This window comes from Dreissena polymorpha, chromosome 2 (assembly GCF_020536995.1).
Source record: "Dreissena polymorpha isolate Duluth1 chromosome 2, UMN_Dpol_1.0, whole genome shotgun sequence".
Taxonomy (NCBI): Eukaryota; Metazoa; Mollusca; class Bivalvia; order Myida; family Dreissenidae; genus Dreissena; species Dreissena polymorpha.
The window spans coordinates 560690-632778 of record NC_068356.1 but is presented as its reverse complement, the minus strand read 5'-3'; the positions used below and the strand labels follow the sequence as shown (position 1 = coordinate 632778).

General features: G+C 36.0%; 3 protein-coding genes across 3 annotated transcripts in view; 2 read left to right on the top strand and 1 right to left on the bottom strand.

Moving 5' to 3' along the window:
* The window catches only part of LOC127865505 (uncharacterized), a 20940-nt gene extending 7004 nt beyond the window's left edge, over positions 1 to 13936 (top strand). The window contains exons 3-6 of the mRNA XM_052405354.1: positions 4376 to 4493; positions 5001 to 5123; positions 6681 to 6764; positions 12010 to 13936. Of these exons, the coding sequence (XP_052261314.1) occupies positions 4376 to 4493; positions 5001 to 5123; positions 6681 to 6764; positions 12010 to 13103 (1419 nt within the window). The 3' untranslated portion in view covers positions 13104 to 13936. The remainder of the gene's footprint in view (positions 1 to 4375; positions 4494 to 5000; positions 5124 to 6680; positions 6765 to 12009) is intronic.
* A 10503-nt stretch (positions 13937 to 24439) lies between these two features.
* Positions 24440 to 36350, top strand: LOC127865503 (uncharacterized). The gene is made up of 9 exons (XM_052405353.1): positions 24440 to 24530; positions 24872 to 25075; positions 28258 to 28407; positions 29193 to 29255; positions 29568 to 30416; positions 32664 to 32786; positions 33248 to 33332; positions 35024 to 35136; positions 35886 to 36350. Exons 1-9 carry the CDS (start codon positions 24440 to 24442, stop codon positions 35921 to 35923), a joined length of 1716 nt encoding a protein of 571 aa, XP_052261313.1. The 3' UTR covers positions 35924 to 36350.
* A 4777-nt stretch (positions 36351 to 41127) lies between these two features.
* LOC127865563 (uncharacterized) lies at positions 41128 to 49785 on the bottom strand. The gene is made up of 9 exons (XM_052405409.1): positions 49649 to 49785; positions 48483 to 48594; positions 47343 to 47413; positions 46408 to 46552; positions 45874 to 45944; positions 44749 to 44833; positions 44365 to 44441; positions 43466 to 43553; positions 41128 to 42579 (listed from the first exon to the last, which is right to left on the bottom strand). The coding sequence occupies exons 2-9, from the start codon at positions 48566 to 48568 to the stop codon at positions 41787 to 41789; spliced, it is 1416 nt and encodes a 471-aa protein (XP_052261369.1). The 5' UTR covers positions 48569 to 48594; positions 49649 to 49785; the 3' UTR covers positions 41128 to 41786.
* Positions 49786 to 72089: the final 22304 nt, after the last annotated feature.

Genomic DNA, 72089 nt, shown 5'->3' with positions numbered 1-72089 from the left:
CCTCGTGTTTATACATATAATTCAGTTTCTACTAAAAATCTTATAGTGATTGGGTAATTTCATTTTATTTGTTCATGGCGGTTTATATAAAACTTGTTTATATTACGGAAAAGATTAAAAGATTCTCTATCTTTATAAGATAACTTTCATTTATAAGTTTTTACATTCGTATGTTCAATAGTATATGGACATATAAAAAGTTGAATACAATCGTTTTGAAAACCGGTTTGTTTGTGAAAACGATTATAAGAGAATCGTTTAAAAATAAGAATTTTGGGTGAAAAATATCAATGTCGATTTAGTGCTTTTGTATTTAGGCATTTATAGAATTTATAAACGTACCCCAGTTATATGCGTAAAATGTATGTCTTAGTAGGAACAATGCCACAATATTATGGACATTTGCATATTATTTATTTCAATAGGAGCAAAACATTGATCTCTGACACATACTTTACATAAACGAATGGGATCAACACAATGGACTCTGACACGTACCTCGCACGAATGGCAGCACCATGAACTTTGACACATTATTTACACGACTGGGATAAATGACGTGCACTTTGACACATGCTTAACACGATAAATATAAATTCTATAAATTTCGACTCATAATGCACCCGAATGGGATCAATAATATGAAATTTCAACTATCGTATTGGCCGCAATACCGTGAACTGTGACACATTATGTACAATAACATTAGCAAACACATTAATTTTGACGCATAATTTTTTGAAAGTATACAACTTCATCATGACATGTGTCAACATGTACTGAACAACTTCCTGACAGATTGTATTACTTATACTATGTGAGGTGTTCTTTATTCCAAAAATAAATATAGTCCAGGACTTGACATAGAATGTGATTTTTGATCGATACCAATTTCAAATATTTTGTTGATATTGTTTCTGTGTTTTTTAGGGGGAGGGGGTATTTTCCATTTTCATTTGTCAAGGTTAACTGCATTAAAGAAAATATATTGCAAAGTCGTCTGGTTAGTTATGTATAATTTTCTCTATACGTGTCTTGTTCTGAGAAAATTGGGCTAAATGAATGTGCGTAAAGTGTCGTCCCAGATTAGCCTGTGCAGTCCGCACAAGCTAATCTGGGACGACACTTTCCGCCTTAACTGGATTTTCTTGTACAAGAGACGTCCTTTAAACGAAAAATACCATAAAGGCGGAAAGTGTTGTCCCTGATTAGCCTGTGCGGACTGCACATGCTAATCTGGGACGACACTTTACGCACATGTATTTATCCCAGTTTTCTCAGAACACGACTCATATACATCTTACAGTACCGCAACATTTGCATAACCGCACGTAGGTGGTACGCATATCAGTCAATGTATAAAATAAATGTGTGTAACATCATCATACATTGCGAAAGCTCACCTAAGAGATTTAAGTATTTATAATGTTTTTATCGCTTCGCTAAGAAGACTATGGAGTTTGTCCTGCCTGTCATACGCGGGAAATGTCCTCGTAACAGATAGTTATTATTCTCCCGTGATGACATCTCGGCTTTGCCCATGCCTACTAGTGTCAGCTGCATGCACTTATTCCATAACTCACTTTGTCATTCTCACAAGACACACCGCCGGACGCGGGTCAAGAGGTGAACGTATGATAGTCACCGATTGCACATTATTTATTTCAATAGGAGCAAAACATTGATCTCTGACACATACTTTACATAAACGAATGGGATCAACACCATGGACTTTGACACATACCTCGCACGAATGGCAGCACCATGAACTTTGACACATTATTTACACGACTGGGATAAATGACGTGCACTTTGACACATGCTTAACACGATAAATTAAATTCTATCAATTTCGACTCATAATGCACCCGAATGGGATCAATAATATGAAATTTCAACAATCGTATTGTCCGCAATACCGTGAACTGTGACACATTATGTACAATAACATTAGCAAACACATTAATTTTGACGCATACTTTTTTGAAAGTATACAACTTCATCATGACATGTGTCAACATGTACTGAACAACTTCCTGACAGATTGTATTACTTATACTATGTGAGGTGATATTTATTCCAAAAATAAATATAGTCCAGGACTTGACATAGAATGTGATTTTTGATCGATACCAATTTCAAATATTTTGTTGATATTGTTTCTGTGTTTTTTAGGGGGAGGGGGTATTTTCCATTTTCATTTGTCAAGGTTAACTGCATTAAAGAAAATATATTGCAAAGTCGTCTGGTTAGTTATGTATAATTTTCTCTATACGTGTCTTGTTCTGAGAAAATTGGGCTAAATGAATGTGCGTAAAGTGTCGTCCCAGATTAGCCTGTGCAGTCCGCACAAGCTAATCTGGAACGACACTTTCCGCCTTAACTGGATTTTCGTGTACAAGAGACTTTCTTTAAACGAAAAATACCATAAAGGCGGAAAGTGTTGTCCCTGATTAGCCTGTGCGGACTGCACATGCTAATCTGGGACGACACTTTACGCACATGTATTTAGCCCAGTTTTCTCAGAACACGACTCATATACATCCTACAGTACCGCAACATTTGCATAACCGCACGTAGGTGGTACGCAGATCAGTCAATGTATACAATAAATGTGTGTAACATCATCATACATTGCGAAAGCTCACCTAAGAGATTTAAGTATTTATAATGTTTTTATCGCTTCGCTAAGAAGACTATGGAGTTTGTCCTGCCTGTCATACGCGGGCAATGTCCTCGTAACAGAAAGTAATTATTCTCCCGTGATGACATCTCGGCTTTGCCCATGCCTACTAGTGTCAGCTGCATGCACTTATTCCATAACTCACCGTGTCATTCTCACAAGACACAACGCCGGACGCGGGTCAAGAGGTGTAAGTATGATAGTCACCGATTGCTCCGTACAAACTAGCTACAATATGTGATCGGTCAATTGGTCAAACATGTTCCATAAAGGTCCAGTTAATGCTAACATAAAATGCACCACCTGGTACTTGTCAAGATCGATCACTCGATTATACTTCAGTTGTAAATCAGATGACACGGCTGTTTAGTGCAAACAGTTAATTGAAATTATCTGACGAACGACCTGTGAATTATTGGTATACTAAGGGGAAGCAATATAACTACGGTATAGCGTAAAAACGATCATGAGCTGCATATATTACATTATAATGTATAGCTATATTAATATGCCTGTTTAATATCGACTTTGATTTTTACTCAATTTTCAATTGTATTTAAGCACATGTAGTTTTACAAATATTCGATTGTATTTTAGATTATTTTTTTTACTCAGATAAGGTTCATTTTATCTATGGCAAAAATATATATCATTTTGAAGCAGGCCACTTGATGATTCATTTGGATTACATATACGTCGAGGGGCTCTGAAAACATATTCTTTCCCCGAAATTTGGCTTCATCACTGTAAGGTGGTTATCTTTCACTATATGATTTAATACTATGAAACGAGAGCATATCACATGTTGTTACATTATTGTAGTTCTTTTTGTCGTAGTGCCATTGTAACGTTACGGGCCATACACGACATTTCTCAGTGACCTACTTGTAATGGCGGTCCCTTATGACACGTTTGTCAAAAGTTCGAGACTAAAGGGTTCGTTCTGTTGCTGACCAAGAAGCTATCTAAATCGAAGTACATCATAACAACCGTCCGACAATAAGGGAATGAATCCGGAATACAGTTGTTCATGACTAAATGTGTCTCGTAAGAAAAAGCTGGATGGTACTTTATCGCGATGAAAGGCACTGTCATGTACCAACATTTTACTTATATACGTTTGTTCATGCGAACATACCTGAAAAGATTCATCTTTAATACAAAACTAAATGCAAGCAAATCAACATTACCTTGAATGACTAAATAGAATATAATTAAAAGTTATAATTTTGACAAATGTAACTACATTTCCTTTAAGTGAGGCCGTTACTGACAAGAAAGTCGCAGTAAAATGACCAGGTGTATGCGCGGAATGATTTTGACAATATACATATGGTCCGCTGATCAAAAACATGTTTTAAATTCTAGCGGCGATGTCGTCTACAGTAATCTTTTTAATGAATTTAATAGGCGCTTAAAATTCGCGGTCCAAATATAAGGAAAACACTTCTTATTGCTGAAAGTATTCGGTAAAGTATATCGTAACAATAATTATAACGTATAAAAGAATTGATGCGTAGCGTATGGCGGGAGTTAAGTACAGAGTTGCGCACATGTAAACTGTGGTTTATCGTAGTAGTTAAGTGAAGCGTATCGTAGGACTAAAGTGTTGCGTATCGTAGGGCCGAATGTACGAGTATAATGTAGTGTATCGTAGGAAAATATTTCTAATACAAGTGCCGACGTTTTCAGAGCCCCGTTGCGGACCCCAGTGCGGTCCCTAGTGCGGTTTCTATTGCGGACCCCAGTGCGAATCCTAGTGCTGTACCAGCCTTGGCAGTAGAATCCCCGAGCCAATCAACAGACACATGTGAGTATATGACATCGTATTAACTTACCGCTACAGAGCTTTGACTAACGCTTACGTCAGCAGGGTCGGGCGTGTAATATATGATTTTGTGAAAAATTGTCTCCTTGAAAGTCACACGGTGCCATCAGGCGTATATTATATCTACAGATTGAGGAAACACACATTTGTTTGTTTCTGAGCTTTAAACTTGTGGTTGATCATATATGTGGTCATATAGATTTTTATTTGACGTTTGATTTTAATAATCAAAGCTTCATACTCATATGACAAAACTATTGCTACTGTTAATACTAAAGTATGATTTATATTGTATATTGTATATACAATATGTTATTAAAAATGGCACAAATTGGCTGAATGTGTTAATAGATAGACTTGCCAGTATCAATAGCGAGTATGTCTTAATAATTTTACTTACCAATACTGAATAATTCAAGTTTATAACGGATTACCACTTAAAGCGTGTTTCGTATGACCCAAAACTTGACTTTATCCTCGCGTTTACAGCCGGCTACACTGTCCCCCAGGACATCGTACCCCCAACCCCTCAGGCATCCGCCCCTCCGACCCCGACGGCATCTACCGCGCAAAAAACAATCATCGACCCTGCAATGCTTGCCAAGTTAAGAGGTGAGTACATTCAATGGTTAAGGTTTCTGAACACTATTTTTTGTATTTTTAGCCCCTAAATAAAGAACGCATTTTTATTTCCTCGGTCACCAACTTGTTGTGATAAAAAAATCCGACGCATACTGATAAAGTATATGTTAGTGCACACCAATATGACTAGGGTGTTTTAAGATCATCGGATAATTCATTTGTACACTAGTTTGGTGGAAAATAGCCGGTAAAAAGTTTTTAAAGAAAGATAATTATGAGAATCCTTACTTGCAAAGGTGTCCGATTTAAATTTAAATTCACGAATATTAAAATAAGTATATAATAACTCTATAAATTGGTTGTGCGTTTGTTGTCGTTGGTGATAATAGTGTTTAATGCGCATTACGAAGCTGTGTATGCCTTTTGTGTAATCGTTTCTAATAGGTTTTTTTTTGGCTTTTCAAAACCACGTTTAACCTTACTTAAGAGATAAACTGTTAGTTATTCATAAATACCCACAAGGAGTCAGTCTATTATCTGTTTTCCTTTAAAAAAATTGTAAAGCATATTTTCATGATTGCATTATTTAATATGAAGTCATGAGAATGCGTACTTTCAAGTTTGATTTTAACTTGCCAGTCTTCTGATTCGAATGAACACAGCTATTAAAGGGATCTTTTCACGCTTTGGTAAATTGACAAAATTGAAAAAAGTTGTTTCAGATTCGTAAGTTTTCGTTTTAGTTATGATATTTGTGAGGAAACAGTAATACTGAACATTAACCATGCTCTAATATAGCCATTATATGCATCTTTTGACGATTTTAAAACCTAAAAATTATAAAGCGTTGCAACGCGAAACGATTGAATAATTTGGAGAGTTCTGTTTTTGTCGTTAAATTTTGTGAAACTACGAAGATTGCCTATATATGGTATAAAATACGTCCAGAATGTGTACTCGGCGGAATAGCTCAGTAGGCTAAAGCGTTTTTACTTCAGGACTCTGGCAGGACTCCAGGGGTCACTGGTTCGAAACCTGCTCCGGGCAATGTTCTTTTCCTTTTTTTAATTTTTTTCTTGATTTTTTACTGGAGCTTTTATGATCCAGTGTTTACATTTATCAATATAAAGCATTTAATGAATAAGTTTAAAAAATGCCAAAATATGTGAAAAGGCCCCTTTAAACACTTTTCTGTATGTATTTCATAATGAATAAATTTCGTTTGTAAATCGTCACCATTACGTGACTCAGCGAGCGGAAAAAAAGTTTACACGGAATATGTATGGGTAGTTTGAGTTAGAATGTGGATTTAATAATATATATGTGGGCCTGATGTTTCGTTCGTTGCCAGTACTGATAACACGAATGGTCATCTCTATTGTAAAGTCGGAGCACAGTTTTTAGTCTATTGATTTTATTTATGTTTCTTTGAATGATATTTCAAATGGTTGTCGGGTCTTAATGTTTTACTGGCATGTTTACTATGCGCATTTTGTGAGCTATCTTTTTATCAAAGTAGCAAAAGTTTGACGTGTATTTTGAAGCACTGTTGCCCTGGATGCATGTTCACCCACTGTGTATTGTCAGGTCTGTTGACCACGCCCGACCCCATGGGGTCCATGTTTGAACCCACCACCCCTGTCCCGGACCCCTTCTTCGGAGGTTTCGGAGGTTATCCTTCTATAGATAGTACTAACCCCCTACTGGTGCATCAAGGGCGATTTTTGTTGGCCTATAATAATTGTATTCAATGCTTTTTGAATTAGTGTTCGAAATGTTTTTTTTCTACTAGCATGAACCATATGTTGTTACAATTTTTATGAAAACGCTATTTTAATAGGTCCACAACTATCACCATATTACCTTGAGTATGCGGCATACTAGTAATATGCTCTTTAAATACGTGTTTAATGCGAATGCATTCACTAACATGTGACGCTCTAACTTGAATGGCGGATATTTACTACCAGTATCATGTTAATTAAAGTGAACACATCGTTAATTGTGTAGCTTACATTTACTTAAGTTAGATTGTCATTTTACTTCAGGAACATAATTACGTACAAGAAAAAATATGCATGAAAATGGCTAACCAATTATAAAACATGTAAATAGATGAAACCCGAATGAAAAACTAACTATACTAATTAATTAATGAAACATAAATTTGCATGGAATGTAATCATTCGTAAGAGAGTTCAGTTTCGCTCTTTGTGATACAAAGCTACCCTTTAAAAACACACGAACTTATATGTATTAAGTTAGTATTGTTTAACACCGTATGTTTGTTTGTACTAGTATATTGAATTATTATACAGTGGTTATACAGTGACCATAAAATCAACTAGTTTTTAAAATGAAATGACAATTTTCCAGACGCGGTTTATAATTACAGGTCATGCGTAAAAGCCGGTAATGACTTTCCTATTTTTCTTAAAGCGTAAACCCCCTTTGATTTGTCAAAAATGCCATTTTAAAACTTATATTACAATAACACAATACAAAATATCAATTATTGTTATTATCTGATCCACATATGTCATATATTTTAAAAGTTGTATAACAATAACTTAATACAAAATATCATTTATTGTTATTATCTGATGCACATATGTCATATATGTAAGTTGTCATTACAACATAAGTAATGCACGTCTTTATTGGAAAATAGTCCGACTAAGATAATCGTATTATAACTGACTTAGGAAGCGTCGAAAACAGTGATAATGTCTACAAGGGGTGATACATACACGTCGGACTTGCAGGCTAAACTGCAAATCAATGTCGTAGGGTGGACATATTTAAAATATGGCACTGTAAAAATAATTATCTTTTATCGTCGCATAATATGTTACACGGCGTTTAGCGAAAGCCTTTGTGACATAGCACGTGGAAGGAAAACCCGACATCAATTATCCGACAGCTAGCCGCCGGCATACACAATCCCGCCATTTCAAAAAGAGTTCGACATTTTATTTTATTTTCAACAAGGTATTCAAAAACTGACCGGCAATGGAAGTCGGTAAGTACGTCTTTGTTGTGAATACTGTCCAATTTTGAAAATCGTCCTCATGTAAACAGCATAGTGTGTTGCGTTTAAATGAATTTTAAGTGCGTGTGTTGGTAAATTATTTTGGTACAAGCCAACGAACAATATAGTTTTTTGTTGTATGTATCAGAAAAGAGCGTGTCACATATGACGTCTTGAAATAACTTAATATCCAGAAACCAGATCTTACCAGTTTGTTTCATGTAAATATGTTCATTCTTTTAACGAATTACTTTTGTTAGTTATATATAACGTGAATTTATCTGCAGTTGTTGATGCATCACTAGCACGGAAAAATAACTACACACGACTTAGGCTTGGCATAATCTACATTTACATTAAAGGGCTACATCTGCCTTATGAGTAGTATAGGCGTCTGATATGAACCGTACTGTGTGAAAAGGGGTTTAATGCATGTGCGTAAAATGTCATCCCAGATTAGCCTGTGCAGTCCGCACAGGCTAATCATGGACGACACTGTCCGCCTTAACCAGATTTTTGCAAAGAAAATACTTTCTTTACACGAAAAAAGCACACAAGTTGAACATGTCATCACTTATTAGCCTATTAGCGGACTGCACAAGCTAATCTGGGACGACTCATTACGCACATACAGTAAACCCCCTTTTCACAGAGCGAGGCTCATACACATTTTTCTATGTTTACTCTGTACGTATGACGATCCACATAACATCGATAAAAAGTTGTACTTGATAATATAAATTTATGTATTAGGACCACTGTTACACTACAAAAGGACCTGCTAAAACTGTTAACGAAATGAAACATTTGATAAAGTATTAGTGCTTGATAATTTTTATGTTTTTAAGATAAACAAGATTGAACTGTCCCGTTATAAAAGTAGCAATGGAGGAGCAAATATAGACGTTCGTGAAGCTATCAGCATGAGATTATGCTTTCATTACCTTAATTTAAGGCAAGTGGCAAATCGCCATACAAAAGCAAATGATTAAAGTGATCTAATGTGCATTTTTTTCACTGTTGAATTGAGCTGAAAAGAATAACAGTTCAAAAGATTTAGTTAAAATTTGGTTACTGACCAATTATCTGCAACTGATCTTGCTACCAGTTGTTTATAAAAATAAATTTTATATTCGATATTTTACGTGACTGGTGAGTCATGTAAGCCGAAATGATCCGTAAAACAAAATTGTGTCTTTGTATCGTATGAACGAATCTGGACTAAAACTAAATTTAATATCACATCGTACATGCATGATCAGTTGCCAAACGAAAGTACGGTTGATATTCAAATGCATTATTTTTCTCTTTCCGGGATATTATTTTAGTATGTTGATGCTGAATTAACAAATATAAGTGTATATGAAGTGAAAACACCAAAAATAAACAACGGTTGCGATAGACACCTATAAACTGTAAGATGCTCATAATATCACTTTAAAACTAGGATCACTAAGGAAAACGAAAAACAACTGGAAATATATATATATCGTTGATGATACAGGTAATATGTTTGATGAATTTAATATTTAACACAATCAAATGCAGAGCAAACGTGTATTTGAACCCAAAGTTATAAATACATTTCTAGTTATTTGTTCTGGCAAGCAGTGGATCTTTAACTATGTTTGCTTGCACGTCAATCCGTGCTGACATACTCAGCAGCCCATGTATGACAGCTTTACTTTCACCTGTCAAGAACATGCTGAATTTAATAACCATTTGTTAAAAATAAATGCGTATTTACTATTCGGTGTAACCAAGGCGAAGCTGAAATCCTTGTGTAGTATTCACTTAAATTTCTGCCGGATTTCTTTTCATTAAAATGGATGCGTACAATCCGTACAGTAAGTGTCTCAATGCTTACCGTGTCTTTTTGTTAAGTCAATCAAATACAATGTCTTTAAACAGGATGCAGAATCAACGGGGTTTTCAGGGGGTTACACACGGGCTGGACAGATTGTACTTTATTTTTGCAAATATCTCAAGTTATTGAAATACATTTGCATACACATTTCGTGCATTTTTCTTGCAGTTTGCCGATATCTTATTTAAGGTATAAGAAAAAATCATTGACTACGTCTAGAATCGGTGACAAAGTTTCACGTTGCGTGTCGAATAGTCGTGCAGTATACACAGAATTTTTGCACAAGAACACAAGCGTATTAAGTAAAATAATTCTGATGTATTTCACATTGCCATATGCATCATAAAAACTTTCGTTTATGAACTAGTTGAAATTCTAAAGAAAACATGTTTTAAATACATGTAGTTATTTTGGAAAAAAGCAGTACTTACCTGTGTGTTACATCCATTAACGTTTAATTGGGAAACCCCAACACAGTCACGTGATTCTGCACCCTGTAAATGGTTTGTAAAATGACGAAATCATCATCAAAAACGTTCGTTTTGGATCAACACTTAGTTTCTTAAAGTCCCTAATATGCATCCATAACGACAAATGTGTGTCGTGTTTGAAGGATCTAGTAAAAGCGTGTCTTTCTTATTTGTGTAAACATTTTGTATTGCTATAAATATAAACGGGTGACATGTTATAACATTTTATGATACTAGTACTTCCAAATAATTTTAAATTAAATAGAAACAATATTAACGTTCTTATAAAACGAATTTTTGCCATTCAAAATTAAGGATGTACACATGTAATACTTCTATATAACTGCTGTTACGTGCATCAATAGTGCCAAAGCGACTTGCGATAGTGTGTGGAACAAATTGACAGAATCCGATAATATAAACCACAAGGCCCTGACACACGGTGCCTATACCACATGATTTTTTCGGATCTGTGTTGGGAGAATAAAGCGCGACCCAGTTAACATTTTTAAGGATCTCCTTTTAAATATTTCACCATTTATACCACCAGGTATCATGATCTTTTTAAACAAATCAGTATTTTTTCAGTAAAGTGCAACCGCGCGTTTGAACGGCTTAAAACATGTCGGATCAGTGTGGGGGTTTCATATTACAAACGTGCGGTTGCACTTTACTGAAAAAAACACTGATTTGTTTAAAAAGATCATGATACCTATACAAAACTCTCGCGGGTGAGCGGGCTCTCCACTTTATAAAAAAAAATAGTGAAATATTTAACAAGACATCTGTTTCACATCATAAACAATCTTACCTAGGTCGAACTTTATTCTCCCAACATAGATCTTAAAAAGTCACGTGGTATAGGCAACGTGTGACATATCATCTGAATAAAATGTTCAGCGGACTTTTTCTCATGTTTCTATTTCATATATTTCTTTTTCTTTTTCTTAAAATTCAAGAAGTTTCTTAAGAAGTTGCTGTATTGAAATGAACATTTTTTAAATTACGTAAGTTTCACGTGCTTTCTGCATGTAACAGGTCGATCATGAATCATTGACTTAACTAACCCATAAATAACCAATAATATATTACCATGATTAATCGCACGAACACGCATGACATAAAAATTGCATGAAATATATTTATGGATATCTAAATAAAGACATTGAACTTTTCTTTTGAAACCGAATGTCAAATGGTGCAATGTTTTTTAACCACTAATTATATCTCAACTTTAATTGTACAACTGTTTAGTTATTGATATAGTTATAAAAGCGTCAGGTTACTTGTATAAAATGTTAATTGGTTTTCAAGGCATGTTCTTAGACGATTGATTTAAATTACATATTAATGACAATTTACGTGCTTGGAAAACAAACCAAACATTCAAGTGGAATTGTATTGAGTAGTTATTCAAATCAACAACAATGATAGATGTTGAGTGGAACAGTGTTTCACTCTCATTAGTGCTAATAATACATCAAACGATTGTTATCTCTATTTTGGTTGTGGTTATTTTAATAAAAAGTGTCCTACGGTTGTTTGTAGATTTCCTCACGCCTACAACAAGTGCTGCCGGGCTCGGTGGCAACAGCTTTATGCAGATGATGACGATGATGCAGCTTCTTGGTGGCGCCGCCGCCGATGGCCCGGATGCTCCAAACTTCCCTCTCCCCAACACAAGAACGGCACGTGGACCCTTGGGACGCGGTCACATGATGCCGCAACCGGAAGGAGCCACGGAAGCCATGGCGCTCGATAACCTTCTTGCCGGACAAGAAATGCAGCTTATAGGAGGCGGCCGCCCTAATAATCAAGGTGGTAGAAGAGGCGGACAAGGCTCTCAGGGTGGGTTTGGCAGTAGCGACCCCTGGCTAAGTGGTCAGGGTGATCCACGTCAACAACCGCGAGCTGTGAATGGTCGGTCCGGTATTCCTATGCCTCCTCCCACGGCTCCTCAGAGACCGGCACAATTAAATCAGAGGATTCAACATCCGGAAATAATGGATCGAAGGAACACACCGTCTACTTCAGCGCCATCAAACCAAGGGCAGGCCGCGGAACCAGTGGAACGCGAGGCCGGTGCTGCCGGAAGTCAGTGGACAGGTCAGGCGAAACCTGAACCTGCACCTCAACGTAATCAGCGCACCTGGCAACCGCCCCAGCAACAACTACGCCCAACTACAACCCAGGGATGGGGAAATCAGCAGTTATTTGACCAATATCCGCAGACGACCCCGTCTTTCTACCCTACCGACCAACCACCGTTCATGCCCCAGAGCCGACAACAAATGATGCAACGCCATCTGATGGAACGCCGGATGAGGGTGATGAACTCCGCCCCGGTTGGCAACACGGCGGACGCCCGTTCTGACCACGCAGATATGCTTGCGGACAGAGCGGACAACTTGGCGAGTCTAAGCCCACTTGAGAGGATGTTAGGGGGCGCCATGGGAGGAATGAGCGGAATGGGCGCTGGAGGCGGATTGGGAGGAGGCGGAGGCATGGGATCTATGATGCAGATGGCGATGCTATCGCAACTATTCGGGGGCGGCGCTTCCAGAGGCGCAGGGGGTGGGGGCGGGGCCAACCCGCTTCTGGCAATGGCGCTGCTAGGAGGCGGAGGTTTCGGGATGAAGTAGACATTAATGAAAGTGTCATATGACGCTGTCATAATTTCATTATATCAGATGTTTGTATCATTCATTTCGTAGACGCATGGACTCAATGTTTATTGACTTACAGCGTTTTTCTTCATTGGTCCTTACATATACATACTATGTGTATACTTGCACATACTTTGCATACCACAATAAGGGACGGATTACATGTTTTGGACGTTCTGTTCAGACTTCTATTTGGTTAATTGTTTTTGGAAGAAATTTAGTTTTGTTTCGTTTAATCAATGTTTGATTCGGTTTTTAAATGGAGCTTTACGAGTCTATATAAATGTATTTAGTAAACCACAGAACAATATATACTTACAGTGTATGAGTAGTCCTCATGGTATGTTTAAATGTATGTTCATTCAGACGAATAATCGCACGTGTAATATTGTATCTAATTGTTCAATTCAGATTATTTGTGTATAATGCTTGTGAAAAACTTATTAGAGTTAAAAGCATATGTGTTAAGTTCGTTTATGGTTTCTGTAATATTATTTTATAACAAAATTTACGTTAATGTTAAAGTGTTCATACTATCAAACATCAACGATTCTTTTAAGAAAAGTCTTTTATACACGATATTTCAAAAGTAAAATTAAAACAAAACAACATATGTGTCTTCGTTTAAAACCCCGCAATTTATCGAGACTTATAAATTGTTAATTTTTACCAGTATGAAACCATGCAAAGCGCAAGTCCCGCACTATGCACAAAAAGCAAATTCAGAAATATGCTTTTGTAGAAATCGTTCGAAAAAGGGCGTCTTTCCGTAAAAAGTGAATAAAATATTTCAATATGAAAAATATCAATCAGTTGTTATTTGTTGAATATTTGATTGTATACATGACAAAGCTGTTCAAACTTTAGTTAACGTGGTCTTATTTATATATTCCCGTCTCATCTAATGCTTTCAAAAGTTTACGCCATTTAAAGCGTTTCTTTCCAACGAAAGAACGAACCGTGACCATAGGCATGGACCAAGAACTGAAACATGTTTCTGTACCGACCGTTTTTTATTAACCAATTCATTTATATAGCACATATATGTTTTAAGTGCCTTACATCGGTTGCTGATTAATTGTTTAGTCATATACGGTTTAGTTAAATGAATAAAACATGCCTTACACACATTGGTAAATGTCATAATCGAGATTCAAAGACCATTTCGTTTTCGAATAACGGCACGCTAACCAGTAAAATTAAATAAAGTCATGAAGGGCGTTTTTTTCTCATATTCGATTCAACGTTTGTGTACGTATAATTTTTATCAATTTCTTTCAAAGAATAACTAAAATTTGGAGAGTCAGACACATTCTGGCACCGGGGGTTCAGGTTTCCTTCATAAACAAGCCCATCTTTCCGTGTCTGAAAATTTAGATACGAAAAATAAGTTTTTAAAAGATACAGAATTTAGAAACAACGAATAAGAATCCGAATATCACGTTTTGGAGCGTTTAGTATATTCCATAGTTATATTTCTGATGTGATATCATTGTTTATTACCGGTATACGTTGTCATTTACACAATAACGCAAATGTGATGGTCCATTGCCCTCAGGCATTTATCGACCAGGTTTTATGGCCTTAATCCGATTATAAAAACGCATGACTGAAGTGACACCAAAGCGAAAATAGGACAGAAATCAGGTAAAATAGTGCTGGATAATATATACGTGGACATTTAGTAGTTCAGTTTTACGAAGTCTATGCAAATATAATTCGCAAAAAGTTAAGTACGTTTACTTTTTGTTAATTGACGAAGAATGGAAATTATCAGCGGAAATTAAAGCGGGTCAGCACAATTTTTATATGTGTTAAATTGTAATATATTGATAAAAATATGTTACAATAAAACAAAAGGGCAAAAACAATAAAACATTGAAGACGAATTTCATAAAATGCAGCAAAGACAAATGAGCGCCCCGAGCCGACTGCGAACACTAACGAGAAACGGGCCTAAAACGCCTTTAAAATTAATAATATTAACATAATACTCAAAATAATCACATTTAACAGACACTGTGTTTGTGAATAAATATCCTTTATGTATATCCATAAATGTATTCCTTTTATTTACAAGAAAGAAGGTGGAGACTAGCGTGCACTCTTTTCGCAGTAGGTAGCTGCTGCATAATGAAATTTAGTTTAATTTTATTCACACAAACATATTACATCGAACGTGTGCATTAAACCCATACATCTTGGCAGCGGAGCTGGGGAAGCGGACAACGACAACGAGCGAAGCATGGCATTGTAATGCGCATGGGGGGTGGGGTAGAGGGTTAAGGTAAGGGTAAGGGGTCGGGGTTTTTTGACCTTAATCATAACCCGAACCCTAACCCTAACCTAACCATAGCCCAGGGTTATTTCCCCTATACCAGGTCAAAACCGTACCTGTTGCGATGTGATTAGCGATAACGTTACATAATACTTGTAACATCTTTGATCTTGTTGGCCGAATTATGTTACAGATATTACAATTACAGTGATCACGCTCTTTTTATTGTTATGGGAGTCTTTCCTCACTCCCTCACATTGTTTGATTATACATACGTTATTGATGCATTGCTAAAAGGCTCAGTAGTAAAAGACCATACGTCAGTCATTCATGACATAACTACAACTATTTATCGAAAACTAACTTCTTATCCTAATTAAATTCATTTGGCTAATTATATTAATGCTAAACCCATAACGTAATGTGTGCTGTCATACATAATGTTATATGATTGATGGCAGCAAACCACAGACTCATTACACATTTTAAGAATCAGTACCGAATTTCAACGAATTTGCATAAATAAGAATGCGGAAGACATGTTTAGTATATACCTAACCAAATTAATCACTTTTCCGCTTATAAAATGTTTAATGACAATTACAAATCAGATTTTGTATAACTATTTCGTTGTGAATAACATGGCATAAATAAATTATTATACGAAAATAAGGTATGCAAATTGAAGGACCCGTACGGTAAGATTAACTCTTCCCAATCAATACCCCTAACACCGACTTGTCTTCAGTCTGATTGAACAGGATAAGCTTAAGCGCATTTGTTTATAAAATTTCACTAAAATGAACAAACACATATTACAAGCTATACATAAAAATGTTACGTGGTATAATTAACATACAAATATTTAACACAATATAAAAAAAATATAAAGAAAGTCAAATCCACAAAAAACGAGACTTAATTCAGTTAACCCCTAAACCGACTTCAGCATTTTCTAGAAATCGGGCCCAACAAATGATCCTGCACAACACATAAGCGCAACATATGAGATCAACATTTGGCATAAATGTTGTTATTTTCTTAAAGCGAGATTATACTATTTTGTATATGTGTTAAATTGTAATATACTGATAAAATATGTTACAATAACACAAAATAGGCAAGAAAAAGTATACAGTGAAGACGAATTTTATAAAATGCAGCGAAGACAAATAAGCGCCCCGAGTCGATTGTAACGAAGATATTTCGTACATATTTTCCTACAATAATCGAAGCATTCGTCTTTTTAGTTAGTGTTTGTGTGTCGTATCAATAGATATCGTTGCAGGAACTTCAAATGAACCGTTAAACTAAATAAAGATTCACATCGTACATCCATGATTTACATGCTGGCGAATTCGACTGTACAGCCTTTTTCGATTTCAGAAATAAATATCTTGCTTATTTCGCATTTTTCGACACATGTTCTTCTTAACTTTTATTTTAATTTATATTGAACTATATGTTTAATAAGTTTTATAAACATTTTATATAAATTAATAAATATTTGACCAAATCGTATAATCTCGCTTTAATAGATAGCCAACTTCACGGAACCTTAATTTTTGTGATGCACATTTAGTTGTTTTGCTTACAATTTTTCAAATTTATCTACAAATTATCTTCAATTGAAGCTTCAGATGTCTGCTTAACTCTACTAGCAAGGTCCCATGTGTCTGGTGAAACAATTATCTGTTAATTAAATCGATTGTTTAACTTTGGTTATATTTGTTGTGCAAGAGGACCATCAATCATATCGTCGCATTTAATTAGGAAATTAATTAGGAAACACATTCTATTGATATTTTATGTGCATTATTTTTGAACAAAACTGTCAAAAATCGGTATAAATAATAAAATACAGGTCCGACTTTAAATGCTATATACGCAGAATAGGGATTATTACCTAACTGGCTTCATAAATAATCCTTTGAATAGTTGTGGTTTGTTTTGAGTTTTGTGATTGAAAGCATGTCATAGCTGACACAGTAGCAAAAGTTGTCGCTTGATTTTCGTCATTCGAATTGAGTTTGATATTTATGTGAACGATAGTGACAGATCGGTCATTATAAATACGTTTATTTTGAAATCAAAAACAATTTTATGTAATAATTGAACTGTGAAATAAGTACATGTAGAATGTTTCACGTACGAGTTTCGATAAAGCACGCACTTCTTTTCTTCGTATGCATATCCTACGTAAGTAAATAATAAGTTAATAATGGAACCGAATCGGAATTGGCTTCAAACATCAATGTGTCAGTGGTATGTGCCTCGAGAAAACAATCGACAAACCCCACCCCACTCACAAGAACAACACATGTGAACACAATTAAATACAACAAAACATTATAGGCGCGTTACACTATTATGATTTCCTTTCCGCTGATTTCAAATTAAATGCTGATCATTCAACAAAGTAGAAATTAACTAAGGTGAAATCAACGCAGCCCGGGTTATTTTTTTGTTGTTATAACGATTTCAAACACCGTGTGATGAGTGCGTGAGTGTGAGTACATGTGTGTTGTGTGTGCATAGGATACTGGCCAATTTTAGAAAGGCTAATCAAACTGCCTTCAAACGTGTGCAGCAAATTTTACCCGGACGATTGATCTCTTAATATTACATACATGTATTTGTTAATGTTTCATGTCATATTTTACCATGACAACCGTTACAAATATACTGTATAAAACATACATGGTTGGGAAGATACGGAAATAAGTGGCTGAATGAAAAGCATTTTCAAATATTGCATGTTCTGTTACGTAAAATATTTCTATAATTTATATCGGTGTTACCAGACACGAGGCTGCTATTTTTTAACATGAATAAAGGCAAAACGTTTTTAAGGCAAGAAAACACTATACAATGGGAAAAGTTTTTTTTACTATTTCGTACATATATATCATTACAGTGATGCTTAAGCATTTCATTGAATCATTATCAAAACAAGTGCATGCAGAATTTACTCAATCATGTTTACTTATTATCAAACTGACAGCATATTACCATGCTGTCGGAACTTCTGATTCGTGCAATTGTTACCTTAAAGGCTTGCATGTTTCCTTCACACCTACGGCGAGGTTAATAATGCAAAATGAATTTCAGTTTCAATCGTTGTTTGATGACTGCTGTAAGGAAAACACCATCTAAACCAGGTAAAAGTGTTCATCGTATGAGCAAGGTCATGCTGTGCCCATATTCATTCATTGGCAACTAAGTCACGAAAACAATCAACTCTTCTCTCTCGTTCAACATCAATTTTCTCGCTGTGTGTCAAACCTATAGGGGGTTAGTTAGAAAACCGTGTAACTATAATAAAACATTGCTTTTTGTTTAAACGTACCATCATAAAGATAATATGTAAGTCAGGCAGCCCGTGCGTTACCAGTGCGATCTGAAACGACAAACGAAATTCCGCTACACCATTATGAAGTGACGAAAAACGAGTCTTTGCAGTGACGCAGTATAGTAGCGATAATCATCCCCTCTCATATTTCGAATGTTATAAATGACTGCTGTAGTACGTACGGTCAGGTGAAGCTCGAGATCATTCACCTTTTCACTAATGAACTCAATTAGCATAAAACATACGCCTGCATCATTTTTAGTGTGAGCGTTAGCTCACGCTAAAGTAGAAAGACAGTTTTGAAAATCAGTATGCTCTAACTACGCTAGGGACGACAAATGCAGCTAGTAACAATAGCCACTGCCTGTTTATACTTAACCACTGGTACACTGTAGCAGACAGCATTTATAAGGTTAAAGAGCTTGTTCAACGATATTGGCTGGTCTAGTGTTTATAACAGCTTGTGCGACGACATTTGCCAGTTTATCATTGAAATATGTACATATTGGCTGCTTTCAGGGAAAACGGAGCTTAATGCTGCATTAAAAGTCTGTCATGTTGGCAAAATTGTTGCTCAATAATTTAAATAAAATAGATACAGTATTAGATACACATAACACAACATGTACATAATTATAGGCTTGTTATTATTTTGCAAGGAAACAAAAGACATATTGTTGTTATTTGTCTAAGTTATCTCTATAAAATAAATATGAGGATAAACAGTGCACACACATCTCGACCTGTGCGTTCAGCCACACTCTTTATAAATTTGAATGGGTTGTGTTCATTTCAAACTTGCGATATAAAAAGCTATAACATAATTTTGAAAACTGAACTGCGTCTAAGATTATGCAATAGCGAACACCTTCAGTGACTTCAGCGCTTTGATCTATATTTGTAGTCGCTTTTGTTCTTGCCGAGTTGCACGAGTTTAACGAGGCCATAACCGTGTTTTTTTGTGGGAAACGCTTCACTTGATCCGCATCGCTTACAGTACGGAAACAAACATGTCCATCGTAACTATATTTTAATATACTTTTTTTTGGTATTCATGTTACCAAATGCGAAATCATACTGAATTATTTGATTTACTGGTACGTTTAAATATAACATGTTTTTATAAGAGTATATGCGGAAGATTTGTTTACTTAAAAACACTATCGTGGTTACACAACGCAAGTATTTCACAGTGTTCACGTTGTTATATCCCCTCTTGCCAAACGTTTTAGCCCATTTATGCCTAGTGGACTCTCCCATCCTTCTAAAATGGATCAATTTTTTTCCTAAAATAGGGATGTCTAGTATATTTATTTCTATATTTAGAATATTTCTTAAAATTAAAATTCCTTTAAGCAAACAGCGCAGACCTTGATGAGACGCCGCATCATGCGGCGTCTCATCTGGGTCTACGCTGTTTGCCAAGGCCTTTTTTTCTAGACGCTAGGCATAAATGGGTTAAACAAACACATGCTACTAGTGAGTATTTTAAGGATCTGGTCTTTAAAACATGTTACAATATATTTATACAACGGTACTGTTTTTAAAGAATCATTAAACTAAAATCTATGATCAGTTTCTTACCGTACTTTTAATTATTTCGTTTTAAACTTTAATAAATTCCTATCATTTAAGGACCAATGTCTAAATGCACGTCTAATTTCTAAACTACACATGTAAAAGTTCATGTGGCATTGTCGTTATATCATTGATTGGACCAGATCCTGATCAGAATTTACGTGAAACTGAGAGCTTTCAACAAAGGAATGTCTGCACAATTCAAGCGAAGAGCTGTTGGCAACAAACAATAATAGCCTTCTATCTCCGTCTTTCAATCTATTATTGTCTGTTGTTATATTGTTGCAGCCCATAGAAGTAGAAGGATCTGGCATCATAGGCGGCGTCCAGACCTACAGAGCGACCTAGCGATCAGACTATTAGACGACGGTACACAACGGCACCGGAAGCACCGCAATCGCCGGGCAGTGCTTCAGCATGGTAACGACGAGTCCTCGCCTCACGGCAGTAACGGACACTGGCATCCGCCGCAACCACCCCCGGAGGAAAAAGTCCAAGGTAAGTCGTGTATGTTTTTTTGTGTTTTTCTAAAATTAAAACATTTCGTAAAATGTCGGTTATTTGTATCGCTTGTATGCAGTGAATATGTGCGAACGGTATGAAGTAGTATATTATTGCAGAAAATATGTATTATGCAGTACAATGTAACATAAATTGGGTTATTTTTGTATCGAAATATACGAAAAACATACTGAATTGCCACAGTAAAAATATTTTTGTTCACGAAAATGATTCACATTCATTCATTTTCAAAGACAGCTGGCAATAAATTGGCAATATAGTTAACCAATATTCAGGATGCTGTCATGATTTCGGTCTGGTGCCTTTTTAACTAAGATATCGTGTTTAAATCATCGTTGACTTTTTTTCTAAATTATTAATAAACCGAATAAAGGCCGTTACGCCAATAACCTTTTGGTGTATGTACTATTAGCCGGCCGCCGCGCTCCGCCTCCACCTCCGACCCTTTTTAAGGTTGGTTTCCGCAACGGAAACAGACATTTCTCCATGCCACCTAAAGGCTCCGAGAGCCAAGCGATGATGGACATCAAAGTATTCACCTCCAAACCCACGCGTATTGAACAGGCGCTACAACAGGTGAGTGTCACGAGACAGCCAGGCGGGAACCACGTGGGGTTTGGTTGGCGAGAGGCTTGGGAAATGGCGTTTAATATCTTTATGTGTATTGTTTCATTAAAAAAATAGTTTGCTATCATCGACTTTAAGCCGTTTGACCGACAAATCTTTTTAAAAGTACGACTTAGTTGCACAATTATTGTAATATATTGTTGGTAAATATCAGCGCATGGATTATACATATATAACGCAATGTTTCTCAAATCCTTGATCAAACAAAATCTGACAGACAGTAAGGCAAAATTAAAAATGTTGATTATATGGTTAAATCTATTAGTATGTGCAAGCACTAAATATGTGTGTGATTTTTTTCATTGAACTTCAAATCGGAAATTGCATTTTCAACGAGCAATCATTTTGACTTATAAGTAATCGCCCTTGATGTTCATTATGGATGCACATGTCATTAACACAGCACGCACGGAATGATGTCCCATCACCTGCATCTTCAACTTTTATGTATTGCATATGTTTGTCTTCACACACGTATACAGTGCAGCTCAAGCGACAGAAATAGTTACCTTCCAGTCTCGGATCGTCTTAAAGTACTTTGTGTCCACTAATTTCGCTTCTTTTAAGATAGAAGATAGAGGCAAACGCGCAGTTAAGAATTGTTTTTTTTTCAAATAAGTTGTCCCTAAAAATTACAACCATACGTTATCGAACAATAATACTCGATTATTTTTACTATTTATAAATTATTTCATTTTTCAAATGAGTGTTTCCACATTTCGGCCAAAATGTGTAGAGCTAGTCCGATATTGGAATAGGGTCTTGTGAAAGCAGTCATGTTACACCTTAAAAATAAATAAACACATTTGTCTACGAGCAAAACAGACATGTTTGTTAAACTTTATATAGATTCTGAGCGTAAACCCTCGTTTAGTAACGACTCGTTAAATGTTTGTCATAAAAATACATAAGTATCATAGCAGTTCACTTTCAAAGCAAATTAAAAAGTCTTAAAAATAGCGTATAAAGAATATTCTTCCTGTTTCTGTGCTATGTTTGCAATAGTTTACACAATAAAACTTGCTTTTGATTCTTCTATTTTCAAAGCAAATTCAAAATTGTATATATACAATCGATTAATCTTCGTGACAGGCGGACCTCTATTTTACTCGCTGAGGCTGCACTATTCTGTCGTTATTCACTTACTAACCTCACTGCACGGCGATCTCGATAGGTGAGTCGAGCTGAGGCACGGCGCAGGTACTCGGGTCTCGTCTCGGAACTTCCGGTACCGGGGGAACCAGCCCTACCTTCATCGCAACCCACAGCCTCGGTAGGAGATTCATAGAATCTGGGCATGTTTTCACGAAGCTGCTTAGGGACCTCTTAACTTGAGATTGTGTTTTATTGAAACGTTCAGATCAAAATATCGATGTGCAGCCCAATAAATATAATTACCATAAAAAATTACTTTATCAAAATACCCTTGCTAGGAAATATTTGCCAATTCTATAAATGTCAAAACTATTGATTAATAGATAGGATGAAAACATCCCAAGACTGTAAGATTAAAATAATTATCAACTGATATTGTATGTTCTGAAGATTTAAGTTTTTTTTTACTTTTTACAAGAGATCAAAACACTGATAAACAAGACGAGTTCTATGCTTAACTACCTTACCATTTTTATTCAAAGCCAGCTAAAGCCTTTGATTTTTTTTTCTGTTCTAATTACGGTTATGTTTGAATATATTCCCGCTAGCAGCTTTGTGAAAACGTGTCTTTGGAAGGTGGAAATGTGGCTTACAAGACAAGAGTGCATGAAATGTGATTTTAGCGATTCCTTTAAACATCAGACAGCATCTTATGGATTCTGAGAAAGTGGGAAACGTTTTGATGGAATTGTTATGTGATAAAACAATTTTAATCGTTTGTCTTTTGCAATATGTTGAATGATATTTATTTCGTGATAGTAGCAAATGTAAACTTTTACTTTGTATTATAAACATTATATGGCATTAGAATAGAAATTGGGCATAATTTGTCGAGCACTGTAACGACTTTGTGCAATTAATGTGTTGTTTGTAGCAAATACAAGCACAAATTTCGTATTGTGAAAAAGACACAAACATTTTTAGAAGATTAACTGTCATGAAAAAACTTTGTGTTTTGCAGCGTTGTGAATGCAATAACGTTTTGTAGCACACGCATTAAATATTATTTAAAAATAATTTAACAAAGATCTCGTCGCAATCATGTTATGGAATGTACCACAGGTAGACACTGCGCACACAGAGAAACCCCATCCAGCGGAATCCTCCATACAGCACATATTTGTTGGCCTCGATGTCAACAGCCTGATAGCTGGAGAACCGCTCAACAGCGATCCGGGACACCACCACGCGAACACTGACCACTCGAACACTGATCACGCACACACTGACCATATCCCGCCGCATGATCACCAAGCCGATCCCGCAACTGGACATACACAAGGACCCGGGGTTGGGAACACAACGGATCATGATCACGCGCATCTGGTTTTAACCGGCAATGGTAAAATTCTTGTGGTCGGACATATGCCCGCCACGGATCCAGCGCACGGTAAAAATATGGAAGAGCATGATAATCTTACTGTTAGTGGCAATGGTCATTTTGCAAATGGTCATTCAATAGCTAATGTTACTGGTCATGCGGCCGAACACGAACATGGTCATACAGTTGATGGACACGGCACAAAACATGCGGACACAAGTCAGACACTCGGTCCAGATTATCATCAACTGGCCGGAAGTGACTATCCTCCACATCCTGATTCCAGTGGTCACACTGACATCGCCAATATCCAACTCAAGAATACCGATAACGGTCTCGCGTCGAGTACTAGACACACCCATATAGCCGATAACTCAAAACCTACAACATCTCACACTCACTCGGGAGGACAAATGCACGTTACCGATACAGCCTCGTATACTTCTGGTTCACAAGTATCTCCCACACAAAAGTCGCAAATGCTCACTTCACTAAGTCAGAACCAAGGTGCTGCAGTCGGAAACAAGGATCCAAATGCGAATCCTCAAGGAGCGACGGGAAACGTGGAAGGTTCGATCTGTAATTTGTACAGTGTTATGTCTTTTTTTACTTAATTTCTTAACATGACTCATTAACTAATGATTTGTCACAACTATACCATGATGTAATACATTCACGATGTCAATTCGAGTAACCTACGTTACTCTTAGAACTTTACGACAGTGTCTTTTAAAACAGTATTTTATTTTGTATTTTAGTTTGAAAGAGATTTGAAATAACTATCAATCATTGTATTAGTTAATGAATATAATTAATTAATTAATTAATTAATTAATTATTAAATAAAACATAAACAAATTAAGGGCTTGGCTTAAGAGCTTAATGTTTATTTATTTTTATATTTTTTTCAGAGAAGTTTATGATGATGTTTGACTCTTGGTTCCACGAACGATTTGGTACCAAGGGAACGGCTGTGGCGGAGGAAAGCAAACCTCTTCCGGCGGCACCCTCGCCTGCCGCGCATCCAGTGACGAATCAGCCTTGGCAGTCATCCGCCACGTACCATGTGACCAGTGGAAATGCTCAGAACACGCAGCGACCGCTGTTCGTTATCAGTAAGGAATAGTTGCAATTCTAATTGATAACTGTCCATACAGCGAAGTTTTCGCTATGTTCGCCTTACTGGAAAAGGGAGATTTCCTTCGGTATCACCACACAATACAAAACGTCAATTAATAATATTTATGTAGAATTGTAAATGATGGAGACGAGAGTTACAATTTAAATTTGGTCCTAAGAATCATGAGACATCTTCGCCCCGGATCTTCATGTAATGCAACCTTGTGATAGACGCGCTATGACCTCTTTAATGTCGAAATGTACACATAAAATAATAAAACACAATAAAATTTAAACCGGAAGCTAGTGCGCCGTGGATCGAGCAGAAGACCATCAACATGTTTAAAAAGTATCTTTAATTATGGGTTTAAAGTGATATTATGGGCATTTTTTTACTGTTTAATTGAGCTTAAAAGAATTAACAGGTCAAAGGAGTTATTTAAAATGTGGTTACTGACCAATTATCTGCACCTCATCTTGCTACCAGTTGTTTATAAAAATATATTTTATATCCCATATTTTACATGACTCACCCAAGCCGAAATGATCCGTAAAACAAAATGGTGTCTTTGTTTCGTATGAACGAATCTGCATTAAAACTAAATAACTAAATTTAGGTTCACATCGTACATGCATGATCAGTTTTCAAAGGAAAGTACAGTTGATATTCAGATGCATTATTTTTCTATTTCCGGGATATTGTTTTAGTATGTTGATGCTGCATTAACAAATATAAGTGTATATGAAGCGAAAACACCAAAAATAAAGAACGCTTGCGATAGACACCTATAAAGTGTTAGATGCCCATAATATCACATACATTAAGAATGGATTAAATTTTATATGGCAATTGGGTTGTTTTAACGCATTTCTTCCTTTTATTGATCGATACAATTTCAACTTATTTTTTAAACTACGTTTTTTCTTATTGTTAGATGACCACGTGTTTTGAAGTGAATAAATTTAACTGACATACTTATTTTATTTGTAAATGAATTCGTTTGTAGTATTCAATCATTTTTGCGTTTATTCATGGACAAAATTATAACGAAAAAATAAGTTCAAAGTACGATGTATATCTCAATTTACGTTAACATCCATGTGGCCGATCAAATATAGCTGTTAAAGTTTTGGTCAATAATTTTAACAATATCATTGTTTCTAAATAACACCATCACCACCACCTACAACAACATTTATTAGCTCTTAATAATATACATGTGAATATGCAAAATGCAAAATTAATATATTCATCAATAAAACAGCATACTTATTTCCAATAATTACATTGTGCCACAATGTAACTTACTTTGCGACATTGAACCCGTTTACTGATTTATTGCTTTGAGATTATTAGTATGGAATATTTATGTCAGTACGACAAATCTTGACATTTATATTATTTAAATGTCATTAAATATGCAGCAGGTTGCATTGACGTACTGCATGGAACAGTAATTTAAATAATAAACGATACTTTAATAACACCTAATACACTAACGCCCATCAAAATGGAAATCGTTGTCGTAAACTTCGTGATTTAATACCGATTTATTTTTCCGACAAATTTCCATTTTTTGTTTTATTGAAGTGAACAAACATAAATAAACTTGAAACCTTTTTAATTGCTTTTGTAAATCCTTTCTGCATTTAGTTTAAAGCGAGATTATACGATTTTTTTTATATGTGTTCAATTGTAATATATTGATAAAATGTGTTACAATAACACAAAATAGGCAAGAAAAATATACATCGAAGACGAATGTCATAAAATGCAGCATATACAAATTAGCGCCCCGAGCCGATTGTGACGAAGATATTTCGTACATATTTTCCTACAATAATCGAAGCATTCGTCTTTTTAAGTAGTGTTTGTGTGTCGTATGAATAGATATCGTTGCAGGAATTTAAAATGAACCGTTAAACTAAATTTAGATTCAAATCGTACATGCATGATTTACATGCTGGCGAATTCGACTGTACAGGCATTTTCGATTTCAGAATTAAATATCTTGCTTATTTCGCATTTTTCGACACATGTTCTTCTTAACTTTTATTTTAATGTATATTGAAATACATGTTTAATAAGTTGTTTACACATTTTATATAAATTAATAAATATTTGACAAAATCGTATAATCTCGCTTTAAAGGATATTCGAGTGGAGTATATTTATGTTATTTTATACAAATTGAAAGATTTGAATGCAACGCAGAATGATACCGTATACATAATTTGGCATATCTTAATATAATTGATACAAAATGTAATGTTATTTCACTTTAAGCAAATTAGTTCATAAGTCATATCTCATTAGATGTATGTTATTAATAGTCATACCCCTGTAACCTGTATGATCAATTAGTGACATCTCTTTGAGGCTATAATCTCATTTGTCGTACAAAAGTACGACCCTTATCCTATTGTCATATCCATTTAGGTCAATGATCACATTTGGCATAATTCTTTAATACTATGATCACATTTCATATATCTTTCTTAGCCTATGATTACATTTAACATCCTCCTTTGCTATTGCGATTAAATGTGTACTTATTTCTATCAATACTGTGGTCACATTTGACATACAATTGTAAGAATTTTATCTATTCTCTTATCATTTAAACGATGTGGAGTAAGTCATATTCTAGTAGGACAATCATAACATTTGACTTACTTTTTGAATATATGATCTCACGGTCCTACTCGTGTAAGGCTAAAATCACATGTGTAATACACATATAGGACCGAGAAAACAGTTGTAATGCGCATTTTAGTATTATTTTTGTTTGTCTTTCGTTGTCTATGTAAACATTTTGTTCGTTTTTCGTTTAAGATGCATACGGAGTTGTACTTTGTCGAATACGTATAAGGGTTATGTATTAGTTCTTTAACATGTGTTCGAGGTTGCCTTGGCGTAATGGATATAGTGTCCTGCCTAGCGACCGACAGGTTCTATCCCTACTCGGGGAGCGTTCTTTAGATCTTCCCAAAAGACACAAAGTATTGGTTATAGGCCCAGGAAACGGACTCGAGAGCTTTTCAATCAGCTTGAGGCTTTCGATGTAATCGAGCAAAACTAAATAGGTTAAATTAACATGTGTCCTGGTTTGATTGGGCTTTAAATACGTATAAATGCATTAATAATAATCAGTGTTTCATTTTCCGTTCCCTACAGGGCAGGAAACGAGCGTTGGTCTCGGGCACCCTATACAACTGAAACCAGTGCTGCCCAACCCGAAGGCCGTCATCAAGCCCACTTTTGACATCCGCGACCTCATCCTGCAGCCGAGTCCAGGCGTACCACTTCCGCCCACCAAGCCTAATGGTAGAAATATAAGACCAAATACAACATCCGTTATATTAGTTTCCGATCTAATATTGAAAGAGGTGGTGCGATTGAATTCTTTCGGTATGTTTTATTAGGACGGAAAGGTGTTTGCGCGTTCCAAAAAAACATATAAGGCCAATGATCGCCGATAACCACTGCATAAAGTATTTATATTAACATGGGTTCCGTCGATTTATTTCCATCTGACGGCATCATTAAAATTGTTGTTGAACAACGTTGCACACGCATTATCGCATCTCCAAATAGACGCAATGGCACATTTGTGTTTTTTATTCCATTAGTTACACGTGTAAAAAGTAATCTTGCATCCTTTTGCATACAAATGATTGACTAGGTTCGTTTTGAAGAACACCACAACTTTCCTTCCAAAGGCGCAAACAAAAAAGTTGTTTGTTTCCACAGATCTCACCCTTATTTTTGCGCCGATCCGTTTCTCTTATTATTATTGAAGATTGAGATTTTGATACATTTTGGTTTATTCGATCATATTCGCTAAATACACAGTTGAGTTTGTGATAATCATTACTATATTTGATCTTTTTCCCTAAATAAAATATAATTTGACTTAATTGGAGATATTGTAACAGCTTTGCAAGATGTCTGCCTGTCATTGCATATTCGTATTAAAGTGTTATAAAACACGGGTATAAACAGGTAATAAAAGAAAGTTTAGTGGATCAACATATCCTTATTTTTGGCGTTGTTATTGCAGTCAAGTGACTGTGGCCTCGCTGTATGTCCTCTGTTTCCTTTCTCTACAGATGTCACTACCTCAACGGCACGCCCAGCAGATGGGAATGTTGACAAGAATACATTGTTCAAAGGTAAGAATAACTTTCCTGCTGGTTTGCATACATTGACACAAGAGATACATTAATGAACTTCAATACTTTCTCCACTATTAAAAGGGGGAACACCATTAAGTAGCAATTGAGTTCACCAATGCAATTGTATTTACGATCACTGTTTCTGAGTTATAATATAATGAGCACATTAATATATTAACATTTATCATATTACAATATTATATCGAATAAAAAGCGCTATCAACATCGAAATGCACACAATGTATACAATTTGGAACATCAGCCAATGACCTTGCGTGACCTTTTTTGTAAGGTTTATCGGTCTTGTAGAGTTCATGACGATGTTTAAATCCGAACTAAAGGGAAACTCAGTCGTCGACGCCTCCGCTCAGTCTGCAACTCCGGCTCCAAGCCACTACGTAACACAACAACATGTCTATAGTGCATCTCCGATCCCTTCGCCTCCGGTACCAGCCGCAAACCCTGCGTCTTTCGTCGTTCCACCAAAACCGGCGCCTGTGTTCGTTCCCCCCAAACCAGCGCCTGTTTTCGTTACCCCAAAACCAGCGCTTGTCTATATACCTGCGACGCCAATACCGCCTCTGGTACCTGCCGCCACCCATGCGCCTTTCGTCGTTCCACTGAAATCTGTGCCTATCATTATAACTTCGACACCGGTACCGCCCACGGTACGCCGCGACGAACCAGTTCCGGTACCCCGTCCAAATAAGCCCATCCCGGAGACGCGACCGAAAGAGTCGCATTCGGAGTCTGGTGGTAGTGGAGAAGCGCGTGTTTCCGGTGAACGCAATCAAGGCAGACGCGAAGGACAGCAAGACCATCACAGCGAAAATCAGGTGCTAACGAGACCCGCTCCTACTTCTCGGCCACAATCTACTAAATCTGCGCCAGTTTCGATTTCGATGACGCATCACGTCCGGGAAAACCGACCATCCCGGCCGAGAACCCCTGCTCCCGCGCCGTCCCCAAATCGAGGCAGCCCGCCACCAACTAAACCACATGTCGACAAGGCAGTCGCTGCAGCGGAAGCGGTAGTCCAAGCGCCGTCTTTAGCGGTGAACACGTCCGTCGAAACCCCAGCACCCACTACCCTTGCACCCACGACAGCTGTACCGACCATAGATCCTGACCTTCTTTCCGATATCAACGAGGCTCGCAGTAAGTTTCGAAAGTTTTGGCGCAGTTTGTTAAAGGGAGTTTCAATCAAATTTGCCGCGTACGTGCCGAATAAATCTATAAATCTAATAAATCTATAATATAAATGCTAGCTATGCCAATTATCAATTATTAATTAATATCGAATATTACAGTTATTATGTGACGCAACGCCATGTCTATTTCGATGGAAAAAACAATAAATGGTGGTATCGGTATTTGAATAACACTGGTATTTTTTATTTTACTATGTTTTGTTAAATTATATATATTTGATTACTGTTGTTGAATACCCCACGACGGCGTGTCGTTATTGACACTTTTGTTCTCTGATCGCCATACTATAATCCACATACATCATGATATATAAACTGTAAATATACTGGTATTTTAACACATTTTAACGAACCATTTTATATGCCACCCATCTAAACAAATTATTAAACATAAACACGTGACAGAACTTGACTATACAATTACAACGTATCAGGAAAACAAAATATATCAATGGCATTCAGCCATTGTATACTTAAGTATTAACGAAACATAAATGAACAGCATGAATAACAGGAACAAACTATATATCGATTAAAATATCCCCGTCACACCGGACTGGCGTCCTTACGGCGACCTAAGACTGTGTTTCTGGAAATTTCTGTTTATCGTAGTAAGGACGCCAATGACTTTTTCGGTAAAAATGCTGTTTTTCGCCTTCCCGTCACACCAGCGTCCTGGTTTATGGCGTTCTGCGCGTCCTCACGGCGTCCTTAATACGTCCTTTGCGACCTTACCGCGTTCGTACTGCGTCCTTACGGCGACCAAAGCCGACCATACGGCGTCTGAGCGGCGCCCGTGGCGTTCTTACTGCGTTCATTGCGACCATAGTCGTTCTGAGGGCGCATTAGACGTACAAAGGACGTACTAATATCGCAATAAGGTCGCCGTACGATCGCCTTGCAGTCAATGATCATTTTCTGTGGGTTTAAGCGGCGACCACACGACATCCATGGCGACCTTACAGCGACCTCACCACGTCCCTACTACGACTACTGCGTCTCTACGGCGTCCCTACGACGTCCTTAACAGAACGTCGTAAACGCCGGACTTCTGCGACAACTTTGAACATGTTCAAAGTGGTCGCCGTGGGTTCGCGTCCTGAGCAATTTTCGGCGTCTTCGCTGCTTTCTCTTGCGTCTTTACTCCGTCCCTCCGGCGTCCATGGTCTCCTCACTGCGACCTGGGTCGCCGTAAAGACGTAGTAAGGACGCCAGTCCGGTAAGACGGGGGTATTATGTTTTCACTTTTAACCCATTTATGCCACAGGTAGAAGAAACGTATCCTGGATAGTAAATGAGCCTAGGAGCCCAATATATTCAAATACATTGTTGTTTTAAAGGAATAGGACGCGAGCTATCGATTAAGGGGAGAAATCTAAAAAATATTGTTTGGAAGTACATCCAAGATTTATTTGGATTGACAAACATGCTCGAAATATTGCTTGGTCATCGGCCGACTTTGAATAAACGGCTGGACAGATTTCTTTGAAGTAAATTGTTTTTGAAAGGTTATTCGATTGCCCATAAGAAGACCAAGGGATGCTTTGGATTAAAGCTATTTTTGACATTTTACGGCCCGCGAAGACAGGTCTACGATAAATTCTAGTTAATGACCTTGTTATGATTCCAATATCAGGGAGTGGGGATATTTTTTTCATGGCTTTTTGTCAATTTTTCTTTCAATAAACATGATTTTATATATTTATTTGAATATATTGGGCTCCTGGGCCCATATACTATCCAGGGTATGTTACTTCCAACTGTGATTTATGCCTTGCGTCTAGAAAGAAAAAATGGCCTTGGCAAACATGATGCACGATGCGGCGTCGCATCTGGGTCTGCGCTGTTTGCTTAAAGGAGTTTCTGTAAGAAATATTCTAAATATAGAAATAAATATACTAGACATTCCTAATTTTGAAAAAAAAAGATCCAATTTAGAAGGATGGGAGAGTCCACTAGGCATAAATGGGCTAATATAAGCAAAGCAACAGTATCTATCCGCATGTTCGTATTGGTTTTTCTAAAACTGATACACTTGTTAGCCATTTAGAGACGAATATATACAACGCCACCTTGCAATTAATTCATTTAAAAAATCCAGAAAATGTATGTTCCACTCATTGTTTACACTAAAAAGTTTATTTCAACGAGCCCAAGACTAAATGGTGAGTACTCAGCAGTTCTTTTCTTACAGGCTACCAAGGATTACCACCCTTGCTACCTCACCAAGTGGATTTGGCGGGAAATATCAAGCCTCGATTTCAACAGCGACAACAGCGACTAAATTTGTTTCCTGGTAGACGACATCCGTTGAGAGGTATTAGGGCTGTTTTTCCGTGTTATTTTGCGACCGTCTCAACGTTTGGCTTTATTTCATTAAAAGGATCGAACTCGGCGTGCACTCAATATATAATGACAACTTCAATCGTTAATTCATTGGGTTTTCAATTAAATAAAACAGATTTCCACGATTATTCAAGCAAGAAATTTACTTGTTGGACAGGTTGACTATTTCTCCATTTTTATTTGTTCAAAATAATGCTGCGTTGAAAATCGCATTTAATATACGCATTTGGTATCCTCATATGAATTGTGTAAAAAGTACGAAGAAATGTGTTGCAAACAAGGATTGCAGTTATATATACGTTCTATATTAATGTAAACGCATTGGTTGCTTACTGATTTAATCTGTTATTTCAAATATTACCTATTTGAAGAAGTTGAACTACGATTATCATATGTTACCCTCGTTTGAAATTGACCTTGAACTTTCATCAGACGCCGCCGGTCATCACGAGATGTTTCACCGGCAGGTGGGACCCGCCATGAGTCCGGAAGTACACCAGGCGATTCACGTCATATTGTAAGAAAAACTGATTGAGTGTTATTTTGTTCAGAGGTTTAATAAAAACAGAATATATATATATATATATATATATATATATATATATATATATATATATATATATATATATATATATATATATATATATATATATATATATATATATATAATAATAATAATAAAGTCGCTTTAAGCCGTTTATATAAAATAAAACGCTTTTATTAAATATGCCGTAGCTTTCGACCTCTCGGTCTTCTTCAGCGGCATTTATTTGTGAAGCATATCATGTTTAGCGGAAGTGACGTTATATTATTGAACGTTACATTGCGCGCCATTTTTATTAGTCTTTTGTGTTTAGTCCATATGGTTTTAACGTCCTCAATTTACGCTTCCAAAGTTGTTCGATGGTCTTCCGGTACTCGTCCGATCCATTTAATTTTTCGAGTCCCATGATCCGGAAGTCCGCGATGCTGTGGCCGTTCGTGTAAAAGTGCTCGGCAACCGGGACGGAACGAGGTCACCTGCAAATCCACCAATGAAGTCTACGCTGTACACGATGTAAGACCTTTGTATACGTAGGGGAAACGGGTGATACCCTGTACCAGCGACATCTCCTTAACCTGTCCCGGATACGGACTCGACACAATGACTCGGTTGCCGAGCACTTTTACACGAACGGCCACAGCGTCGCGGACTTCCGGGTCATAGGACTCGAAAAATTAAATGGATCGGACGAGTACCGGAAGACCATCGAACAACTTTGGAAGCGTAAATTGAGGACGTTCAAACTATATGGACTAAACACAAAAGACTAATAAAAATGGCGCGCAATGTAACGTTCAATAATATAACGTCACTTCCGCTAAACATGATATGCTTCACAAATAAATGCCGCTGAAGAAGACCGAGAGGTCGAAAGCTACGGCAAATTTAATAAAAGCCTTTTATTATATATATATATATATATATATATATATATATATATATATATATATATATATATATATATATATATATATATATAAATAAATATATATATATATATATATATATATATATATATATATTCACACATATGGCCAGTTACGGGGTCTCTGATTTAGAAATAGGTTATGGGGTTCCCACTTTAAATACATGTATCTCCATACCCTTTTTTATCCGATATAAACACGAATTAAGGTATATAGGGGTACCTACTATATTATTGTATATAAATACGTCATTTATTTAACGTCTTATACAAGGAAATATATAGCGAACTTATTTGCGAGGTATATACAATTTCAATTTCAGACGTGATTGTGGTTTTCGATTTAAGACCTTATTGTGAGATTTGATTGCATTACCTCCCCTACACCCCCCTCATAGTAATTAAAGGAGCCTAGAATGCGGGGTTGTATATAGACCCCGTTTTTTATATTGACCTCGTAAGTACAGTCTGAAAACTACCGAGACCGCGTAACTGGCACTATATATTGGTATATATATATATATATATATATATATATAAATATATATATTTGATGATGCGGCGTCTCATTAGGATCTAAGCTGTTTCCTTAAAGGAAGTTCTGTAAGAAATATTCTAAATATAGAAATAAATATACTAGACATTCCTAATTTTGGAAATAAATTGATTTAATTTAGAAAAATGGGAGAGTCCACTAGGCATAAATTGGTTAAATTAACACTGTGTCGTATACTAACAGGAGTAATACCCGACCCAATCTGTACGGAGGGTTCGGTGGTCCGGCCACCTCGAACCCGGGACTGGCCTTCAACCCGGCTATGGACCCGGACCTCATGGCCGACATAATGGAAGGTAGGAATTGTGCGTTCAGAACGATGAAAATAATTTACAAGTGCATTTTATCAGCAATAAATAACATTCCTGGATTTTAATGTATTAATATTTTTCTAAAAGAAATGTTCAATATATTATCTTTAAGCAAAAGTATGTATAGCTATACTCATACACAATCCAAAATGTACAGGAAATATAGTTTTATGTGTGAATAATAACGTAGGATAATAGGTACAAAGAATAAGGTCTGAAAATTATTCGTACAAAAAGCATGAATCACAGAAAATTAGCGTATATATCCGGCATTTGCCAACCTTTAACCGAGTTAGATATGTGATTGTAATTGTTTCAAACATCTTAATAACCTGCGTATACAATAATTTCTTGCTAATACAATGCCACCTTGCAATTATTTGATTTCACACAAGGGAACTAAATTTTCCACTTATTCGTTACACTGTTTTTAACAAAATGCACTTGTTTTTATTTTTGTTATTCAATGAAACGAAAAATACACCTTTAACAATAGCTGAGACCGAAGATATTATTCTTCGCAAACCCGAATCCGTCTATTAGCGTAATGCTAAACGTGGATTTTTGCAGTTAATAATGTACTTAATTTTGTAAGGTATACATGAGGTTTGTTTCATCGACATCTTTTTGTAATAGTTTAATCAGTGAATTTAGCTAGCAACGATAATGTCCTGCCACGTTGTTACATACCTTTGTTGTTGTTTTTTGATAACCCATGACGTATTTTCCTGCAGCGCGAGGGGCAACTGGGATACACACGCCGCTGTACTAAATATTGAAGAACAATCAGAACATCTGAATTCGAAGTTATTGCGCACACTTGAAGTCAAAACTATCATTCGGGATGCGGATATCGTGGGCTTTGAGGGCACTGTGTGCCGTCACGAATAGTGTCACGTTGCGACAGGATGTCGTGATTTATTTTCAGTGGCAAATCATTCTTTATTTTGCCAGATTTCATATTGATTTTTTAAGTGCTGTTTGAACTGTTAACAAAAACATTTATTTAAAACCATACATATATGAACATACTTTTAGTTAAGTAAATAACTGTTTATTGAGAATCGTTTAAAGATTTTCGACATCACATGTTAAGGATTGATTGTCTCCTGCTAGTGCCATATTATTGATATGTAAAATATTTGTTATTTTGATATAGACAGTTTCTGCCTGTTGAATAAAATTTATGTAGTACCAAGGCGGTTGACCGATTTTTGTATATATATTATGTTCATTTGTTCATAGCGAATAAGCAGTTATTTAGATCGAAACGGACCGTTCCTAAAGATTTTTTTTTTTTGGGGGGGGGGGGGGAGCATATAGTCGCCGCTTCGTCTGTCAGTCCGTCCGTCCGTGCGTCCGTCCGTCCGTGCACAATTTTTGTCCGGGCTATTTCTCAGCAACTAATGACCGGAATTCATTTAAACTTTATGGGAAGCTTCACTACCAAGAGGAGATGTGCATATTATCAGCCAGTTCTGGTCGGATAATTTTTCACAGAGTTATGGCCCTTTGAAATTTTCCATTAACTGTACATATAGTGCAATTCTTGTCCGGGCTATTTCTCAGCAACTAATGACCGGAATTCAATGTAACTTTATGGGAAGCTTCACTACTAAGAGGAGATGTGCATATTATCAGCGGGTTCTGGTCGGATAATTTTTTACAAAGTTATGGCCCTTTGAAATTTTCCATTGTACATATAGTGCAATTCTTGTCTGAGCTATTTCTCAGCAACTTATTACGGGAATTCAAAGAAACTTTATGGGAAGTTTCACTACCAACAGGAGATGTGCATATTATCAGCCGGTTATGGTCGGATGATTTTTCACAGAGTTAGGGCCCTTTGAAATATTCCATTGTACAATTAGTGCAATTCTTGTCCGAGGTATTTCTCAGCAACTTATCACTGGAATTCAATGACACTTTATGGGAGCTTCACTAACCTAATGAGATGTGCATATTATCAGCCGGTTATTGTCGGATGATTTTTCACAGAGTTATGGCCCTTTGAAATTTTCTATAAACTGTACATATAGTGCAGTTCTTGTCCGGGCTATTTCTCCCCAACTACTGACTGGACTTCAATGAAGCTTATGGGAAGCTTAACTACCTTGATGAGATGCGCATGTAATTCTGGTTAGATGATTCATTTATAGAGTTATGGCACTTTGAAATGTTTAAGTTGCTAAACCATCCATCGTATTATTTTGTCCAAAGACGTTTCCTTTTATCTGAATATATAGTGCAATATTGTGACAAAAAACCTTTTGGGAGCATCACCCGTCTCCGACGGTTTCTTGTTGTCATGGTCATCTTAAAAATATTGATGTTTGCGAAACAGATTGAGTTCTTGGACAGTTATTTCAGCTTCCATTACAATTCTTACTATAACGACAATGATACAGATCATGATAAATTCTTATTTAATATATGCACTGTACATTTATTGAATGTAAAATGTGCATACGATTAGTGCTGTATTTCTCTCAGCATAATATCATTTTATCATGGGTCGTAAGCACCTCAATTACATCTTTTAATATATTTTACTATTAACAATATATCGTCTAAGGTTTTATATAATATAATAACATAAATACTCAAAGTCAACGAATATTTCGCAAAATATTTCGTTAAATAAAGTTAACCCATAAAAAATCAGTGTTCCTTATAGCAATAGCCAAACGCTAGATGCGGTATGGTAACACAGATTTAACGAGATACAATATGCTAGTGTTTAGTTTTTGTGCGACAATATATTCCATGTTAATTTCCCAGCACGATATCCGAACACTTACGAGAGAACGCGAGACTGGCTTCGGGCAGCATCGGAAGAACGACGTATTCATGAGAACCAATCTCCACTCATAGTTGTCGTTCCTTCTAGCACATACAATCTCTGCCATCACAAGAAAATCCTACCAGAGTTGGAAGGATTGTTATTTTTATAGGTTTAAAGGGTCCTTTTTCGCGTTTTGGTAAATTGACAACATAGAAAACAGTTGTTTCAGATCCGAAAATTATCGTTTTTGTTATGATATTTGTGAGGAAATAGTAATACTGAACTTTGACCATGCTCTAAAATATCCATTATATGCATCTTTTGACAAATTAAAATCCTGAAAATTATAATGAGTTGCGACGCGAAACTATTGAATAATTTGAAAAGTTCTGTTGTTGTCGTTATATTTTGAGAAACTACGAGGATAGGTTATATAAAGTATAAAATACATCCCTCATTGTGTAGAGCACGGATAGCCGGGTGATCGAAGCAATAGACTTTTACTATAGGTCTCCAAGGGTCAGTGTTTCGAGCCAGTTGAGGGTTACTTTTTTTCGTTTTTTTTAATTGTATTCTTTTACTGGAGCTTTTTAGATCCACTGATTACATTTATCAATATAAAGAATTTAATGACAAACTTCAATACATGCCAAAATCTGTGAAAAGGCCCCTTTAAGTATTATATTATAAAAAGTAGTTTCATTATCATTTTCTTTTACACTTTGAAGATATTGTAAACGTTAAGGTTCATAATAAAAAATAATTACCTAAATTAAAAAAAGCAAAAATAACAACGGTAAAATAATTGTATAACGTGGTTGGTTATGTAGACAGGAATTGGATCCAGCAATGCTGGTTCCCGTCAAATCTGTGCGCGGAGGTTGCATGAGAACTAAGTCGTGCTTCCGAAGCTGCACGAAGCCAATCTCGCGTTCGCTCGTAAATGTTTGGATATGGTAGCCGGGAAAAATCGAGCATTTTGTATCGCGTTAAATCTATGTTAACATACCACATCTAGCGTTGAAAATTGAGCTTGTGCTATAGGAACATTGATTTTGTATGTGTAAATTTTATTTTTCGAAATATTGTACGAAATATTAGTTGCTTTTGAGTGTTTATGGGTTTTTAAGATAGTAATCATTTTTCAAAAATAAGCAACGTTATCGCTAATTATTTAACAGTAAAGGGGTTAGAATAGAAATATGTTATATTTGAAATTGTAATATTTTTAAATGTTTTCACTAAAGCGACCGATATAATGACAAAACAGGGGACGAAATCTTACCATTGTAATATTTAAAAACATTACTTATACGCATTCCTTTGATATAAGGTGCATGCAAGTTTGTAAATAAAACTATACTGTGTGAATATAACCGGCATATGTCATGTTATAGAGACATTTTTTTTTTTAATTTTCGTTCTGCTCTTGAATTTAAATTTGATATTCATTCGAAAGAAGAAGGCTATATTTCTTTGTAATGAAATAAAAAACGCTGTTCGAAATGGATCTATTTTCTTTGTAGTTTCACATTATGCACTTATGCTCATTTGCGTTATGTCTTAAACATATTATTATGTTTTGTTTGAAATAAAATTGAAGAAAATTGAATCGCAGAATTCTGTGTTTTAGCCTACATGCATTATGAATTTTTTAATGTAATCGCTTTTTGAGAATGACCATATACCATGTATTTCAATTCACATGATGTGTAACGTATAACATATGGCCGATGTTCTTAATGTTAAGTGACAGTGGGAGCCAGTCTGTTGCCTCAATTCCATCGTCATTATATCCTATTACAAGCAATTCAATTTTGATATATTTGTATTGCAAACTACTGCCAAATAACAGCTAAGAAAGGTGACATTATAGTGTTTTATTGTATTTGGAACTTCTGCAAAACTACAACTAAGGGAGGTAACATTAGAATGTTTTATTTTAAAAAATGGAAAAAAAAACTCATTAAATTGAAACACCGACGAACGATTAAAGCAAACCCAATGTCGTGTCATACTGAAACAAGACATAACTGGAAACTCTATCACGTTATGGTAAGACACGCAGTGTGTTTACGTCATTTATTTTTATTTTATTTAGAGTTACATTTCAGTCATCAGTCATAAACAGTACAAGTCAAGTAAAATATTACTCATAATCTGCACAATGTCTGTAAACACACTTCATATTAATTGGTACGTTTTCGGGTGACTCAGATTGTTTGAATCATACGGCCTCGTGGTTCGCACACCTTACGCTGATTGGAAAACGATATTTCTACATTGTATTGAATATATACGAACGATAGACATTTAAATTTACGTAAATGCGCAGCGTATAGTAGTACTGCTGCTTTGCTCAAATTTATAAAGCGGATTTAAAAAACAAAAACAAGTCATAGTCAACAAATTATCTTAATAGTCAACAAATCCACGTTATAAAATATGGAGCCGATTTCCAATTCAGTAACTTTTATTTCAAGTCGACGGAATGTAAACGTAATATGTAAAAATGTCAAAAGCTTACAGCGTTACATATGTGCATATTGAAAAAATAATTTTTGATACATGTTTTAATGTTGAATCTGCACGCGGCAAGCGTTTATTTAACCCATTTATGCCTAGCGTCTAGAAAAAAAGGCCTTTGCAAACAATGTAGATCGAGATGAGACGCCGCATGATGCGTCGTCTCATCAGGGTCTGCGCTGTTTGCTTAAAGGAATTTCTGTAAGAAATATTCTAAATATAGAAGTAAATAAACTAGACATCCCTAATTTTGGAAATAATTTGATCCAATTTAGAAGGATGGGAGAGTCCACTAGGCATAAATGGGTTAACGTAATTCGTTTTTAGACCTAGAGGAGGAAAACTTTCGAATTAATACATGCAAGGAAAATAAAACGGGTACATTTGATTATAACTTTATTTGAACACACTACATATTTAACATATATTTCATGGATCAGAGTCGTTTACAAATAACGCGCGAAAAGTATACTTCGTCCGCCTATAACCGACACTAAAAGCATCAATGGAAAACAAATGCGTGCATGATGTGTTTGTGTCACGTTACGTGACCAAGCACAATAAGATGGACAGTGATTTTCTTTTATTGGTTTAGTGAATGGTCTATTTCAAGATTCAAACACAGAACGAATAACGTTTAATAAGTTACCAAAAACAAACCGGAAAACAATAAAAATTAAATTTATTAACTCAGTAAACGTGCATAGTGATATTTGGTAATATTACCATCTTATTTACATGTTTTAGAGGCGGACAGGTACACTGAACCAAACAATATGTTTAACGCATCAAGCATTTTAAAACGTGCAAGTGAAAAGTCCATGTTTAACACTTGCACAAGATCGTTGCTGCTGGTAACATTAAAATCCCTTATTTACTATTGACATATTATGCCGCTCTATGTGAAATGCTTTATGTGTCAATGTATTTGCTGTTTTTCTCTATATTTTTATGTATGCAACTTAATAACAGCATTGCGTACTTTTGGTAGCCACGTTGTTTCCACTCAAGGTATAAAATCATTTAAATTCAATATTCCTAATAAATATAATTGTGTTGTTTTGTTAACAACTAAATCAATTCATTCGAAAGAGTTGTATATTACCACCGGTGTTACAAAACACATGGAGTGTACGCTCGTTAATTAACCGACCATTTCTGAAACAGATTCATGCTAATCGGGACGCCCTGTCGGTCACCATTTCCGTTACTTTTAGACGCAGGGGCGCTCACCGCCGCAGACGCCCAAGGTATCACGGGTGATAAAGGTTTCACTTCCGGTATCGTTGAAGGCGGCATCTGTGTTTCCTGTTTTATCGGCGCATTATGATGCGTCGATGACGTTAGGAATGATGATGGTCCAAGAGGCATCTGGGGCTTGATTAGTCCCCAGCTCTGGGTAAATACCATCGGAAGGTCCCGCCACTATTATCTGTGTCTTTCCGGCTGTAATCACTTGCTCCTTCGGTGGTATAGGCGGTATCACATGCGGAACGACCGATGCAACTGCTTTCTCCTTTACAACATCAACGACAACCGGCTTCGAAACTGCTTTCTCTTTCACAACATCAACTATAACCGGCTTCGGGGCTTCAACAGGCTGCTTTGCGAAAGTTGGGAGTTGCTGCGGCACTCCGAGCAGCTTATTTTCGGATTTGACCTGCGACTTTATCGCCGCCTCTGCGGTCGCTATTATGTCTTTCCCATTCTGAAGTGCAGACTGTATAGAAGCCGTGGGAACTATCATCATCTCGTGTGGGAATGACCGCAGCAGCGACAGGATATCCGGGTCAGTGATTGGGGGACCGGCGTTTTGCAAGATTGGCTCCGCCTTTATTCCGTTGTCGACAACCATCCTTCCCACCGGCTGCATCCCTCCAGTCAAGATATCCGGCTTTACCGAGATTTCCGCAACCTTTGTGTCGACAAGGCCTCTGAGGGATGGTTGTGCACCGACCGAAATATCTGCGACCTGTCGGACCTCCGCCTGCGCCCGCTGCTGCTCCTCCCTCTGGCGCTTCTGACTTCCGTCTCCATCGAATACCCTGCATGGCATTGGCTCACCAGTGTAGATGTCGATGAAGTCGTACTTGCAGAAGGCGTCACATGGGTCAATCCTGAAAATGTGTATGTATCAATGTAGAAAAATACTAATCATAGGGATCTTAAAATATTGATAACCTTTGGATAGTACAGTTCGGAACCAATCATGAAGTTTAACTAATAAGATTTGTTTCTTTGCTTTCTTGTGTTGTGTTACTATGTTTTCAAACGTATTTAAGTCATAATCACGGCGGTACGTTAACATACTCACTCTTTCCCTCGGCTATCTAGTTTACCATTACTAGACGCATATTCAATTGTAAGTAACTTATAGCTGTCCTGCTTGAATCAGTGCTAGGGTAAGAATGGTCGTAGGAAGGATTTCATTATTGACCCCATACAAATAATGTGACCTCTTTGGGATTACACCCGTAATCGTCGGCATTGTTGTACAGCGCTCTATAAACCGAGCTAGCCGGACAGGAAAGCACATTAAGAGAAAATAAGAAATATAGAGGGAGCTAGCGGAGTACATAGGGTATTTTTACGAACATAAAGGCATGAAATGTCTTTGTAAGAAACTAATAATTATATCAAGGTACATAGGTCAAAGTCAATTGAAAATTTACAAGTCGTCGTGGATTGCATGTTACTTACAGATGTATGGTGATGTATTGGTACGGAGGATAAGAGGGATCCATAGTACGAGATACATATAGATTCTAAATATCATGATATACATTTCATGTAATCATCATCTCGCATGCAGACCAAAGAGTATTCCGTGGTATAAAATAAGGTGAATGTCAACCATGTTAAGATCAACCACAAGGCGCAGTTGTATGATCTCATTCTGTTAATTTAGATGACCCTTTGTGTTTGTTTGTGGTTGAGTAAACAAATTTGTCTGGCTTATGCTGCAAATAAAAACAAAACAAACAAATGCGAGACGTTGCTTACCTGCACATGAGTCTCCTATTTGTTGGACAGATATCTGCAGGACACGTGTACCATGGGCAGCTCCGTGCCTCCACGCCGGCAGGGCAGGCTGAAACGGAGATATTACTAGCGTGAAATTAAGCTTATCAGCATTGCAGGCTAAAGTTAGAGGGGGGGGGGGATTGGCGGGGGCAACTGCTTTAAAACAAGCAGATAGTGCGGGATGGGGGCTGGATTGACAAGAACAAATGACTGGAAACAAGAACACCGATGGAGCAAGCGGATGTAAGGAGAGCAAATGTACACAAGCATGTCAGTTTGAAGAACAGAAAACAAAAGCTTAAAAACAAGCCACCACGATAGTGCAGGATGAAGTGATAGAGAAAACATCATTAAAAAGCACTGATAGGAAGACGGGCTGAAGTGAGTTAAAAAAAGGACGAAGTGAGAAGAACACTAGCATTCAAACAATCACGCCGCAAGTACATGGTGCATGATGAAATGAGGATAACTATAGCGTAACACAAGCAATAGGCCTAAGGTGAGAGGAACAAGCATGAACAAGAAAAAGACTGAGCGTTAATTATCCATACAAAAACGTAGAGTTGAACACGTCAAATGCATTACGAACATGCCAGCAGATAATTGTTCTTGTTAAGCAAGGTATGGGATGACCTATCAGGAATTTTCTTTGCACAAGCACATGCTTTCATATTATAATTACTTAAAGAGACGTAGGCACAAATTTATAGTTTAATAAGGTCGTTAAGTTTATTAGTGTATTACTGCAAACACAGACATATTTTCTTTATTTTAATATAAATCGTATATTTAAAAAAATGACATCTGCCCTTGCCAGGACTTCGATCCTAATTTCATACACTTTCAACACTATGCATGTAATTACAAATGCAGCTTACTTTTAGGCGGCATAGCACAATCTATCTCCTGTCCGTTCGAGAAGAACTTTGCTTCGCAAGATCCACATTCAGAGGCTCTGTAGAGAAAGAGAGAACGAACCCTTATGTGTACGAATACTGAATTAAAACACAGTGTACACGATATAGAACAGAACACTTCAATAACGAATATGGAATAACACAGTATGTTAAGTTTGTGGAACGTTCAATTACGTGTACATATGTAGAGCGAAACATAATGCGTACGAATGGGAGATTAAATTCGATTGTGGAAAGAAAATTAAGTGCACAAAACAATGGTATGAAATATTACGTCTTTAGATATGGAATGCAACAACACGTGTACAATTATGGTTTCAAAAGTGTAAGAAGTGAAGCATTTACCTGCACTCGGCGGAGGGACAGTAGTGTGAGAAGTACTTGCAGGGATCGTCCACACACTTAACTATTGGCACTCCTGGAGGACAGGCTGGAAACCAACATAGAATAATTGTGAAACATTCAACTTCCTATTACTTTCAGCTAATATTTATTTTTCCATGAAAGAAAACGCATTGGAACGGTCAATATCGAAGCATTGGGTTTTAAACGGGTATCAAGGCATGCTATTTAGATCAATATGTTATCTTGCATACGGATTTAACTTTAAACTCCGCCACACTTAGCCTAACATTTGTTACTATTAAAACACTCTTGACACGACTGAACTTTATGTTTAGTTAATGTCGTGCTTCTACTTTAGGCTATTTTATATAATTGATAGAAGTATCGGGACAATTTCTTTTTCCGAAGCTCATTTTCCGTTGCTAATAAAAGCATTTCCTTGCTAAAAACCTACATATCAGTTTAAATATTTAGGGCGAAATCGCTTATACAAAGCGATTACCGGTATTATTTAAGTGCAATCTCCGGGGTATGAAACACGACTGATCGTCATTGACACAGTTCACGAGCTTCTTGTTAAAATAATTCTTAACGCGCAGAAGATTGAACATAGTGATAGTTGATGATTCAGGGTGCGTGGGTCGGGTTTTCAATAAAAAGGCATACGGGAGGGTCAACCGTTTCTGAGGCATATTTCGAATGTGTTGCTGTGTCAAGTGAAATGATAAATGATAGCTGGAGTATGCTTTAAAATACGGACGATCTACTGTCGCTTTGACTTTTCACGAGTTTATTGTTCACAGAACCGTGTCACGTGCTTTAAAAGAGATGTTAACACGATTTGGTCTCTGTGGTCGTCTAGTAAAATACATTACAGGGACATATCATCGTGACCTCAATGCGGAAAAGCCATATACCGCAGTTTACGCACCCCACAAGTTAACTTCTCAAGTTAGTTTCCAATTCACTTGACAAAAAATGTTGCAGACACAAAGACAATATAGAAAAAAGCCTATGACTATTGAATTGTGTTGATATCAGAGACGCCAAACGTACTTGTTAATACGATACAACTACTTTCGACCATAGATGGCTGTACAATAAACACGCTGGTATGTAGCTTACCGTCACTGAGGCAGTCTACCAGCTTGTTGTCCAGGAACCACGTGTCCGCACAGCCACCACATCCGTCAGGCCTATAATAAAACATATGTGAATTGACACGCGCATTGGTGCGCCTATCAAATTGCCCTTTTATTTCGAATATGCTATCCCTATTACTAACCCACCTGACCATGGAAAATATAAGAATGTACGGACCGTTCTAAGGATTTCTTAAATATTAAACATTAACTTTTCTATGATAACTTATCAACAGCACACAATACCACTCGAATATCAAGGATAAAAATCGCATGGAATCATTATGTTTAAAGATTTTAAAAATAATCCGAAACGAACAAATATACACGCCACGCATCTGGTGAAGTTGTACGTGTAAAAGTCGTATGCACTGTAAACTATACGTCACGCTTTCACCTGCACATTTTGTCACGCGCTCACGTGCTCTCTTCGTCACGCGCTAACCTGCATGCTTTAACGCGAGCTAAACTGTTAACTCTGTCACGCCCTCACCTGCACACTTTATCACGCACTCACCTGCACACTGCGTCTGGGAAGTTCCTGCACAACTTCTTCTCACACACGCGGTGGTCACAGGGCGTCAGCGGCTCCCCTGGGGCGCACGTTCGTTGCCATGGAGCCACTTGCAACTTCCTGTTCACTATTGGGCGTTGGTCGATTTCTGAATTGAGAAACCAAGCGTTGAACCGCAATTGAAATGAGCATTTGATTGACTTGACCAATTAAAGGTTTATGTTTCAAGGGCAACTTTTATAACTATCATAACATAATAACTACTGATTTTTTCAATTGCTTTTGAATAAACAAGAAAACGCGGATATATGGAGTCTGTATACTTGTTAATTTCATATTAATTTTAGACTATATATTTGAACTCTTGACGGCTTAAAGGGGCCTTTTCACAGATTTTTGAATGTATTGAAGTTTGTCATTAAATGCGTTATATTGATAAATGTAAACATTGGATCTAACAAGCTCCAGTAAAAAAACAATAATAAAATTAAATAAAGATAAAAAAGTAACCCTCAACTGGGCTTAAACCACTGATCCTTGGAGTAAAATTCTATCGCTTTGACCACTCGGCCATCCGTGCTCATACAATGAGCGATGTATTTTAGACTTTATATAAGCAATCCTCGTAGTATTCCAAAATATAACGACAACAACAGAACTCTCCAAATTATTCAATCGTTTCGCGTTGCAACGCTCTATAATTTTCAGGTTTTTAAATCGTCAAAAGATGCATATAATTGATATTTTACAGCATGGTTAATGTTCAGTATTACTGTTTCCTCACAAATATCATAACTACAGCGAACATTTGCGAATCTGAAACAATGTATATAAAAAAAAATTCAATTTACCAAAACGTGAAAAGGCCCATTTAAAGGAACGCCCTGGATGAACATGTTTATCCAAGACCATTCACTGTTTCGCGCATGCTTACTCACCACCTGTCACGCAGTCAACGGGTTGGTTGTCCAGGTACCAAGCCGGTTTACACGTGTTACAGTCATCTGGCCTGCATATACATTATTGTTTATTATTGAGTGCAAAATCGATTTAGTGCAGAAAATATAATTAGTAATACGTTATTTGTGGTTTTAATTAGAAAGTGTAATAACTTTTTTTAATAAATGTTAAGATAATTTCCGTTATAGTCTTATGTAACACATCTTCAAAACCAATTGTACATATTCCGTGGTCATAAAATAAGACATCGTAAAAGAATCAGCTTTCAGAATTTCGTTTTTACAAATATTGATCATCCGCCAATCGACTCATGAGTAATGAAACTGTTTGCATTTTTTCTTTAATTTACTCATACTGATTAACTAAATAAGTTAAAATATATTGAAGCGCTGTAGTTATGCAAGCATTTGTTTATTCATCCGAGCTATGTAATAAGCCTTTCGACAATCCGTTTAAGGGCTTTTTCCTGGGATGCATTCTATGATATGGGGTAAGTGCTCCATTGGAACTTTGTTCTGAAATATTGTATTATACTCGCGTATTGAGCAATCGTAGGTCCCTACGATGCATCGGTATTTCACAAGGCGAGAACATGGTGTGGTCCCTTTGGTACTAGATAAGGGACCACGACGAGACCTCTTCTGATTAAGAAAGCCAGGCTCCCACTCGTCTTCTACTATTTTGTTACCAAGTTCATGCCATGACATGTATGTGGATAATACGAGTGAATTGAGTTCTTATACCCATAAACTTAAGTGAAAAAACACGAAACAATGCAATACAACACTCTCAGATTCAGGGTAGAGGCAAGACCAAAATGAACACTCCCCCACGCAGGTCATGTCGTTATTATTACTTAATAAGTATGTGATAGAAAGTAGGTTAACCCATTTATGCCTAGCGTCTAGAAAAAAGGACTTGGCAAACAGCGTAGACCCATATGATGCGGCGTCTCATCAGGGTCTGCGCTGTTTGCTTAAAGGATTTTCTATAACAAATATTCTAAATATAGAATAAATACACTATACATCCCTAATTTTGGAAATAAATTGATCCAATTTAGAAGGATGGGAGAGTCCACTAGGCATACATGGGATAATATAGTGTACTGCTGGTACCTGCACACTGCGCGGGGCACGGCGGGACATCTCTGTCCGATGCAGACCTCGATGGCGCATGGTACCTGTACGCAGATGTCACCCATCACTCGGTCAATCGGTAGTATCTCGCCTACAGTAAGTAACAATCAAAATATTAAATAATCACAGGTCGATTTCGGAGTTTTGAATTAAAGAATAAGGATTCAATTTCATTACTAGACAACAATAACGCAGCACTCGTGAACCCTATCCCGTTTATGAACAACCTTTTTGTAATTTTGTGTGTAAGATGACTATACAAAATTAATGCCGCAAGCGTATTTTTTCTGAACTTCAGCTCAAACATTAAATAGCTTTAATTGTCGCCACCGCATCATAAACGACGTTGTTAGCAGTCGTAATAGTTATTATATGTGTATTTGCACCGAGAAACATAACCATTTGTCAAGTAGATAATTAATTGTGGTATTTAGGATCGACGTTAACTAGACGATACATAAACGCAGGTAACTGAGTGTTGGATGCTCTACAGCAAGACTAATTGGGATATGAATATGGTCTGTTAAAACGCTGATATCATGATCGTTATCATCACAAACACAATTGTTTTCAGTAGAGAAATAAATATATTGAGCGAACTTATTCTTTATCATATAATATATGTGACATCATCCTTGAAAAGGCGGAATCGGGAGATATTATATGTAACAGTTTAATGTGAAATTGCCTTGTAATAAGCACTCAATTGTCCAGTATTTATTAAAACGAAAGCCGCTTTGGCACGATTAATTGGGATAAGCAAATACAGATTGTGTACTAAGAAGCTTCCATATACATCTATGAAACGGTACATATAAATTCCTGAACACTGCAAGCACTATTCGCTAAATAGTACAGAAAAGTGCACTACAGTATATTGAAAACGCAAAAAATCCGGGAAAAGAGAGATTTCCCACCACTATCCACATTTCTAGGGTCTCGAAATTCATCCGGGCGTTAAATGAATTCAACCACTACGTGTTTACTTTCTGTGTACCATGCTTCTGACGACCATAAGTAAAACTGCCCCAAATACAATGTAGATCACAAGGCGAGACATCCAAAGAAAGCACAAATCCTATCTTTTTGAGATCAAAAAGGCCACTTGCCGCCTGTTTAAATTCATCCATGACTTAACGTCTTACCGTTCACACCGGCGCTGCTCTTCGGACACCGCACCCACTCGTCCTTGAATCAAGTATTCCGCCTTGCACTCCCCGCAAATGCTCTGGCGGCACTTGACGCCCCGGAAGTCCGGGTGATCGCAAGGCCAGTTGCAGGAGTCAAGCTTGCAATGAACTACTGGCTCACCCTTTGGGCACACTAAAAATAAGTGCATAGGCTAGTGTAAAAGATAAAGAACGCCGAAGGTGATACATTACATACAGAACATGGAAGCTGACTCAATGCATATACGTTGTATCATAGGAGCTGTTGTTATACAAAGAACATGGGACATTGTAAATTGCGTACTACATTCAACCGATTACATGGAGTCATATATGAGAGCTGAAACAAGACAAATATCGTTGGGGTCAGGTACAAAACATCGAACGCTAATATCTGGTAAGACATATATTTATCACATGCCATACCCTGTTTCTCATGTAACTTAACCATTACGAATATTTTTTATCTTACACATGTGTAATATACTTTTTAAACGTTATCATTGGCTCTCGCCAAAGGCTCGCTTGCTAACAAAATTCATGAACTCGTTTAATAAAATGTGGTGTGATATGACAACTCGTGCCAGATCCTATATATATGCGGACAGGTTTTACAATACAAATAGTGGAGATGTAACAATGCATTTATAATGAAAGATGGTACTTGAAAAAGGACATTGTTCTTGAAAAAAGGGCGTCAGGGATCTGGTACAAGGTAAAAGTCATGGTCGTTTGTGCAACAAAAGGATCAAGGGATCTGGTTCAGGGGAAAAAGATAGTTAAAGATGGTACAAGGAATAAAATAGCGAAGCTGGTATACGTAATAAACATGTAAAATGCCACATGTATAAGACATATTTCATAGGTCATGGTACTAAGTTATATACTATGGGATCGGGTACAAGATATAGAACATAAGGCCTGATACACGAGACAATTCATGAGACTTATCATATAACATGCTTTAAGGCATAGATCATGGGACCTGGTGGAAGACTAAGAACATGAGACCTAGCAAAAGACAAAGATTACGAGAGCTGATACAAAACACAAATCATGGGACCTTGTTTGGAGAATCAAACTTGTTAAAACAATAGTGCTTATAAGCTTTGTGTTTAATCCTTTTGTTAGCATTGGACATTTGATAATTAATTCATCTTCCGGAGCTTTGGAAGAAGGAGCCATGGTACTGAGCAAACATCTGACATGGAATACGTCAGTACGATGTGTCTAGACGGGGAATACAAATTGTTTGGTGTTACGGTTTGCTATTATTCAATCTCTACGCAATTAAATATCATGTAAACACGCATGTTCTACGTCGATGACGTCGATGACACAGATAATTGCTTGTAAACAAGGACACACGTTTCTAATACATCTGAGTTCAATCGAATATCTTTTATAGGCAACTGCTTATTCGCTATATATATATATATATATATATATATATATATATATATATATATATATATATATATATATATATATATATATCTTTTGTTTTGTTGTTGAATAAATAATAATGTTAAAAGAAACTTCATCTGCGAGCTAGGTTGTATCAATGAACTCACGCCTTAGGTCTTGTCTGGAGCTGCAGTTTGCCACTTCGCCTGCCTGCGTGTGCCACACCGGCTTGCATCCATTGCAGGGGGTCTTCTCCATTCTGGAAGCGGAACAGATCTTATAGAATAACACTATCCCCAGAAGAATTACAATCCCAAAACCATTAGAAAAACTACCACAAAATAGAAAAAAGAAACTTACATTATAACCCAAAACTAGATTTCTCTGTCTTCATATCGCATCTGCTTGACAATTTAACTTTCGAATAAACTTCATGAAAAAAACAAAAGGTCGTAACAAATCAGTCATAGCAACACATTAATTAAAAAAAAATACAAACGCAGGCTAAAAGGTACCAGCACGATCACAAAATATTTCTACCCGAGTCTGTTTCATTCTCTTTCTTTTTTTATTACTGTGTTGAAACGTGTATTATAAAGGTTTTAACGTCGTAGTCTATTATTCCACATTCATGAAAGTGTGAGCAAGATACTAAGATACAATTAGAAAATAATGCTCAGTGAAATTAATTTTAAATAGTTATTTTGATAAATGATATAAAACATTAAACGTTTAAAGTCGATATCTTTAAACAAGATTGAGAGATCGGTGACTTAGACCCGCTGTAACAGATTTCAACAGGGGATGTTGGTCATCTGTTAAGTTTATATTGCATTTTTATGATAAGCGTAATACTCCATTAACATCAAAGGCAGCACGGATACATTATTTTATTGCATCTGTCAGCAGGACACATTCGCCTTGCCCCTCCCCCGTCTCGCAATACTGTTTGTCATTGACAAGTGTTTTATTTCTTGTAAGGCAGTGAATCGCATGTAGCGGTTTCCGAAACACCAATAACGTAATTGTAGTTATATGGCGCCCTTGACTGGGTACATTATAACTGATCTACGCCGTAAACATATCACAAGCTTCGTGTTCACTACTTCCGCGGAAATCAGTGTCTAGTATCGAGCACAGCGGATCAAATCTCTGACTTCTAAGCAAACTAATTGACACTTATTGATTTTATAATATATTATATGTTTCATACAGTTTATTATAATGTATATTATATGTTTATATATATGTATTAGTGATGTATACCACGATAAATTATACAGGAACTAACTGTTTTTCGTTAAATTAAAAAACAACACATATATACAGATCCGGAGGGTGTTAATTTGTAACGTCAGTTTAATTGGAAATGCTATGCGGGGTTCAATGCACAACACACCTACATTATTTTCGGATTAAAAACGTATTGTTACATCATTAAATGTTTTGTAAGTGACGGCAGGACTCTGGTAAGAGCTGTCATTGAAAACAGCCAAATATAATCGCCTTGGTTTTATTCTCGATTACTCACTTGCACGTTGCGGATGGATCAGACGGGCATTTGCCGCCAAACTTGCACGAGTTGATCAGGCATGACATCCAGTACTTGGAGGGGAAGCAGCCCTCTTGACCCGAACCTGAAACATAGGGGAGTAAACATAAGGCGCTGTTCATTCGTCTAGTTTTAGTCCTTTGTAGCAGTATGAAGAAAATGTCTTCATTTATATGATTTATCAACTAACCAGTGTGATTTTGCGCTGTTCAAACAAAATATAACTTTACCGACGTATTCCTGAAGCAAGGGACTGTCAACGTTGATGTTACTAGTGTCTTAGTGGCTTTTGAACCCGTAACCTAGGCATACACCATATCCACTGCGACACTGCGACCTCTTGATGATGATTGATAGTGTTATGATTAATAAAAATAGCCTTTAAAAAGAAGCAGATAATAATGATAGAGCTGATCTTACTTTAAAGTTTTTCGCTTGAATGATGCATACATTTTGAATATATTAAACAAAAGTGGTTTGGTATCAATGTGACATTTTATATGTAAGCATTACGACAAAGATTCTGTTCTTTGCACGTCATTGCTAACTGGTTTCTTGCCTCACATCTTTAGGGTTGTTTCTCCTCCGCTAAAATGTTTTTTTTTGTATCGGGCTTTTTTTTTGATAAATGGACAAAAGGTGTTAGAATCCATTTGCATAAAAACGTGCTGTTAATTATTTTAATATAGATTAATTAATGATGTTAACTATGAATGGATTACTTCAGTAAATTGCTTTTTTAAGGGTACAGCCGTCGAATCGTGTTATTTGACATCTAACAAAATCAATCAAAAGTATGTAGAACACAAAGGGATCTTCCTTGTAAATTGTACGCAGTTTTCATCACTTTACCAGAGTGCTAGCACAAAACGGTCTTTACATACAGTCTTGACACGAAGAATCCCCTGTACTTTTGCTTTGATATTTTTACGTTTAATGAAAATTAAATTAATTAAGGCGTTATGTAGATTGAATACTTTTATTTGTTTCACCTTTAATTTTGCGATGAAGTGTAACGATAACAAACTGTGTAACGCATCGGGTTTAGAAAAAAATCGTACAGTCCTAATGCTGTCATTTATTCGAGCCGCGGATTTAGTGCATCAATTAACTTTTGTTTTCTCTTTATCAACATGTATTATTCTATTCTTATACAAATATGCATCATATAACCCCTCATCATGAATGAGTGTCACTTTGAATCCACTTTCTTTGGAACGATTTTTTTGGGGGATTCTTATGCTAAAAAAACGATTCTGTGGTATTACTCAGATGCTTATTGCGTTTAATTTACTTCACCAATCATAATACTACAAAAACTTCGTGTTTAAGAACGTACTTGTCAGTTTGCAATTTGTTATACGTCAACAAATAACGTCACTGACTGATTGATCGCGCAAAGAATGTATTTATTATGTAGAACGCTAGCCCGGAGGGCACAACGAAGTTTCGTAACTCATTTATTGTGGTTTTGATGAATTGTTGGAGTATAGGAAGGTTAGTTTTTCGTTATACACCGCAGACTTTAGTGAAGTTACATGTTGAGGTATTTCAAAGATATTACTCAACCACGATTCGAAATAAATCAAAGTTTACAAACTCAATCGAATACGATATGGATGCCCGAGCCAAGGGAAGGGCATATTATACGCGCATCAGAACTGCATATACAATGTACATCGTAGTATTATTATTGCTCTTACTACGGTGAATTATTATCGCCCACACGGCGAATTGTCACCTATGATAACTGTTTAATCAAATGTTCTGCATTAAAAACTGATAGGTTTTTTAAAATCCTAAAATTGCTGTTCAAAAAGTGTTGCAAAGTAGAAAACTACTATATTATTTTAACAAATGGGTCATATATCATCATGTACAATTAATCAGCACATACGAGTAAATTGAGACGCATCAGGTGAAAATGGGTCCCTATGCCACATTCGGGCTGCTTAGTCCCAGACCACGCCTGTTCAATATAAAGTCACGCAAGTTTCCGTGTTCTCATACGAGGACTTGGTAGCTCCTCATCGGACTGCGGCTATGAGCGGGATGGTCTGGGGATACGCTGGCTGCCTATGGCTGTAGACCAAATTCGTATAATGGCTTCTCAATTATCATTTACGGTTCAATATGCTTAATGCGAGCGTATGGTTGCATACTTCCGATCAATTTGCTTCCATCAATCGTAGACAATCAGAATTTGAGGAGCTTTTTGTTTGTTTCTGTTTGCAAAGGTTTGCATCAAATTGTTGAGATAACGTCGATACGTCCTTCTAAGAGATGGACATTAGATATGACTTACAAAAGTCGAGAACACCGATGATTAATGTATTTTTAATGACACATTTGATTTCATTTGCAAAAAACGATTGTTTTACTGATACGACTGGGGACCTCTTTGATGATGATGATGATGATGATGATGATTTTGATGATGATGATGATGATGATGATGATGATGATGATGATGATGATGATGATGATGATGATGATGATGATGATGATGACGATTGATGATGGTGGTCGTCTTATACAATTACGCGGGAGGCAAACAGCGAATCATAATGGAAACTTAGTAAAACTGTTTGTACTCACCAAGACCAACCATTAATGTCATCGCGCAGACGACCCAGTGGATGGATTTTATATCCATTTTTGCACAAGTCCCGCAAAATAATCCACACTATATAGCGTATGTATTCCTCTATCTCGTTTAGTTACGTCTGCGTTGTTCTCGGTGCTATCACCTCTCTTTTCAATAGACGCAGCTTCTGTTTACTATTTCCTTACACAGATGCTTTACAAATAAACGTTCGCGCAGTCGAACAGTTAAAGTAACACTAGTTTACATTTGTATAAAAATATCATCAAATATTTGTATTGTCAATAATAAATATAAATAAATATCTGGATTTCTTGACCGTTTTTATAAATGTTTCTACTGTCCAAAACACGTGTCCTTTTATACGCTTTTCATATTATCCGCCATAAACAGCTAATATCCCAAAGAAGTAAATCAACAATGAAAAGAGCAACCCAACACACTATAACCGCATCCGGTCTCGTTACGCGCCACTCCTTTTCTCTGACCGCAAGCGTTTCAAATCAGAGTCGATTGTTTCGTGGCTTTTCCCTAGTACACAACAATAAATTCAAAACAATACAAATGATTTGTTTTCAAGTATCATTAAAAAAAATCATTAAAGGGTGGTGCTTTTTTCGAGAACATAATTTAAATTTTGAAGTAGAACGTACATTTTAAATGATGGATTGTCTTTGGAGTTAAATATGTCTTGTTAATAAAACCTTAGTTTTAAGCAAAGTATATCTTAAGGCGCGGCTTAGCTATTTAAAATGTGCAATAATAATTGGTCAGTAATTCAAAACTCTTCACTATGCATAATATGCTTGAAACAAATCTACGAGCTGCGTCTCAACAAAATGTTGTATATATGCTATTTACGTACGCACTTTTGTTTAATGGATTTTAATATAAAACGTGATCAAAATTGCGCAGGTGTTAATTACTGACGATTATTCATAAGATAATAAACATCCCATTAACCCGTCATATTCAAATACGTCGCCTACGCTATTATTGCTTCCCCTTTAACGTTTACAAACCGCCGTCAAAATTGACGTCGACAACTCTATTTCTTCAACGCAACTACGACGTTCATGTATATTAAAACACTCCATCAACAAACAGAACGTGCTGTAAATAGACGTATGTAACGTTAGAAAACGATAAATGAAGACGCACATCGTCCGATTAGAATGTTTACAGAGGCGTGTTCAATAATTTACTTACTGAATTTAAGCTGTTCTGAGTGTGGATAAAATCTTTCATTTTCCGTATACAACAAGACATGTTGTTATTAACCACTGATGTAGGTCATATTTTCTATATGTTAACCAGTAAGAGAACCAAATATTTCAAACTAGATTATTTCCTGTGGCAAACATTTATTAAACTAGATCAATAAATGTTGCAACAAGATCACTTTATGCAAAAAGCGAACAAATAAGGATATGTCAAATGTAGCAAAATGCGTATCATTCACAAAAATTTGAGATTCAAAACTATGCGGTAAACAGAAAGTTTAAACATGTTTTCAAAGTGCTTAAATATGATTTGGTTGATTCATAAATTAATACCAGTAAATCAATATCGTATATCGGTTATTTCTATTCTAATCAACCGTAATGATTATTTCAATGTGAGGTTGTTTCTTTTCGAGTTTTTGTTTCACCTATATTTTGTTAAAATTATATGTTATCAAATGTTCTGCATCTTTTTGTGTTTAAACGCGAGTGTACTGTTATAAACGTTGTGAAGCCAATATGTAATGTATTTACAGGTTGCTGCTTTAGCTGTTTGTGTTTTACTCTCACGATTAAGATAAGATCATTGATAATATATTGTTAATTTCGAAGAACAGCTCTTAAACCAGCAGGTGCCCACCCTACGCGGACAATGGTGATCTCGTCTTTGCATACTCAAAGGTACTAATTTGAGGTATGCAGAATGAAAGCAAACTTGCCTGAACTTGTTCAACGCTCCGTGGATATCACGAAGACACAACACTAAAGGTCCTTCAAACCATCGATTTTATTTATGACTACTTTTTATTGTCAATGCTTGAATAATATGAAAGCTTTCTAGAAAAGGTCTTAGACACATGTTTCCTCTTTACTGACAGGAAGTTCAATAAAAAAATTATATGTGTCTTCCGTTACAGGCGGGACGTGTTTAAAATAACTTAGCCTAAAAGGTCCGCTGCCGAAAGGTCTAGAACTTCCACAAATTACGGCTTTTAACAAACGCCAAAACTATTAATGCCAACGATCAACATATAACACATGTCATTGCATCCCAAACAAATAAACCACTTGAGCCGTCCGCATTATAAGAACTATATACAGTGTGATGTGTGATATTTTCTTGATAGAAACGAAATTAAACTTTAAAGAAGTGATTGTCGAAGTCAATAATACGTGCCGTCAAACTTGATTACAGCCCCATTAAGAAAATTCGCAGCAAGTTAAGTCGATATATAAAGCGAATTTTAAAACGAAATAAACGCTAGCGTTAATAAACAGCTTGTAAATACTGTTACCAGCATGAAATGTAACTGCATAGTAGTCTTATTTCATGTATGTTTTTGGTGCATTATTATTGTGACCGATAACATGAAGTCATACATCGATGACGTAGTTGATTTACACATTTATGTCTAGCGTCTACAAAAAAGGCCTTGACAAACAGCGTAGACCCAGATGACACGCCGCATCATGCGTCGTCTCATCAGGGTCTTCGCTGTTTGCTTAAAGGAATTTATGTAAGAAATATTCTAAACATTGAATTAAATATACTAGACATCCCTAATTTGGAAATAAATTGATCCAATTTAGAAGGTTGGGAGATTCCACTAGACATACATGGGTTAATTATTTGTCATCAATTATCAAATTTTAATGGAGACATGATCGATGTAAAGGAAGATTATTACATATATATTTTGTAGTGCGACAGAACAAGCACATATCAAGTCCATTTTTTTCTTACAGATGAAATATTGAACAAATACAGGCTGAAATGCACCATATAAATCTGGCCCTAAATACAATCAATTAAAATAAATAATTATTCGACACAGCAAATCCTAACTTTACGAAAAGCTTTAGTTAAAAAAAAGACTTCTTATCAACGATTGTCTTCATTTCAACACGTGATTTGACTGAAAATCCCGACTGTTCAGTAGGCGATCAAGCTCACATGTCCCTTAAAACCAGGATTGAACCAGAGTCCCTTGGTCGGAAGCGCGTGTATCAAACACTACGCTAACCTGATACACGCACACAAATTCTGAACTGCCTTTATAGAAGTTTAAAAACCTAAGCTGACGATTCCAAGCGTTACTGTGGATAGAACTATGAAAACACAGATAACGTGTATGTAAGGAACCTAATTCAGTTTACTATATATTAATAGTTTTTGCGTTGTACATGTATCAGTGAGTTTAATCTTGAGCGATATACATTTAAAATTTATGAATTATATATTCACGATTTATATATTATATTAAAGTTATTTTTTAAACGTTTTTCTATGTTGTTCACGAATTAATATGTTAGGACAAAAATTACATTTAACTTCAATACCAAATGTCTTTTATAACACATGTATTGTATAAAAAATAATGTTCACATGCCTCAATTGTGTATAGCGAATGTTATGAATAGATACATGAATTTGTTATCAATTTACCTTTCCTATTTCTGTACGTAAGTTTTTATGGGAAAATGTTTGATTGATCGTTGTTTTTTTTACCGCAAACAAACAAACAAACACTGGGATGTTGAACAAACCTAAGCTATGACGAGTACGATGTATTCGATCTCAAAAACATCAGGAGAAAACCATAAACGTACATGCCACATACGTTGTGATCGTACATGTCACATACGTTGTGATAAAAAGCCATAATCATCGTTGACCATTACCTTCATTACAACATTTATCATGATTGCCACTAATGTTATGACTATTGTGAGCGTACACGTACAATTTCATGCAACTATTACACAGCCGTGATTTACCCTATCCAATATAGTGCATTTAAAGAATATTATGAATAAGTGTATGTATATATATAAAAAAGCTGTAACTAGTAATTTTCAGATGCGTTTTTTATGTAGAACTTGTTTTAAACTGTTTTTATGTCACATAAAAAATACACACCTACCCATGAAGGCAAAGTACCCCATAATTTGCATTTAGAACCCGGTTCCCTGCGGCATATACAGTTTTTTTTTATAAACGCAACAAATTCCCTCACACATATGATACACCTGATGTAAAAGTAACGGTGGGTTACGGCGCGAGTTATTGAACTTTTATGCGAACGAATGTGAAGCTCGACATTTTTTTAATTATTTTTACTATCTAGGCTATTGAAAGCTGTAAGTGCGTTAAAAAACGTAAAAAGCCAGACGACAACTAGATTGAAACGTGATTTGCAACGAAACGTTTCAACGCTGCACTAATTTTGTTTAGGAATTGATTTCAGTTCATAACAAAATCCCAAACATCATCACGTCAATCTTTTAAAATCACAAAACGAATAGTGCTTTTGTACAAAATATTTCCACAGCTTAAAATATGGTTTCCGCAATCGATGTATGGCTTATATTGTAATTAAATTTTTATCGAGTGACTGTTAATTTAGTGAAAAGAATAAATATGGCATGGAATGATGATGACTACGACGAAAACGACGATTATACTTAGCAGTCAAAGATCGTGGCTTCAATGGGCATTTAAAATCGTTATATAAAAATATACGATTGTGTTTCTATTTATTTTTTTTGTCCATTTTGTGGGTGTAACATATTCGTTGTTTATGCTCCGATCGAATCTTACGTCAGACGAATATATCAAATTGTATGTACCATATTCGTTTGCTACGCCTGTCATATCGCCTGAAAATAACCTACATGTGACATATTCGGTTTTATAACATACCAATAACGCTATTTATAACAATATTGTTTAAGTTATGGTCTTTTATGACGTGACCTTGACAATGAAACGTCATGTATGAGCACGTGAGTAATGCACGCCTAGTATAGAAACGGATCGTGACGTCAGTCGATTGCTCCAACTGCCATGCACTGCATTCAACTCGGATGCAATCTCTAAGCATGATACCTAGACGGCAAATCTTCATTAAATAAGGTATTGATTAATGGTCTGATTCATAAACAACACTACAGCAGAATTTGCAAGAATATGTACGTAATAATCTGTGATTAAATTTCTAAACTGCCCAAGCCGATTTCTCCTAGCGGCTTCATGTCGTAGCCATCGAACAGGGAACGAAACGAGGCGGATGATGTGCACGTTTTTAGATGCATCATTTACTTCAACTTTCTGAGGTAATGACATCGTCACACTTGATACGGATCGTCGGCTTATACGTTTTTTTCCCAAACACAAGCTGACGAAGTCATGATACAGTCTTCGTCAAGTCTTTTTCCACCAACTTAAACTGCTATCTATGTAACATCTTTCTTCCCCATCACATGCTAATGGCTTCCTGCTACTGTCGTTATCATGTTTAGACGTACTGTTAGCCACATGTGACCCATACAAAAGCCGATTTTCATGTAATGCATTCCAATCAAATCCTACACGGAGAACAAGACCAACGAGTACGTCCGGAGCATGACTGCAACAAGTGTTCAACAAGTGTTCAACAAGTGTTCGTCCACAAGAGCCGCTACTGGCGACCGTCAAACGAAACTCTGTGCAAGACTGTTCTACAGGGCACGCTAGTGGAAGGTCGACGTCAAGGCCGTCAGAGGAAAAGCTATTTAGACAATTTAAAAGAGTGGGCATCCCTTCCAATTGATGAATACTCTCAGCAGAACACAACAGACCTGATTGGAGGAAGATTTCTGTATCGTCGTACCTCATTATGCCCCAACGGCCGAAACGGTCAAGGGATTGATGATGACGGTTATGATGCAATAAATGTCTCTTTTACAAAATGCTTGCATTTCAGTTTTAGAAATGAAAGCTCAATTTGCATAACAATTTCATGAGTTTAATTATTTTGGCATTAAATGATAGCATATTTTAATCAAAATACCTTTTTTGTTTCATACATGCACAGTTTGTTTATTGGTTGCCTAATAACTTGTACATTTAATGTTTGTAACTTCAATTATCTGAAATTGCTTTCCAATATGTTTTAACTAATAAACGCCTAAAAATCTAAAAAAGCCCTATGTAACGCCGCGGCTATACTATTTTTGGACTTACCCATGTCTTCGATGTTAAATTCGCCAAAATATTTTAAATTTCAAATAACAGAGTTGATTGAATAATTTTACTGTTTTCGAGTCCTTCCGATCGATAAGCAGACAATCTGACCGCGTCGCTAAAACATAGCAACCGAGGAAGGATGATGGAAGTGACCTTATTTCCCTGCAGCCGTTTCATACGTATGTTTTAAACACTAGACACTACAGTGTGCCTTGCATCCGAAGTTATATTCTAGAAATAAAAAGAATGTTTAAAACTTGACTGTCACGTGATTAGCCCTCATGTTGTTTAAATAAGCTGGATATTCCGGATGGCAACAATCGGTGGTTTGAACCTAGGTGGTGATAAACTGTGTTAAGTTGTGTTTTTTTTTTACATTTTACTATTGTATTATTCGTAAGCTCTTAAGTCCGACGATTACAATAATCAATTGTAAGAATAAATGATGAACTTTGAATGCTTGTGCGGGTGATGATGATACTGTTAATGAGTATGATGGTTAAGAATACATGTAATAATACATATTACGAAAATTATGACGATGACGACGATGATGATGACGATTTCAGAGCAATTTGGTAATTGCGAATAATACATTCTCTCAAAGTATTAGTACACGTAGTTGAAAGGTGATTTGAACTAATTAGATTATAAAATATTATAAAATATTATGCAACTTTTATTTTAAATTCTCTCATAATGTTTACAGACTTGAATAAATCTCAATTTTGTTTACGTAGAAGTCAAACAACAACGTATTTGCCATCTGGTAAAAACATTTTGCTTATGCGAACAAATATGTATATTCGGATAAAAACGTCTTCTGTCTTTGAGATTTGTAAACCCATCCGTGAACCTTGTTAGGCTAATGAACGCGGATACGTTAGAAATATCGAGAATGGAGAATGTATAGCAATAACTCATTAATTAGTTGACAATTGTATCACCCACGATCTCCAGTCATGTCCGCAATAAGAAAACAGTCAAAAACGTATAAAATCCAGCCCTAGTTAAAAACATGTCAATGATATGACATTAACGTGGTTTACGGGCCAATGGACATCCAAGGGCGAGGCCCAATATAGTTAATTGCAATTTGATTTCCACGCAGAATATTTCACAAAGCTGTTATATTCTAAACAAACTTGGTTTAATCAAAGAACATATTAGTGTGTGTATATACGTGCGTTACTTAGTAATAAAAATACACACTGTTCGCCAGAAGAGTTTCTCGAGAATATTAATTAACAATGTATTTCACACAAGGATTTTACAGTGTGTTTTTAATCGGTAAGAAACTGGAAAATACAAGATTCAAGATATTCAACAGGTTCATGTCATTACTTAGCAAATGCATGAATATCGATGAAATGTGGCGAAAACACATTCCCAATTTTGGGATTCTCACAATTACTCTACAGCACTTAGAAGAAAAATTTATTACGAATCCGGAAAGTGAGAGGAACCCTTTGGGACGCTTTCAAACTGCTGGGGATGCAGTTACGACAAAATTCAATCTTTTAATAAAAATGTATCATTTCGAGTGAACGATATAAGCATACTGTTAAGTAGTGCCAGATTTTCACTTGTTGGTATTGTAGCGCTGTCGATTGCATAACTGAAGCAAAATTCGGAAATGTGTGATTGTGGCTTAACCTGTCATTCAGCTTGAGTGTTTCGGTCTGATAATTAACTTTTGATTTTCTATCGGAGAAATCATATTATAGCGGTCCTGTCATAAATTGCATCTGATTTGTAATATTTGGTGTATTTTATGGTTATAGAATTAAGTTACTTTCTATAAAACGAGAAAAATATATACTATGCACTCACTAACGAATACAAAGAACGCCATGCATAATACGGTAACAGTATGTATCGTTTTCGAAATCTTAGTGTTTGATTTGTGGGCATTCTCAAATTCAAAACAGACGCGTACATTATTTAAACCGATGCAATTTTAACCATTACCAGAATTGTGATATCTTAAGAAAGTAATAGGTAGTCTGCAAATAGATATCGAAGACAAAAGTTCTACAATCTGTTTAAGAGGACCTAAATTCAGATTTGCTACAGAAATGCATGCGTTTTTCGTCCGTTGTATGCCTTCTTTGAACCTTTGAACGAATGATTCCATTTTTTAGGTGTAGTGTGTAAATATATAACATGGATTCTTACTTATTATTTCAGTCTGAGAATATTTATGTTTTTTGTGCCAGCCCATTGTTTTTAATATTTGCACTTAAATCATAATTTTGCATCACAATACAAATTATATATATGCGGTTTGTCGCTTAGTCATTTAGTTTGTTCAGATGATTGCGTAGGTGGTAAACATGTGCATGCATATATGTATAACCTTTCTTTTTTCATTTCAGCTATTTGTGCAGGACAAGGTTGTAAGTATCCATTTCATAGTCAACTTTAAGAAACAAAACAATTCAATAATATGTAAATTCTATTTATATTCCTCAACGTACGTACTTGAAGTTCCCGGCAATTGTAAGACAAACTATTTAAATCTCAATTTTTTAAATCATACTTACCATGGAAATAGTTTATAGCATGTTTCACAGGGATATATATGTTTTCTAGCGGCTGCAATCCAATTTAATTTCAGAATTGTGTCCACAAACATATTTAATGCATTAAAATGTAATCAGGTTTTTATATAGTAGTTTTTGTTGATTTGACTGAAAATCGTTGTGAATTTCTTGTGTAAGTAGTGGATTGAAAGATATATGCTCGAACACGACTTTAACGAATTATGTAGCTATTTGAGACGTTTGGTACGAAAGGAGTTTGCAACTAGATGAACTCAAAAGCCAACACTACATACCACTTAACAATACGACTCTTAGTTAGCAATTCCTGCGAACCGAAAGTTGGAAAATAAGTGTTTCCTAAAACATCATCTTGTCTTGATAGTATACTATGCAGCATCCTCTTAATTTCTCGATATTGTGACCTTCATAAACCTATTCTCGTCATGATATTGTGCACTCTAGTTTCTTTTTGACATTGTTCTCTTCAACATTTTCGTTGTTTCTAGATATTGTTCCCTGAAATAAACTCGTAAATTCTTGATATTGTGCACTGCATTATTCTCTTCGTTTGCGAAATAATGTGCCCTGCAATCAAATCGTTCCTTCGTGAAATTAGACCCAAAAAATCATCGTCTTCTTGATTTCGTGTCTCACATCCCCCTGTGTCTCCTTAAGTTTTAGGCTGTAATACCCTTTTGTCTTCTTGTTATTTTGTCCCTCAACATCCACTTGTCTTCTTGAGATTGTGTTCTGCGTTATCCTCGTTTTTTTCTTGACATAGTGGCCTGCTACATCCTCTTGTCGTCTTGATTGTATGCTAAGCAGTTAACTGTTTGATATTATATGATGTCATGAAATTATTCTATGTTACATCGTCTTGTCTACTAAATAATGTGACCTGAAACATCACTTTGTCTTATTGATATGATTCTACTTAATGTCCTGTTGTTATTTTGATATCTTTGTATGCAATATTATATTGTCCTTTGTATAGTATAAAGTTAATATTTGGTTGTCTTCTTACTAGTGTGCCCTGCAACATACATTTATCTACTTGATATTATGCTTTGTGATTTTCTGTTTGTGTTGATCAGTATGCAACATCCAATTGCGTCTTAGTTTTGTACCCTGCAACATTCATGTTGTTTTCTTGCAATTTAACATTTCCGTGACGTTTGATTATTATGCTATTGCCCTCTTTATATTGTTTCCTGCAATATTATTGTATATTATTGCTATTATGCTCTGTAACATCCTGTTAAATATAATGCTATTCGATATGCTATTGTCTTGTTGATATCGTTTGATGCAGCATTATCTGGTCTTCTTGAAATTTCTCCCTGCAACAATCTCTTTTCTCTTTGAAACTCTGATATGCCACATTAATCTTTTGATATGCCACATTAATCTTTCCTTCAAATATTTTACCCAGATACGTCATCTTGTCCTATTGATATTATTATATGCAGCATTCTTTTGTCACCTTTATATGTTGTTACGCAACATACTCTGTCTTCTTAATATAAGGCTATGCAACATTATTGTGCCTTCTTTATATTATGCTATTCAGCATTCTATTGTCTTCTTGATATTGTACCTTTTAACATCCTCTTGTCTTTTTGCTTTGCGACGACATGTACGCTTGACATTATTCTACGCACCATCATTTGTTTTCTTGAATGTAGGCTATGCAGGATTTTCTCGTCTTCTTAATATTATGCTTCGAAACAAACTGTTGTTTATTTTAATTGTGCTATACAGCGTGTTCTCGCATTCTTAAAATTGTACATCGAAACATTCCTTTCAAGTCGATTGTAATGTATTCTTCATTTTACTGTGCAATAATTATTGCCCTCTTAATAGTGTACCCTCTGAAACATTTTCCTTTTTTCTAGAGATTATGCTGTGCAACATTCTTTTGTCTTCTTCATATCGTTCTCTTCAAAAACTCATATTCGTCTTGATATTATTCTTTGCAATATCCGCTTGACTTGTTGATAATATGCTATGCACAAGTCGATGGTTTCTTGATAGTGTACCATGCATTATCATCTTTTTTTCTTGAACTTAAGCTTCGTAATTTCCTATTGTCTTCTTGGTGTTATAATACAAAACGTCCTCTTGTTTTCTATATAGTATTATACCATGCAACATAATCTTGACCTCTTTATGGCGTGCCCCTCGACGTCAACTGTTCTTGATATTATGCCATGCAACATTCTTTTATTTTTATAAATATTATGCTTTGCAAAATCTTCTTGTTTTCTTGACAATATTCTGTGCAACATTGATTTGTTTCTTGATATCATGCTATGAAACGTCCTCTTGTTTTCTTGATATTTTGCCCTGCAATAGTATTGTGTTTGCTTTCAGTTCATCTGCAGATCGCACAGCCTCAAAGGATACAGGTGATCAGAAATGGTAAATATATGTACTCTGATTCAATCGGTTAAAATACAATGTACTAAAGGCGTGGTAGATTACATTACAGCCAAATATTATTATAATTTCGTATATAAACGCATGTTATTGGTCAGACACAAGTGAATAATAGTATTTACATTTCGCATTCTAAAATAAGAACAGGGGATAAACCAGACAATATGGGAGTATAAGACGGTCGACATTTATTGAAGTTCGTATAAACCAACAATATCCATTAACTTAAGGACACAATTATATAAATCAAGATTGTTTTATGAGAATAATGAGACCCGTTTTTTCACATGTGTCAAAAGATGTTCACAACGATCCTATCTGTCAAAATGTCACATTTATGAAGAAAGAAGGTCCTAAATGTTCACTTTTACACGTGTGTCTTCCTATGGATCAACCAGTGTATAATCAACGACCTTTACAGCACTTCCACACATTAACATTGTTTTACCGTCAGTTCTAATCATGAACATTTTAACATTTACATTTATTAAAATATATATTTACTATTGGTAAACAATAATTGTTAACAAATTAGTTATGACATTTAAATACTCGTCAATTTAAGCATCGAAATACAGTAAATTGCAACCCTGGCGGTGACGTCATAAGTCAGCATTTTGCACACGCGTTCCATATTAAGCACATACGGTCTACATAAGAATTAAGTGATCGGTCCATATACTTGGTTGCCCCATATCGTATTTTACGGACCTAAGTGAAGTTCTTAGTACTACGACAAATACAATTAAGACTGTAATGGACCTGTCACTATGTTTTTGTATGAACTACGCAGGCTAAAATTGACGAATTCTTTCATCGCCGGGGCTACACTTAGCTAGTTTGCACAAGGCGCTAACTGGCAAATGCTTAAAACAGACGTTTGATTTTGTTAAATAATTATTTAAAGTATGATCTAAATTAATAAGGGAAAATATGCCAAAAAATATGTCCGGATATGGAACCTTTATTTTATTTGTATCTCTCATATTGAGAGACATAATATATAAATATGCATACGGGAGCTTCCATACAAATTAAAAATGACTCCTTTATGTCACATCGCGGCATTTTATATTGATTTTGATTATATGAATCTTGTTCTGAGAAAACTGTCCTTAATGCATGTGCGTAAAGAGTCATCCCAGATAAGCATGTGCAGTCCGCACAGGCTAATCAGGGACGACACTTTCCGCCTAAACTTGATTTTCGGTAAGGTGGGACTTCCTTGAAACTAAAAATATCATAAAAGTGGAAAGTGTCGTCCCTGATTAGCCTGTGCGGACTGCACAGGCTAATCTGGGACGACACTTTACGCGTATGCATTAAGCCCAGTTTTCTCAGAACGCGGCCCATATTTGCATCATTTCAGCGGGTATATTTGATGGGGATCATGTGAATTTAGGCAACAACCATCCACAGTTGATCAGAAATAGTAAGTATCCGGCTGTGATTGGTAACCATCCTTACGATAGAATATGATTTTAGTTCGTTAAAACCAGCTGAATCCCCACATAAAATTACAAACCAAAATCAAAATCACAATTGTGTTATGAGAATAATGTGATCCGTTATGAAACATACGTACAAACAGACTCACGATGAACTAACCTTTCTAAATTGACAATTATATGAAGGATATAGGTCTTAAAGTTCACATGTGAAGATTCAAACGCCTAATATCACATAAATTAAGTATGGTGTTATTCAATTATTACACACACTTGTAAAGCATTGTATTTCAAATTAAAATCTTATGAAGAATGGCATCTCAAATGCACATATTTAACGAATCTGGTCTCACACATTGAAGAAAAGGTTCTCAAATTTTAAACTTGGGGAACAATTTGGTCTCTACAGTCACACCTTCAAAAATGAGGTATCATATTTCACAATGTTAAATAATCTGGTCTCAGTGTTTTAAAGTGATATTATGGGCATTTTTCACTGTTGAATTGAGCTGGAAAGAATTAACAGGTCAAAAAAGTAAGTTAAAATGTGGTAACTGACCAATTATCTGCAACTCATCTTGCCACCAGTTGTTTATAAAAATATATTTTATATTATATATTTTACGTGACCCACCCAGTCCTGAAAGCCGAAATGATCCGTAAAACAAAATGGTGTCTTTGTGTCGTATAAACGAATCTGCACTAAAACTAAATTTAGGTTCACATTGTACATGCGTGATCAGTTGTCAAACGAAAGAACGGTTGATATTCAAATGCATTATTTTTATCTTTCCTGGATTTTGTTTTAGTATGTTGATGCTGCATTAACAACTATAAGTGTATATGAAGTGAAAACACCAATAAATAAACAACGGTTGCGATAGACACCTATAAACTGTTAGATGCCCATAATATCACTTTAAACCTGGTTGAATGACACACTTTATTGCACATATCTGGAATGATATTAGTATTCTTTTCACGGATACAAAAACAATTCGAAACCTTTGGAAACAATTCGAAACCTATGGTTCTACCCACATCGTTTCCCCTGTTAAACAGTGAGTGTTTTGTGGCAGGTCAACGGCGAAATATACAATTTTATTTGGGTGATTTGACAATCGTAATATCTTTTAAAAGAATATTTATAAGTCGCCTATAAGATAATGGCATGACATGAAACATCAACATTTTTAATACGACGCCTTATCCCGCCAACATGTCAGTGTGTTCATTCATTTCACGTTTGGTTTCATAAGTTGAATTTACATGCTGACTTGGACAAGGAGCCGATGTCTTATTAAAGATTTATAGGAACCATATTTTGTTTGTAAAATCCCAGATGGGCACTCTTTAATTTTACCCAATTAGTTAGTCCGTAGATTCTTATAGATTGGGCAATTTGAAAGGAGTGATATTCGAATTCAAACTGGGTGCGTTACATATATCTTTCCTTTGCATTCATATATGGGTATGGTTTTATCTTCCAGTCTATATTTCCAGTTTATGTGCGGTAATTCTAAATCTTTATAATTGTGTTTATAACTTTCGCTATTAATGCAATCTACATAAATGGTAATTTCGGATCCAATAATCCTTTATTTTCATGTCATTTCATTCAAATATTTAAAATTATTCATCAAATTATAAAATAAAACTCACTGTCCTATTTGTTCTAATAATTGCTTAACAAATGCATAAACACCACATAGTTGTGTTATAAGTATTATTATCCCTGATAAAATCATTATATATATATATATATATATATATATATATATATATATATATATATATATATATATATATATATCATTGTTCGTTATAAACAGTGTGCATAAGAGATTCAGGATTCTACTTGACTTTAACCAAATAAGTAAGTGCACGTAGTTTGCATATGTAAGAGAGGGCGAAGTTTCTCGTTCGAAGTAGACATTGACATTAGATGTTTGTGAGCGTACACCAAATATGGATTATATTCTACCGCAAATACATTTCCTTTTCTTTATCTAGGTGGTAGGTTCAGATCTTTAATTAAGAAATAGAAATTCCCCACTGAGGGCCCTATGATAAGACAGAGAAATTACCATAACAATAAAAAATGATATCATTTATTAACATGTCAAATATTGTATTGCTTATTTTGAAATATTTATTCCAGCGGGCATTTTTGATGCGGACCATGTGAATATTGGAAACAACAATGCACATATGATCAGAAATAGTAAGTAACCGGATGTGATAGGTTACATTCCTTAGGATAGGATTTGTTACACCCCGTGTCAATATGATACTTTGTTTCGAAAAAGCGTTTAATTTTTCACACCACAGTAAAAGATATGATCTTAGTTCCTATACACCAAGTGCATCCGCTCAAAAAATGAAACAAATTAGAAACCATGACATTTTACAAGAATAATGAAAACACATGTACACACAGGTACTAACAGATGTCGGTCGCGGCCATATTCTCGCTCGTCAAGCAGGGTAGTTTACAGTTACTGGCAAAATTGTAAGCACTTAGTGCTGGTTAGACAGCTTACCAATAAAAAGTTTGACTAATCACCGTGATGAGACTAAAATACTGTTGAAATAATAAAACTAAACCAGCATACAAGCTTAACGATCATCGTTGCTGCTAACGGCTAATATTCTAAATTGTACTTCTCACAAATCGTCTCTTCTTGTCATAAATGACAGGTTCAGATCTGTTATTTTAAAAAAGAAAACCCCACCGAGGGCCCTCTATCAAACAAGTGATCAGCCAGGCAGGTCAAAATTAACAAAAGCCGAACGCTGTGATTCATATACAGTTAGGGTCTGCCAGGCTATCGGTCAATATAATGATTTCTGAAGAATGGTTTATTATTTATATAATTGTAACGAACCTGTTTCATCCTGTGTATCAACCAGTTTATACTCAACGATTTTAAAAGCACGGTCACACATGTATTAAAATTATATTACTAGACAACAGATCAGATCGAAATCAGATCATGTTCACATATTGAAATATGGTTCATATAAATTATAGGTTTTGTTTATTTATTTGCAAAAATGGATAACACATTATTTGCAACCAAGGCGGTGGGTGAGGTCATGTATATATTTTGCACACGCTGTCGATATTTAGCAAGTGCAGTCCACGTAAGAAAGAATGTTTTTCTCCATATACTCGATCGCCTTGTATGGTATTTACTGTCCTGAATAGGTCATTTAGATAAAGTAAAGCTGTGCGAGGTACTAAGTAATGATACAAACGCAATAGGCGTATTATGATGCGGTCTTTATTGTCTTGTATGGAATTTTCAAGTTGTATATATTTAAATAACGTATAAAGCCGCTTGTATATGAATTAAATAGATATAAATATATTAATAATAACAAGTGTTTTTCTCAGTATATTGTTACAATGATCCTCATGTTTACGTGTTTATTCTACACTCCCCGGAATCTTCACCAAAACTATGAAAAGGCCGCAATATGCAAACATTCAACTGAACATAAAACCCATTTAATGTCAGTTATTTAAATTAAATGTCGAGCATCATTTGGTAATAATACTTTATTGTATCTGCTTGTTAACTCTTGGTTACAATATTAATGGCTTTTGTTCCTGTTGCTCTTTGTGCGTGCTCCTAAATCCTTTTTACCATATGGCATCTTGAAATTACGTGTCAGTTATCTAAGTCGTAAGTATGTTTGAATTTATTAATACATATTAGTCAGAGTTACATTTAGCAAACGGTTGTATTCACAAGTTTATCATATCTGATTGAGAGATAAACGTCTGCATACAAAAGCTGCCATACCAACCACAATGAAATCCTAAGTTAACAGCTTTACATATTGTAATGTTTATTTGCAAATATTTATCATTACAGCGGGCAATTTTGATGCGGATCACGTTAATATAGGTAAGAGTGACATTCGTTATATAATTTTACTTTATTTATGTATTTGTGTTTGTGGTTGTTTGTTCGTTTCTTGTTTTGTATCATTGTTCGTCGTTCATTTCCTTTATTTTACTCATTTCATCTTCATCATTCCCTTCACCTGTTTGGCCGCTGGGCAGAAAAGAGGGCCGACGAGACAGAGATTATCCGCCAGTCAGGTTTGTTGTAAGCTTCTGAGAGTATCTCATCCGAGGGGAGGAAAGTCCACTCTTTCAGATTGTCCATCCAGCTTT

Coding starts and splice junctions, on each gene's coding strand:
- LOC127865503 (XM_052405353.1), top strand. CDS start 24,440: ATGCTCACTTCACTAAGTCAGAACCAAGGTGCTGCAGTCGGAAACAAG. Junction 28,408..29,192: donor TCCGCCCACCAAGCCTAATG/GTAGAAATATAA, acceptor CTTTCTCTACAG/ATGTCACTACCTCAACGGCA. Junction 30,417..32,663: donor CGATATCAACGAGGCTCGCA/GTAAGTTTCGAA, acceptor CTTTTCTTACAG/GCTACCAAGGATTACCACCC.
- LOC127865563 (XM_052405409.1), bottom strand. CDS start 48,568: ATGGGTGACATCTGCGTACAGGTACCATGCGCCATCGAGGTCTGCATC. Junction 47,414..48,482: donor GTGCCCCGCGCAGTGTGCAG/GTACCAGCAGTA, acceptor ATGTATATGCAG/GCCAGATGACTGTAACACGT. Junction 43,554..44,364: donor TTGTGCTATGCCGCCTAAAA/GTAAGCTGCATT, acceptor TCTCCGTTTCAG/CCTGCCCTGCCGGCGTGGAG.